Source organism: Chenopodium quinoa, unplaced genomic scaffold, assembly GCF_001683475.1.
Source record: "Chenopodium quinoa cultivar QQ74 unplaced genomic scaffold, ASM168347v1, whole genome shotgun sequence".
Lineage (NCBI taxonomy): Eukaryota > Viridiplantae > Streptophyta > Magnoliopsida > Caryophyllales > Amaranthaceae > Chenopodium > Chenopodium quinoa.
Genome location: NW_018744420.1, coordinates 96401 through 168337, shown reverse-complemented (window position 1 = coordinate 168337; position 71937 = coordinate 96401). Strand labels below are relative to the sequence as shown.

The 71937-nt window shown below is 39.2% G+C and overlaps 4 protein-coding genes and 1 long non-coding RNA gene across 7 annotated transcripts; 1 reads left to right on the top strand and 4 right to left on the bottom strand.

Annotated features, from left to right (window-relative positions):
* Positions 1–12581: 12581 nt before the first annotated feature.
* LOC110696919 lies at positions 12582–39326 on the bottom strand. 3 transcript variants are annotated; one of them, XM_021874245.1, is made up of 7 exons: positions 38789–39326; positions 38492–38581; positions 25354–25463; positions 25057–25146; positions 13257–13648; positions 13110–13182; positions 12582–12933 (listed from the first exon to the last, which is right to left on the bottom strand). In XM_021874245.1, the coding sequence occupies exons 5-7, from the start codon at positions 13516–13518 to the stop codon at positions 12651–12653; spliced, it is 618 nt and encodes a 205-aa protein (XP_021729937.1). In that variant the 5' UTR covers positions 13519–13648; positions 25057–25146; positions 25354–25463; positions 38492–38581; positions 38789–39326; the 3' UTR covers positions 12582–12650. The 3 variants fall into 3 exon arrangements, with proteins under 3 accessions (XP_021729937.1, XP_021729938.1, XP_021729939.1); XM_021874246.1 differs by lacking the exons at positions 38492–38581; positions 38789–39326 and having other exon boundaries at positions 25354–25509; XM_021874247.1 differs by lacking the exons at positions 25057–25146; positions 25354–25463; positions 38492–38581; positions 38789–39326 and adding an exon at positions 24127–24790.
* Positions 39327–39396: 70 nt separating this feature from the next.
* On the top strand, positions 39397–41478 carry LOC110696899 (protein MAIN-LIKE 1-like). The gene is made up of 2 exons (XM_021874226.1): positions 39397–39465; positions 40510–41478. Exons 1-2 carry the CDS (start codon positions 39397–39399, stop codon positions 41476–41478), a joined length of 1038 nt encoding a protein of 345 aa, XP_021729918.1.
* Positions 41479–42671: 1193 nt separating this feature from the next.
* On the bottom strand, positions 42672–44245 carry LOC110696897. The gene is made up of 3 exons (XM_021874225.1): positions 44020–44245; positions 43309–43929; positions 42672–43234 (listed from the first exon to the last, which is right to left on the bottom strand). Exons 1-3 carry the CDS (start codon positions 44243–44245, stop codon positions 42672–42674), a joined length of 1410 nt encoding a protein of 469 aa, XP_021729917.1.
* Positions 44246–44338: 93 nt separating this feature from the next.
* LOC110696896 (protein FAR1-RELATED SEQUENCE 5-like) lies at positions 44339–44881 on the bottom strand. The gene has a single exon (XM_021874224.1). It carries the CDS (start codon positions 44879–44881, stop codon positions 44339–44341), a length of 543 nt encoding a protein of 180 aa, XP_021729916.1.
* A 5626-nt stretch (positions 44882–50507) lies between these two features.
* LOC110696918 lies at positions 50508–52412 on the bottom strand. Its single transcript, XR_002506426.1, has 3 exons — positions 51963–52412; positions 51697–51754; positions 50508–50893 (listed from the first exon to the last, which is right to left on the bottom strand). It is a non-coding gene; the product is annotated as an uncharacterized LOC110696918 (long non-coding RNA).
* Positions 52413–71937: the final 19525 nt, after the last annotated feature.

The following is a 71937-nucleotide window of genomic DNA, read 5'->3' as shown; positions in this document are numbered from 1 at the left end:
ATGAACATTTATTTTATTTATAATTTATGTATCTATATTTTTTTAATTCTTAACATGTCAAGTTAACTTAGATATCTAAACATGTTATATGTTTTTTATGAACATTTGAGTTAGACATTTTGAACATTATTTTTATATATCTTAACATATACTAGTATATTAGGTTATTTAAGCATACTTGCTATTATTATTATATTTCAATGAATACAGATGCAGTCGTATTTATTAGAACAAAGGAGTCTGAATTAATGAGGAAATAAGTTAGAAGTGACGGTAAAACATATGATATACATGTACAATGATTATGCATTTAGGTTTGGGCGCAATGCAATGAATGAAGTGTCAGACGCTGCCTGTTCTTCTAGAAATTCATATTTTTCTCGCTTTTGATTTATGAATTTTTCAAATGTTGTCTAAATATGGGATTATGAACATTTTAAGTTATATATTTGAACATTTGGTACTTTCTTTATGAATATTTATTTTAATTCTGATTTATGTAACATATTTTAGTCTTGTAAGATAACTGAACATGTTATATGTTTCTTATGAACATTTGAACATATATTAGGTTAAGGAATTATGAACATTATTGTTATATATGTGAACATAAATTAAAATGTTTATGAATAACTGCTTTTTTTTTTACTTAAAATAACTGCCCTGTATACAACCATTTATTATAAACTGAACATGAAGACAATTTAATTATATGAATATGAGCATATATAAAAGTAAATTTTAACTACAAATGAAAATGAAAGAATATAGAAAGTTTGTTGGGCATGTATTATATTTAAAATGAACGTGAGGTTAAAGAATGTGAAAATCGGTAATATAAATTATGAACATACAATATGGAGTGGCTAAAAGGTGCAAATTATATTTTCATAATTTATGTTCAGCAGTATTTTAAATGAACATAAGTTTTTTTTTTAGTTGGTTGAAGATATGAAGTATATATCTTATGAATTTAATTAAATAAACAAAATAATATTGTTACTTTCATAAACTAAATATTGAGCCATGTGAACTCAAATTATTTGAAAATGAACATAAAGCTTTTTAAAAATGAACATGTAGCTTTTTTTAAAATATGAACGTACTCTCTTTTTGTTATGAACATTTTGGTTACAATATGAAGGTAATGGATATGAACGATTAATATCAAATTTGCTAATTTTATTGCACAATCCACCAAAAAAATAAAAATAAATAATAAATAAATAAATAAAATAAACAAATCTCCAATTTTTTTTTTTAACAAAATACAAGAAACTTTATATTAAAGTGGATAGAGAAAGTAGAGTTCTCTCCATTGTTGAAAATTTTAGAGCTTCTAGTAATTTAGGGTAAAAAAAGGGAGAATCAAAATTGTCAATGAAGGAAACAAAAAATAATCTTCAAAAAAAAAAAAAAAAAAAGAAGAGAGAGAAAAATCGAAAATGGTTGTTGAAAGTTTTAATTTAGGTTTTCAAAGAATTTAGAGGTTGAAAAAGAGAATATCAAAATTCAATGGTGAAAACAAAAAAAAACGGTTGGGCTTCTTTCTGTAGGGCGCGGGCTTCTTTCTGTTGGGCGCGGATTCATCTGGGCCGGGCGGCGGATTGGGCCTGGTGCACCTATTTCTAGATGAACCATGGTGCACGTAATACTAATTGGGTTCATTATGAAAATGAGCTATATTCAGATTGAATAATGATTAATCCAAAAATTAAAACTTGTTTATTTAGAATCCAATAATTTTAATAATTTACCCAAATATATTTTATAAATAAATTAAAAAATTTATAAAATACATAAAAATAATACGGGGTATTACATTATGTTTTCCCCAACTGCTATTGATGTTTATTTGCAATACGAGTGAGTAATTCCCTCTAAGGCTATTGGGGATCTATAGCAATTTAATTGGTTTAATTTGGGTTGATTTAATTCAATGAATTGATTTACAATTCATCAAATTCCATATTGATTGTACTTCATGTTATTCAATAGCTTAAGGCCTGATTTAATTGAGTAAGTAGGTTTGTATAAGTAAGTGTGGAATGTATTAGTCAAGTATCTAGAAATTGTGTTAACATTTGAGAGTATTGGCCTAAAGCTACCATGAGATTGATAGCCTCAAGCTATTAGTTATCCCTTGTAACCTTTGTTTAGTCTAATTAATCAATCAAGTAATCAAGCTTTCCCCTTAATCTTGCCATTAATTAGTATAATCTTGTTGTGAGGAAACCAATCTCTTACAACTTGGTATCAAATCGAGTCGATCATGGTGATGACCCTAACGCAGCGGGTAGACACGGTGGATGGGTAAATCGAGGAAGTCAAGTCCAGGCTAACCACGATTGAAGAAGCTAAATAATCAAGAGGTTGACATTGGTCGTGCAGTAGCAGAGGTAGTGAATCGAACCATGGCCGATGCCCAGAAAGCCATGACCAGCAGTTCACGGCGTTGTTCGAGGCGGAGGGAAAGAAGCAGAAGGAAAGGATGGTGAGGCTGTAAGGGAGAATCGTCTGTTTCGAGAACGACCAAGAAGTTCGGGCGAACATAATGGCGAATGAGAATGATAAGTTTAGAGAAGAGATGAGGACCTCGGGGGTGGATCGACGTGGAGCAGTTTGACGGCGGCAAAAATGGTCGTTGAAAGCACAAGAAACTCGACATGCCCACCTTCAAAGGGAAAGACCCCGATAATTAGGTCATAAGAGCGAAAATGAACTTTGATTTTTGCCGTCTCTTGGAGGAGGATAAGGTGACGGCGGCGGTGGTCACCATGGACAGAGTCGCGCTACAATGGTATCATTGGGAGAATAGGCGGAAGCCGGTGACGTGGTGGGCAGAAATACGAACTAGGGTCTTGAAGGAGGCACCCTCCAAGAGCAGTGGCTTGCGATTACCCAGACGGCGTCGATGGAATAATATAGCAGTAAGTTCATTAAGTTAGCATTTCCTTTAGAAGATATTCTAGAAGATCTAATGAGGGGGCAATTTATAATTGGCCTAAAAAAGGAAATTAAGGCTGAATTGAGGCTTTTGGATCTAGGTTCGTTAGAACGGGCCATGAATCTTGCCAGGTGATTGAGGAAAAAAGGGGTTCGGATATTGGCGGGGTGGATCGAGTTAGTCCTAGTGTAGGAGGGAGTAAGGTGGGAGGAGGACTGATCCAAACTTATGGATTGCCCACCAATATGAGGCCCGCAAGAACGTGGCCCAAGCTACTAGAATCACAAGGATCGGTAAATTTGGGTCGGCCCAATGCAAGCCAGTTCTCCTAATTAATTGCTAAACCCAGAAGGTTAACTGAATTTGAAGTGGCAGAACGTAGAGCTAAAGGTCTATGTTTTCAGTTTGATGAAAGGTGGGGTGTATGGCATAGGTACAAGCGTAAGGAACTTAGTGTATTGATGGAGGCCGAGGAACCCGAGGAGATGGTGGACGGTGGTGTGGAGAGTGTAGAGGAGGAGGAGACCGTGGAGATATCCTTGTGTTCGGTGGTGGGTATTTCAAACCCAAAAACCATGAAACAAATGGGGACATTCGTGGGAAGGAGGTGATTGTCATGGTGGATCCCGGGGCAACACACAACTTTGTGTCTCTTCCGGTAGTAGATGAGTTCGGTTTGCCAAGAGAGGAAGGAAGGGAGTTTGGAGTGGCGTTGGGTGATGATGAAACCGTAAGAGGCCACGGGATTTGCCGAGGTGTGAAGCTTTGTTTGAAGGGTGGTGTGACATTGGTGGAAGACTTTCTACCCTTGGGGCTTGATGTTAACAGTTGATTCCCAATCTTTCCATTACCCTTGTCATAGTGAACCATAGTCATAAACCTTAGTAATTGATAGTTTCCCAGGTTATTTCCATTTTTTAGGAGTTTCATTAGCTTAATTAATTACAACTCCCAAAATCCCTTTTACTGGTCTAATCTTGTTTACTTAAGTAGTAAAATAATTGTTGCCTCGTGGATTCGACCCTGCTACCACATACTACGTAGTTTGTGTTAATAGGTTATTTTTGGTAAGTGCACGACAACATATCAAATTTTTTGCGCCGTTGTGAGTAGACATCACTTTTCATTACTGTTAGGCCCGGTTCAATTTACCATATTTTTGTAGAACTAAAATTATTTTTACTAAATTGAAATTATTATTATTAAACAAAACTTATTTTTACTAAACTAAAATTATTTTTGCCGAACTGAAATGATTTTTACTAAATATTATTTTTTTAAGGATAAGTAGATAGGGCTTAATTGCGTTCAGGTTATTTTTATTTGTCTCGAAGAACCGATTGAAAATTGAGACCCTTATGTTCATGTAACATCTACATGCTACCCTAGAAACGATGAAAAGTGAGACTACGACAAGAAAGATCCGAAGGACGAAGACGTGGAAGAGCCTTGGGTGGTTATAGATTCAATAATATCAACAAATATCTTGTGCATATACTCGGAAGATGAAAATCAATCTCATTTCATTCTAGACAATAATTTTTTTTCTTTTTTTTAATGTATTGTTGCAAAACTTTATGTTATTAGGCCAATGTGCCCTTCTTTTGTAATATATGATGTATGTACCTTCAATGTAGTTGAGTCCTTACATAATAATGCATTAAGAAAATGATTGCTAACTACCGGTGGAAATTTTGAGCCATCAATTTATATGGCCCCTGAAATATTTGTCTAGATGTGGAAGAAGAATGGTCGATTGAATGAAGGTTTGATAATATCAGGAAATGTTTGTGTTACTGTTTATGGTTTAGGATAGTGAAAATTCAAACTCATTTTTATGCGAGACAATAATTATCTTGGTCGTGTAGACGTGTAGTTGCAACTTGTTCAATTATGAGATGACCCTAGTTTTGTATGAGAGGTTTTGTACCTTCAATGTACTCGTTAGGGTTAGTACAATATTAGTTATATTACATAGTGCATCAAGGAATTAATCCACTATGGGTGTATGGCCCCTTATCCTCAACTACATACCAACAAGAATTGAACCATAAAATTAAGAGTGGTTGACTATTTGCCTATATATAAAATAATCATTTCGCACTTGCAAATAATTCATGACGATCGTCATGCCTAGGGTAGTAGGGTTGACCCGGGCTAATCGGCATGGTGGCATTATGCTAAACTTAGTCACACAATCTATTTGAAATTGTAAATGGTTGACGATTTAACATAAGCCATACTGATGTAGTGATGTCATAAGAATTTCTTTCAAAAAAAGGATATTTTAATCTGATTGTTGGGAAATTTTGTTTGTCGGTTTAATAAATTGTTGATCAATAATTAATAATATAATGGTACAACATTAAAATAACACTACAACTAAAGTAGGGAGTAGGGTAGATGAACATGAGGGAGATTGTGAGAAGCTAACGGCGTACATAGACTTGGCCAATTTTCACCTTCAATGTACTAGTTGTTTTAGTGACATGTATTTGTTAGTTTTGAATTGCAATATGAACCCAACTCAAAAGAATTTGTTAAGAGAACATGACCTCTATTTCCACGGACATTGCAACAGCAACTAAGCATACACATGCAGACATTCATGATCCCAATCCCCAAGACATGCATAAATTAAGACAAGGTTCACAGCTTTACAAAAGGTCAAATGTTGCTTTGATCAAACATGTATCATCTTCACCAATATATCCTAAATAATATAGTAGTAAGTTAGTAACATAACATGTCACTGCACAAAAAAAGCCTTCAAATACTAAAACTATGGTCTCCTTCATGACCCAATGTTAACAGTTTCTGATTGACTAGTATAGAGTGATAATTGAAATGTGTGAAGAAAAGAAAATGCATGTTTCAAGATGGAGAGAATATTCACCGATGAAAGCAAAATAAAGAAATTAGTTGGCATCATGAAATTGCCCTCACATGTTTGCTGATGATTTATTCACCACTTAGCCTCATTCTACAATTGATCTTGTCTCAAATTCTCAATGCAAGCAAGCAAGCAAACATGAGTTCATCTTCTGTCACCTAAAAACTAGCAACAAAATCACTAGCTTCCCGAAACTTGAAGTTTACATAGTAATATTATAGACAAAAGGCTAGGCAAGTAACAATAGTTGGAACACTAAGTTATAATAGGCCACTACACAAAAATGCCATCAAAAACTAGTAATATGCTTTGTTAGTTGTTATTTGCTACACTAAAAATATCGACACATAGAGCTGCTAAAGTTCTGTAACCATGATTTCACCTCTACTTTGAACTTGTGTCATTGGTGTACTAGGTTAGGCGACCGGAGTAAGATGGGGCATTGTCTCAGAGGAATCACTTGATAAACTATGAGGCATCAACTCTCTATCTTCTTGTCATTGATAGCATCCACCTTTAGCCAAGAACGATAAAGTAAACAGATGTTAAACATGGATGCCAAATTGGACCGATGTTCAGCAAGAGAAACAACTAAAAACTTTGAACATATTCTCTATAATTAATGTTTGAAGCTACTTTAGAAAAGGAACATAATATATCATCCAAATGGAGTGTATGCAAACATAAATTACAACTTTGTTGCAAATTACATGTGATGCAAAAATAAAAAAATAAAAAAACCTACCAAAAAATATATAATGCCTATTGCAAATACTAAATACTTTTGATAAGCTGCTTATATTTGTTAACAACAATCTTCATGTTAATTAGTACAAATGACAACAAAAGGCTTAGCTTAAATTTTGAACGAAAGACAACTTCGTCCATACAATATAGTCCAACACCTTTGCAATGTCAATCAAGGAATAATTTGAATTGATGTTAATCAAAGAATAAAACAAGTCAGAAGCACAAAAATAATAGTGCATTAAACTATAGCTATCTACAAATACTAATTAACCATTCTCTTATAATCAATTTACATAACCCCGGGTAAACAAGTAATTACTCACCAATCATTGGCAACATCCATATCCTTTCCCTTTCAAACTTCTCAGACTAAAGAGAGAGAAAGATAGGAATAGAAATCTGAAGAGATAAAATAGGCCTTTGCCAACTAAAAAGTTAAAATATCTACTCACCATGAGAAAGAATTGTGGATAAGTCCATAAAATCTGCATAGTTTAGTGCCCTAACAGAAAAGGTAAAAAAAATAAATTAAAATAAGTCAATTATCGAACTTTTTTTATAACAATTAAGTTATGTCACTTACTCCTCACACATGCACAGGCAATAAAACATGTGTATGTAAAAGTCCGGAAAAATCTTTCTGAGATCTGCCTCGATCTTTTCATATGTAAATCTCTACCAAAAAAAAAAAAGAATGTTATAGAGTAAATTGAAAGGTATTTGGGAAGTAAAAATGATAATGAATAACAAACTAAAACAAAAACTCAAACCTTGCGATTTCAAGCATCTTTGTATTCATACTCATTTACATGAGTATAAACAACACCAAAATACCGCACGATATCAATATTCGTTTTGTAGCTTTTGGTCGTTTTGCGTTTTGAAGCCTGATCATATACTAACTGATACACACCAACAAGATCGACCCACCATGTGCGGTAATAATTATACTTATTAAGCATTTTACGAAAAGGGCCAGAGGTAGATGTTTGTTTAACAAACTTCCTTAGTCGAAACGTAAAATCTATCTTTTCTGCTACATTCCAGAAATACGGATGATCAATAAAGAATTCCAGTGGAATGGACCTGTGAACACAAAAGGAACATATAATTAAAAAAATACGGATTTCAAACCTACAAAGAGAAAAAAAAAATCTTCTTTATGACAAATATACAACAAAAAAAGAGTGTAAATTAAACACTTACAAATCAAGAGTACTTAGTTGGAAAAAATGTTCCAAATCATGAGGGAGAAAAGACAAATCACTCTGGTGAGGAATAGGGAGTTTGATCACACTCTTTATCAAATCAACCAATGCTATCAAGTCTTGTTTTTGTTTCGCCGTTTCCATAGATGGAAGAATTCGACCTTCTCCTTCAGAAGTGACAAAGGCACTAAACACCAGATGGCCACATGATTTACCGCTCATGAACAAGTGCATAAGCCCCCGAATCACACCTCTATATTTTTGGGAAAACAACATATACATTACTAACATTACTCCCTCGGTTTGTTTAACGGTGAAGCTTTAACTAATACTAAGTAATATTTTTAATTATCAATAAGTAATATGTTAAACAAAATTGACACAGACAATTATAACAAATTCTCATAACTATGCTTTATCTTATTTATAAAAGTACAAACATTGGTTAAAGTAATGTATGTAAATAATGCAAAAGTTAATTTAGGATACTTAAAGAAAACTTAGGGAGCATAAACTATAATTTAGGGCTGTTCTAATTTGATATGGAAAATTTCTTGAACTTGTTGTGAACTATAATCAATTCATAGTCGAAGGACATTAATATAACTAAAAGATATATGATTGGAACATAGCAAAATCTAAGTGATCATCCATCTCAAAGGTGTCCTGATGATTAAAAAACAAAACACTTGCAATTGACATGAGACATTTTTTTGTACAGTGAAAGGAGAACTTTTAATATCTCGAAACATACAAGTATTATTTGACGTCTTATTCTTTTGAGTTGAATTAAAATGGACTAAACTAAAACAAGTCTAAAGGAAAAGAGTCTTTTTACTTTTAACCTTTTAGCTAAGTGAAAAAAATCAATCCTATAACATATATTAGTACTAGGTTACAAAACAGTACAGACTACTTGTTCTATTCAATTTATTCTTAACTTACTGTATTTTTCAAAAGTTTCAATTCCTTAAAAAAAAAAAAAAAAAAAAAAAAAAAAAAAAATCGGTTGTCAAGCACTATTTTTGCTTACTCTACCAGCAAGGCCTACGTGAAAACAAATCAATAATTTACAAAGCAAGTAACTAAAGGTAAATATTCAGATTACATTTTCAAGTCCAATCTAATATTTGATCTTACTTTTTACTACAAGTACTGTTTAGTAAATCTATTCATGCAAAAAAAAAATATATATATATTGACAAATTTGCACCTAATTTAAGACTTAAAAATTAACAAGATATCTATATGCTACAATGTTAGTTAATAATTGGTAATTTTAATACTTTATTTTTAAGGAGAAAATTATTTGGAATTGTGTGAGATTTAGTAGAGATTCTCTTAGCCCACGAATACAAGTTTAATTAGTGACGGTAAACAAATTATTTCTAAAAACCAACGCAATATCTCTAAGATAGACAACATAAACCTTTAAAAAAAAATCCACCTGAACACTTTCCAGAACACATCTTTGATAGCATCCCACCAAGCTTCAACTGATTCTTGTGATTGCGGAGGTAATTCGCTCAACTTACGCTTAAAAAAACATTCAATGCTGCACACTTCTTCACTTGTCAAAAGCATACGCCTATCATCCTCCACAATCTTAAAGCTTTGATCAATCTTCAGGAAGTTCTGATGAGTAAGACATAACTGAACGAGTTCTTGAATATTATCAATATGAGATTGCTCGGCTTCAACAAAAGATTTTCTGACTTCTTTTAATCTTTGTAGACCCCATACAAGATTTTTCATCTAGCTCCTCCATGGTAACATAAAGAGTCATCTCAAACTGCAAATAAAATAAAATTGTTAAAGCATTGGTAAGAAAGAACAAAAATAATTGTTCATGTTACCGTTCCAATTAAAAAGGGGGGGAAATAATCGATGATGGAGTGAATAGTATGGTCAGAAAGAGTGAAATGCATGTTTGATAACTAGAACAGTTCGTGCAAACAAGAGCACCCGAGGTGAGATTGCGTCAATTCCCTTTATTTTTTATTCTTTTTAGGCAAACGAAAACTAAAACAATTAGATTTCAATTCTATTCAAGGTTAAGCATAGGCTCCATACTGGTTACAAAACTGCCTTTATAGAATAGAAAGGCAGGGAAGGGGTTTTAAAGTTTCAAAGTAAGCAACTAATAATAATGGGTTGTAAGCGTCGACTTCATTTTTAAATTTATGTATTTTAATTCAGCAATTAATTAAGAACCAAAAACTATTTACTTGTACTTATCGCGATGAATTATAAAAATTAGTTGATAATGTTACTCGTAAATAACTATTTAAAATATCAATTACATACTTTAATCACAATTCATTATGTTAAAATATAGGTCCTCGATCGTAGGGGATGGAGGAGGAAAATCTATGTGAATGACCACACGAAATGATGGATTTTGGTTCATATAGCCGACCCTAATTTTTTCTTTTGATTGATTGATTGAATTACGGTACTCCGTGACTAGTAACAACAATAATAATTGATTAAATATCACATGATATTATTATGTTGAAAATTATGTATGAATTATAATTTTAAAAACAGAAAAATAAAATGAAGTAAATAATAACATGAATCTTTTTCATTGGGTGCATTGTTAAGGAGAAGAAATGAAAAAGGTTTGCTTAGGAAATGTGAATCAGAGAGAAAACATGAACCATTTATGTTGGGAGGAAGTTCTACATGCCTTGTGTCTCGGGAATTATATGTGGTGGCCTTGTCACTATTGAATTCTCCATTATAACTCTAATAAAGTTTAGAATATTCCTCCACATGTGACCAACTAAAGATTTATGTTGCTGAGTTTTAATTTATAACCTTGGAATGCAAACCAAAATCGCAAATAACAGGTAATGTAGTTAATTTGTTTGAGGAAAAAATGACCAAATCGCCTTGTATTTTGTGTTATAAAACATCTCATTTGTATACCAATAATACTTTCTCAGTATAGGGTAATGGGGGTCTGCGTGACACTTGAAGGCTTGTTTTGACGTCAAAATTGTAAAAAAATGATATTTTACGTGTTAAGAAACAACTCAGCTTGCGTGCTAGAGTTTTAAATTCAAACATGATATAAAAAAACCCGTTAGTTGGTCACATCGAAAAATAATTCCAAACTTTAGGGCTACAACGGAGAATTCAATTAGTGACAAGGCCACCACGTGGAGTTTCCCAATACATAGGGCCCACAATGAGTTTTGCTTTTTTTTTTTTTTATTTACTCATTGTTAGTAATGCTCTTACAAACATGTTTGTTCTAAGTTCTAACTAGTTTTATTTTCATAATATAATAGATTGCAAAATAACAGGATCTTACCATCCGCGATCTTCTTTCCTCGACCAATTTTGATCCGCTTTCCTTCTCTTCTTTTTGTTCCTCCAAAACCATTCCATCCGACTCATCTTCTACCTCCACGGCTTTCTTGACCACTAAGATTTGTTTTCCTTTGCTCTTTCCTTTTTTCTTAGCTTTTCTCTTTGGCTCCACAACGGTCCTCGCATCCTCCTCAGCCAAAAGTTTTTTGGCTATTTTTATAATCACAAACTAAACAAGATTAGTAATCTAGAAAATTTTTCGATATTGTCCACTTAATTTATATTAAAAAAAAAAACGCTAGATGTATCTAGAGGCGGGATTTAATTAATCAATTCAGTTGTTGGTCGAACTAAACACAAAAATCACTTGACTCATATTAAGTTGAATTCAGTTCTTTTCTCAACCAGAATTGTTTCAGTTCCAATATTTCGGGTTTATTTTCAGAGCACCACTATTAATTATCATTCCAATTCACTACAGTTGAATTAGTTTTTGGTTTCAACCATATGGTTTCCGATCAAACAATTCACCATATCATTACTTAATAGTTTGGTCGGTAATTAGAATCAACAATAATGAAAAGGCGTATAATGATCAAAGTTAGAGTTGGCAATCGAATTAATTGGACCGGATTCAAGCCAGACCCTTAAATCTAGTACATTAGTGATTGATTTAATTCTAGGTCATATACCTTGAAATCAGTTGTATTCGAAAGCACTTTTAGGAGTCTAAAAATATAATCTGCCATAGAGCACATGACAATGTCATCTTGCGTAGATGCATAATGGTGCATGGTGATAATCGAAAAAATCAAGGGTTGTTCAAGTTTCTAGTTGAGTTAGAGACGAATATGAGATGGACTAGTGACTACACATCATTACTTTTATCATATGCGATAATGTCTAAAATTAGAGTGAAAATGTAGGTTACAATTTTCACTCTAACTTCAAGTAGTCTTCTATTCCTATTAGGCCATAATTTATTAATCCTATGGTCATTTGACTTATAGCCTCCACTACTCGGAGAACAGACTAAAATTAGGTGGGAAATTTCCTCCTAACTTCTACTAGTCAAATTTATTTTTTATTCATTTCCTCCTTTCCCCCATAATTGTATTAGAGTTAAAAATTTAGATTGGAATTTTCCCTCCTTATTATAGGTTTGTACTTTTACAAATTAAACCAAAGAAAGAAAGGGCACTTGCAAATAATAAAATCTGGAATTCTTAGTTCTCATTTCTCAAAGCCTAAAGTCCTAGACCAAAGAAATATCATACCAGTATATCCTCTTATTCCTCTAGCTCTCACTCACTGAACTTCTGAAATCTCAAAGAGGAAATCTCTAAGTATGATTTTTCATTACAATATCAACTTCTCAATTCTCAATTTAAATATTGCTAATTTTCGTGAAGTAATAAGGTGACAATTTTTGTGAAGTATTTAAATTACAAATTTACAATTCTAAATGACAAATTTACAATTCATATTCAATTCAATTTAATCACTTTGAAACATTGTTGATTAATTTCTTTTAGTTTAAGTTCACATTACCATTTCTTTCGGCTTTCTCCGCTTCTTGTTGTTGAACAAGCAACTGCGTTGCTTCTTGTGCCGCACTTTGTATATCATCCTGTATTTCTGGTACAGCTTCATGCGGTGCAAGCTCTCTTTCATCCTTCATTCTTTTTACCTTATCAAGCATGTTTTGAATCTTTTCCACCAAAGATTGCTTTCTATTACCTTCAGCCAAATCCAATCCTTTAGTAAAGTAAGGAATTGACTCCTGCAGCTTTCCTGAATCCATCATACTAGTCCTATAGCAAAAAAAAAATTACAAAACACATCAGATGATAAGCCATTATTCCTTGTGCTCATGAGCTTTAAATCCAAGGTTTATAGAAATTTTAACTAATGAAACAAAAACAAAGTCCTTGGCTTGGGCTAATATCATAATTAGAATAGTAGAAAGAATGAGAAAAACAAATCTTACCCCATGATATATGCTGTTTCTGCATATGCAAATAGTTTTTTGACTTTCCACTCCCGAGCAATCTTCCAAAACTCTATAAAATTAAATTAAATTTCAACACCAACAACAACAATAACAAAAGGTAGATCAATGATAAAATAAACTCACCTTCCATATTCCCTTGATTATGATGAACTCGCATCTGTAGCTCTAAGAAAGGAAATTTGTATTCAGCCGGACATGTTGTAGTAGTCAATGACAAGGCGGCTTGTACCAAATTATAAGAGATGAGGTTATCTACCACATACTCTAATCTATCCTCTCTTCGTACAGGTACGTCCAAATTAGGAAACACAGAAGTAAAGATATTGAAAATCGTATCAACATCAACGTGCACAGCGCCACGTCCACAGAGGTACCTTCCAAACATTTTACTAGACGTTTGGCTACTAGCTCTAGAGCATCAGCAGGCCTCTTTTTCTTCTTGTAACTTGTAAGACCCCTTTCGAAAAGTTTATATTTTGATGAAGAATCCATTTTAAAAACAGCAGTGGCGTATCCTGTTCGAATTCAATACATTAGTTCAAATTCAGATCACAGCGGATAATTCATAATTTAACACAACGGATTACACATAGAAAAATGAAAATTCATATTGAGAGGAATGCGTGTTATGGATCCACTTGGTGGTACGGTCCAGCCCATAAAAGTGTACACAAGGAGGCCCAAACCAAAGGGGCACAACAACGGTCAGCTAGGAGGGTCAATGATGAGGACAACAAGTTGAGTCAATCTCAACAAAGAAGAAGGGACAAAACTCATTAAGAGAGTATTAGGGAAAGCAAGCAACTAGTTTCATTTATGTCTAAGTATGGTTTTGCTATTTTAGTGTTAAGAGTCACATGTGTTATCTTAAGTTGTTCTTGTGTCTTAGAAAGCTTAGTATAAGTAAGTGTGGAATGTATTAGTCAACTATCCAGAAATTGTGTTAGAAACATTTGAGAGTAGTGGCCTAAAGCTACCATGAGATTGATAGCCTCAAGCGATTAGTTATCCCTTGTAACCTTTGTTTAGTCCAATTAATCAATCAAGTAATCAAGCTTTCCCCTTAATCTTGCCATTAATTAGTCTAATCTTGCTGTGAGAAACCCGATCTCTTACAACTTGGTATCAAAGCGAGTCGATCATGGTGATGACCCTAATGCAGCGGGTAGACGCGGTGGATGGGAAAATCGAGGAAGTCAAGTCCAGGCTAACCACGATTGAAGAGAAGCTAAATAATCAAGAGGTTGCCATTGGTCGTGCAGTAGCAGAGGCAATGAATCGAACCATGGCCGACGACTAGAAAGCCATGACTAAGTAGTTCACGGCGTTGTTCGAGGCGGAGAGAGAGAAGTAGAAGGAAGGGTGGTGAGGCTATAAGGGAGAATCAACCGTTTCCAGAACGACCAAGAAGTTCGGGCAAACATGGTGGCAAATGAGAATGATAAGTTCAGAGAAGAGATGAGGACCTCGGGGGTGGATCGACGCGGAGCAGTTTAACGGCGGCAAAAATGGTCGTTGGAAGCACAAGAAACTCGACATGCCCACCTTCAAAGGGAAAGACCCCGATAATTGGGTCATGAGAGCGAAAATGAACTTTGATTTTTTGCAGTCTCTTGGAGGAGGATAAGGTGACGGCGGCGGTGGTCACCATGGACGGAGTCGCGCTACAATGGTATCATTGGGAGAATAGGCGAAAGCCGGTGACGGGGTGGGCAGACATACGGACTAGGGTCTTGAAGGAGGCACCCTCCAAGAGCAGTGGCTTGCGATTACCCATACGGCGTCGATTGAATAATATAGGAGTAAGTTCATTAAGTTAGCATTTCCTTTAGAAGATATTCCAGAAGATCTAATGAGGGGGCAATTTATAAATGGCCTAAAAGAGGAAATTAAGGCTGAATTGAGGCTTTTGGATCCGGGTTCGTTAGAACGGGCCATGAATCATGCCGGGGGATCGAGGAAAAAATGGGTTCGGATATTGGCGGGGTGGATCGAGTTAGTCCGAGTGTAGGAGGAAGTAAGGTGGCAGGAGGCCTGATCCAAACTTATGGGTTGCCCACCAATACGAGGCCTGCAAGAACGTGGCCTAAGCTACTAGAATCACAAGGATCGGTAAATTTGGGTCGGCCCAATGCAAGCCAGCCCTCCTAATCAATTGCTAAACCCAAAAGGTTAACTGAATTTGAAGTGGCAGAACGTAGAGCTAAAGGTCTATGTTTTCGATTTGATGAGACGTGGGGTGTATGGCATAGGTACAAGCGTAAGGAACTTAGTGTGTTGATGGAAGCCAAGGAACCCGAGGAGATGGTGGACGATGGTGTGGAAAGTGTAGAGGAGGAGGAGACCGTGGAGATATCCTTGTGTTCGATGGTGGGTATTTCAAACCCAAAAACCATGAAACAAAAGGGGTCATTCGTGGGAAGGAGTTGATTGTCATGGTGGATCCCGGGGCAACACACAACTTTGTGTCTCTTTCGGTAGTAGATGAGTTCGGTTTGCCAAGAGAGGAAGGATGGGAGTTTGGAGTGGCATTGGGTGATGGTGAAACCGTAAGAGGCCATAGGATTTGCCGAGGTGTGAAGCTTTGTTTGAAGGGTGGTGTGACATTGGTGGAAGACTTTCTACCCTTAGGGGCTTGGAAATGCCGACATTATTCTCAGGGTACAATAGTTGGAGAAGCTTGGTGCGGTCACTACTAATTTAAGACTAACGTGATGAAATTCACCATTGCCGGCATACCGTTGACATTAGTAGGCGACTTCTCCCTAGAGAAAACACAAATTTCCCTTAAAGCCATGATTAAGGGGTTGTGCAAGAACAAGGGTTGGTTGTTAGTGGAGGTCTAACCACATTGAAGCGGAGGTGATGCCGCAAGGGGGCAGGAAGGTGCCGGATTTTTTGGAGGGAGTAGTAAAGGAGTATGGGCTTCTAAGTATGTTGGGCTTCTAAGAAGGAACACATTAAAAAGATGGGGTTAAGGAGTAGTTGAGTAGTAGAATGTTAGGGCTTCTAATAAGGAACACATTAAAAAGATGGAGGTTACGGAAATGCGCATGTTAAGGTTGATGTGTGGGAACACTCTAAGAGATAGAATTAGAAATAAGGTTATTCGCAAGAAAGTAGGTGTGGCAGGCATTGCAGAAAAACTAAAAGAAATTTTTATACACTGGTTAGGCCATGTAAGACGGAGACCCGAGGATACACCGGTTCAAAGAGTGGGACCATAGAGGGGTTAAATGAGGGAGAGGGAGACCGAAAATAACATGGTTGAAAGGAGTTAGGAAAGATATGGATTTGCAAGAGAATGAAGCATTGGATCGTAAGGGATGGAGGAGGAAGATTCATATCGATGACTACACGGAATAATTAAATTTGGTTCATGTTAGCCGACCTACTTTGGGATTAAGGCTATGATTGATTGATTGAGTAGAGGAGTATGGGGCGATTTTCAAGATGCCCGGAGGGTTGTCATCTAATAGGGGGCACGAGCATGCAATTACACTCAAGGGTTGTCGTGAGTGTTCATCCCTATAGATATCCACAAGTCCAAAAGGATGAGATTGAAAGGCTCATCCAAGAGATGTTGGATGCGAGTTCCATTCGGCCTTCGACTAGCCCATTTAGTAGCCCGGTGCTACTTGTGAAGAAGGACGGATCTTTGCGGTTTTGTGTAGATTACCGGGCGCTTAACTAAGAGACGGTGCCCGATAAATATCCCATTCCGATCATTAACGAGCTGCTTGATGAGTTGCATGCCATTTTCTCATAGTTGGACTTAAAGTCCGACTACCATCAAATTCGAAGACATTCACAAGATGGTGTTCTGTACTCATGAGGGTCACTATGAGTTTTTAGTGATGCCTTTTGGGTTAAGTAGCGCCCCGGCCACTTTCCAATCCCTCATGAACGATGTGTTCAAGCCATACTTGAGGAAGTTTGTGTAGGTTTTCTTTGATGATATTTTTATCTATAGTAGAGATGATGAGGAGCATGTGAGATTAGTGTTGAGCAAGCTAACCGAGCTAGTCTGTATGCCAATAAGAAAAAGTGTGAGTTCGGGTGTATGAAGGTAGCCTACCTTGGTCTCATCCCTACTGTAGATCAAAATATCATTAACGAAAACCAACACAAACTTCCTCAAGTATGGCTTGAACACATCGTTCATGAGGGATTGGAAAGTGGCCGAGGCACTTGTTAACCCAAAAGGCATCACTAAAAACTCGAAGTGACCCTTATGAGTACGGAACGTCGTTTTGTGAATGTCTTCGGGTTTTACCTGAATTTGATCGTAGACGGACTTCATGTCCAACTATGAGAAAATGGTAGCTCCATATAACTCATCAAATAGCTCGTCAATGACCAGAATGGGATATTTATGGGGCATCGTCTCTTTGTTTAGTGCTCGGTAATCTACACAAAACCGCAAGACCTGTCCTACTTCACAAGTAGCACCGGGCTACTAAATAGGCTAGTTAAAGGCCGAATGATACCGGCCATCCAACATCTCTCGTTTGAGCCTTTCAATCTCATCCTTTTGGACTTGTGGAAATCTATAGGGACGAACACTCACGGGGTTGCTACCTCCCTCGTGTGTAATTGCATGCTCGTGACCCCTATTAGGTGGCAACCCTCCGCGCATCTCGAAAACCATCCATACTCCTCTAATACTCCCTCCAAAAAATCCAGCACCATGTTGCCTCTTGCGGCATTACCTCCGCTTCAATGTGGTTGATCTCCACCAACAGCCATCCCTTGTTCTTGCATAACCCCTTAATCATGGCTTTAAGGGAAATTTGTGTTTTCTCTAAGGAGGGGTCGCCTACTAATGTCACCGGTATGCCGGCAATGGTGAATTTCATTAGTGAGTCTTCCAATTAGTAGTGACCGCACCAAGCTTCTCCAACCATTATACCCCGAGAAGAATGTCGGCATTTCCAAGCCCCAAGGGTAGAAAGTCTTCCACCAATGTCACACCACCCTTCAAACAAAGCTTCACACCTGAGCAACTCCCGTGGCCTCTCACGGTTTCACCATTACCCAACGCCACTCCGAACTGCCCTATCCAAAGGGGTTGGCTCGGTGTTAGACTGCTAGTGGTGGTTGACCGTCTATTAAAAATATAGCCACTTTATTGGATTAAAGCATCCTTTAACGCCTTGAAAGTGGCGGATTGCTTTGTGAAGGAGGTGGTTCGATTGCACGGTTTTCCGGCGACGATAGTGACCAAACGAGCAAGGTGTTCATGAGCATTTTGTGGCGAGAATTGTTCCGATTGCAAGGAACCCACCTCAAGAGAAGCACCGCCTATCATCTGCAATCAGACGGTCTGTAATGCACCAACCAAGGCCACCCATTGTGTACACATACAGCAGGAGGAGACAGCAGCAGAGGGGCGTTCACAACACACAACAGCAGTAAGCAACAGAACAGTAAGGCTACATGACATCCTTGTATGTATTAGCATTATTTTGACAGCTTATGGACGAGGACAAAGTAGTGGTTGTAGCAATTAAGGCTTATGCCATTTAGGATTAGAGGAGTATGTTAAATACTAGTAAACAAGTAGTGAGAAGGCATTTAGAAAAGTTGTAATAGCTTAGTTGGAGAGTGATGGCCTAAAGGCTAAAGCCATTAGTTAGCGTAGTTTGTAGCCTTCAAAGCCCTTTGGCTATATCAATCAACAATCAACTATCTTCTTCCTTATCTTCGTTCTCTCTATTTCTTGTCTAAATTTCCCACTGGAGCTCGCAGTCCGATGCATTTGGTATCAATGGCTATGGTGGCTAGAACAAACACAGAGCGAATTAAGGCACTTAAAGGGCATTTGATAGAGGTAGTGTCGAAGGTGGATGGAGGAGAGAACTCCATCTAGCACATCCTATCCAAGACTATCACCGAGAGTGTGGAAGCTCTTCTGAAATCATTGTCAGAGCAATTCACCAAGCAACAAGTCGAGGCTCAACGGCTTCAAGGTAGGCTCAACCTATTCCGGGATGACCACAACCAACAAGCCGCCTTTGGTGAGAAGCAATCAAGACAAGTTATTCGAAGAGATCAGGGGAGTGATGACGCCTTTGAGGGACAGGCAGAAGCAGCCTGTTATGGAGGAAGACGAGGCAGAACAACACTCCGGCACCGGCGGAGCAACACTTCGGCACCGGCGGAGCAACACTCAGACACTGGCGGTGCAACACTTTAGCACCGACGATGGCCGAGGAGACACTTCAACTTGAACCACGACTTGGAGAGGGAACCACCCTTATAACCACTAAGGGGCTGGGAGAGTAGCAAGTCACGGTGGTCGGGGAAAATAGAAATATCAAAAGCTCGACTTGCCGATATTTTCTGGTATAGATCCCGAAGGTAGCTTCTGCAGCAATATTTTCAATTTTACCAATTGATCGAGCATGAGCAGCTACGAGCGGCGATGATTGCGATGGAGAACGATGCCTTTAAGGTGGTACCAGTGGGAGAACCAGCGACGGCCCTTGCGTGGGTGGGAGGACGACGGGCACTCAGTTCCGACCAACTAACGCGGTACGCTTCACGAGAAATGGTTGGCCATGACGCACACCACCATAGTGGCCGAGTACCGGAGAGAGTTTATTGACAAGGCATCGCCACTCATCGATGTGCCGAAAAGTTTGATTTAGGGGCAGTTCAAAAATGGGTTGAAGGAAGATATAAGGGCAGAGATCCGGATGTTAAACCCGTTTACCCTAGAGCAGGCCATGGATCTGGCAACCTGGGTTGAGGAGAGAAACCAGCTCCATGGGCAGAAGAAGTCGGGATAAGCTTTTAAAAAACCAGGGCCTAATTCTTACTTTAACAAAAGTTCGGCAAGCACTCTTCTTAAGGAGGTGGGTCGGCCCAATTTGTTTATTTTAATTCCCATAAGCAAGCCAACAAGGCCACTCAAAGCTCACGGCTGGTCCATTTGAACCTCACAGTAAGTCCACTCCTTACTCTTTTCGTTTTAATGGGAAGTAAGAAGGTTGATAAAGAGGGAGATACAAGATAAGAGAGCAAAAGGGTTGTGTTTCAAGTGTGATGGTAGATGGGGGTTTAATCATGTGTGTCGGGCGAAGGAACTTAGTGTTTTGCTTGTAAAAGAGGATAGATGGGGACAAAGTGGAGGAAGAAGAGTTCACGGCCTTGGATTAACCATTGGTTGAGGAGGAGAAGGTACCGGTTGAGATTACAATTAACTCGTTGGTCGGCATCACTAATCCTAAGACTATGAAATCAAGGGTATGATTGATGGTGAAGAGGTGGTGGTGATGATCGATCCGGGCGCAACACATAATTTCATTTCATGAGCGGTACTTTTGGAGTCTCATTGGGAAATGGGGAGGCGCTGAAGGGACACGGGTAATGCGCCGGGTGCGGCTTGAGTTAGAGGGTGGAGTGATTGTGATGGAGGATTTCCTCCCTCTTCAATTGGGAAGCTTCGACAACATACTTGGGGTTTAATGGCTTGAGAAGCTCGGCGCCGTAATCACAAATTGGAAGACATAAGAAATGAGCTTCACGGTGAAAGGGCAAACCGCCCACATTAAGGTTGATCCCTCCTTGTCTCGAACCGGCATTACCTTAAAGGCAATGATCAAGACATTGCGCAAAGAGAGAGGTGGTATTTTAGTGGAGTTAAACCAAATAGATGAGGTTGTAAGGGAGGAGAGTGAGGAAGCTCCGGAGTTTCTAAGGGCAGCAATTGATGATTTTTCGGAGGTATTTAAGTGTCCTAAGGGACTACCACCAAGCCGAGGCCGAGAGCATGCTATTGTTCTCAAAGAGGGTAGCAACCTGGTGAATATTAGGCCATATAGATATCCTTAATTTCAAATGGATGAGATAGAGAAGCTTATTGGTGAAGTGATGGCCGCCGAAAACTAGTCCTTTCTCTAGTCCAGTGCTCCTAGTCTTGGCACTAAAGGAAAATGGCGAAGAACCATACGAGGTACTTTAGGCATTCTTTGTGAAGCCCCTTGAGATTACGAGAAGGTAACACTATCATCTAATTCACCGCTACCTTCCTTCCATCTTGACTCCTCACAAATAGGGCATGAATCAGCATTTTCATACTCTTTTCTATAAAGTATGCAATGATTGACACAAGCATGAATCTTCGCATAATTCAACCCAAGGTCTTTGTCTTTTGTGTACTTCTTGGCTTCATAAGAGCTCTTTGGAAAGTTTGGGTCATAATTAAAGGCCTTTTGTAATGCACTAAGGAGCCCACTAAATGATTTTTCACTCCAACCCCCACTAACCTTAAGGTGTAAGAGAGTTACAATGAATTCAAGCCTTCAAAATGTTTGACAACCTAAAAATAGCTCCTCTTCTGCATCATTCATCAATCTATGAAATTTATCGAGAATCTTAGAACAATCTCCATCCCCTTCATCCCCATCATTCAAATGCTCCTCCGGCACTACATTTGTCGCATCATGTACCAAAGAAGCCATCTCTTCTGATAGAAGAGGATCTTCATCATATAACTCATCACCCCATTTCTCCTATGTCAAGGGATTGTTCCTCTCCATAGAATATTCATGGATTGTAATCACTCGAAGGAGATGAACACGTATTGTCGCTCGGTCATGATCAAAGTAATTTTGACAATTCAAACAAGGACACCTCTTTTTATCCCAAGCACTAGGGTTAGTGTCCTTGAAAGCAAAATCAAGAAAGTATTTAACACCATTTCGATAAGCCTACCTTTCAACCCTTGAACATGCATCCAACTCTTATCATTATCCACTCTATATCACATAAAACAATATATAAGTTGACACAAGGGAAGGGTGGAATAAAATATATAACTGTTGTCTAAGATATAGTTATGCAAAGAATGACACAAATAAAGTAAAAACATGTGGTTCACATTCATATATAAGATCTGAGTTAGCATTAATATAAAATGAAAATACATTCACATTCATACATAGTATGTGCTGCTGCTGCAGTAGAAGACAATATTAAAAGAACAAATATACCATTAAGCACTTGTTTAAATATTTTAGTTTATTAGTAACAAATAGTCTACCGAGGGAAGATATCACACGCATCATGACATCAATTGATCCATGTAAGATCCCTCAATCTAGTAAATTTTGTGGCACTATCCAATTCTTCATATTAAAACTTAGATGTATCATAGATCAACAAAGTGTATTTAAGACGGATTAAGTTTGGCTTGCTTAGAACGTTTCAAAAAATCTGGATGCTTACGCTTATTTATGAATTCAGCTCGCACATTAACCACATTAACTTCCTACATTAACCACATTAACTTCCTGATGGATAGGCAGTTTGAAAACTTGGTTCAATGTACCCCTAAGTCGGTCCCCAGCTTTTTTGTCAAAGTCTTTCCTAGCCTCAGCATCGAACTCAGGTCTTCAAGTATATGTACGCTACACATAACTAACATGTAAAGTTTAAAATTGTAACTCAAAATAGCATATTATACAAAAATAATCTGTGCCAGACCTTGGCCTTTTGTGTTAGCCTAGCTGGCCTTTTTTGCTGAATGTAATGAGCTGTGTTCATATAAAAAGGGGGATTTGGGATTGGCTTAGTTAGGTATTATGTGGTAATTGTATCCTTTACTGTTCTTTCTGATTTATTTTACAAAAAGCAGCCCAACTTCCCTTATTTTCTTTACTGTTATTTTTTATTTATCTTACAAAAAGCAACCCAACTTCCCACATTTACTTTACTGTTATTTCTGATTTATTTTGCTCTTGCTTTAGTTGTGAGAAATCGAGTAAAAGCAGTAGCAGTTCATTATAGAATAAAGGATAGTTCAGAGACCCTATAAGTAAAAAGTAATGTCTAATAACAGAGCATAAGGCCACGTAGACTGATCTCATAAAGGAAGAATGAACAGCAGCAGTAGCACATCACAGCCCACCAAGTCACAGCCTTAGAGACTGGTGGCCTGAAGTCACCCTTGTAGTAGGCGTTTTCGCTGGAATGAAATCCATCCCTTCTTCCTTAGTTTCTTATTTCTTTAAAGTTTGCATTTTTATTGCTTGTCTTGTTTTATGGTGAGTAATAGTCTAGTTTGTTACATGAACACATAAATAATGTCTAATACCAGCATACAACCAGACATTGCACAAATATAGTTCAGAGACCCTTTATATAACATCTCAGGTAAAAAAAAAAAAAAAAAAAAAAAAAAAAAAAAAAAAAAACAAATAACACAAAAACCTACAGGGGCTACAACTATATCAAGCATTCAGAAAATCACAAGAATGGCTTTGAACAAGCTCTAAAAAGCACCACACCACAAGAATAGCTTTGAAACACGAGGTTAAACTCAAAAACTCATCCTAAATAGAACTAAAGATAAGTGTCAGAAAAAAATGAACAAATTTTTCAATAAGATTGGCATAGAATTTGACACTGGTTATTTAGGCAATTAGTTAGAAGACAAAAGAAAGATGAGCAAGAAAAGGTGCAGCAGCTACCAACCCCAGCAAGACACAGCAACCGCAACACACACCTTAGTGGAGCAAGGGAAGCGGACACCAGTTGGACACTAAAAGACAAGCCCGGGGAATCACCTTTGGGAATTGTAATATATAATCAAAGAGAGGAGAGAGAGTAGGCAGGAAATGATTTGAGTTTTGATTAAAGAGTAGTGAGCTAAACTCACCCTAGCGCTTAATGGTAAATTTGGAAAAAGAAAACAAGGAACTTGCTAACATAGTAAGGGGCGGAGGGAGGGGGTAAGGCTGAAGAAAGATTGTCATCCTAACAAAGGGTAGTGACTAGAGAATATTTTATAATAGTTGCTTTACTGAAAAATTATGTTAAGAAAATGCTCCTATCATTTCTCTATATTAATTAACGTGTAAGCTAACTAATGCAAATAAGGTTCTTTAAAAATCAAAGAAAAAGGTTTAAAGATAAGTGTATGATATCCACGGTTTGCATATGCTTATAGTGAAACAAGTAGAACAAAACTATCCTAGATTGCTACCAGTGGCGGATCCAGAATTTGATTTATAGGTTGTCCCATCATTGTCCATCGACCGCATATAATATCAAAAACTAGTCAAAGCTTGTATAATGAACAAAAAAAATACATAAAAAAGTTCATTTCATAAAGTAATGCAAATTCATATTACAACTAAAAAAGTACTAATTTTATTACAATTGCTCTCGATGAGTTTTCATGTTTTGATAACGATTTACAATATCATCCATGCTAACATTATAAAACAAATCTCTTTCTAGATAAGTAATCAAACAATCATTCAACATTTGATCTCCCATGATAACCAACAAGAAAACTACTTTGTAACATGATAAAGATGTAAAAGCTTGTTATTTCAACACAATTCCTTTAATTTTGAGCCGAAGGAAATACATAACATTTCTATTAATCCAACTATCACAGAAATATCATATAATCAAAAACAGAATTAATGAACATCAATTTGAAAAGAAATCCAAATTCAACAAAGTCGAAAATAATAGCAATTTCAGGTTCAATAAACATGTTGCAATTGCTTAAATATTAATTAGTTACGGCTTCAATTTTCCTCACTCAACATGCAAATTAATTAAACAATTCCCCACCCAGCCCGACAGCCACTCCCCAGCCAAGCCCCGACAGCCACCCCCTCCCCCTGCACCACCACCGAAACAGCCACCCCCTTCCCCTGCACCACCACCGAAACCACTCTCCTGCAACACATTACACATTAGCAACCAAAATTGACTCAATTATCAAACTAGACTCCAAAAATTACGTTAAATTCTTCGAGTATCTATAACCAATAGTTCAATTATCCAACTTCGAAGAACCCTAAATTGAGTATATACTAACAATTAAATACACGATTAAGACTAGATTGTCAAAATTAATACGTAGTATTAGATGATTAAAGAAAAAGAAGCATCTAACCTTAGAGACTGCTTCAATGGAGGAGAGAAAGCTCAGAAAGTCAGAAACCGCTTCAATGGAGAATTTCGAGTACGCTTGACAAACCAAACCCTGCAACACATTAGCAACCAAAATTGACTCAATTATCAAACTAGATTCCAAAAATTACGTTAAATTTCTTCGAGTATCTATAACCAATAGTTCAATTATCCAACTTCGAAGAACCCTAAATTGAGTATATACTGACAATTAAATACACGATTTAAACTAGATTGTCAAAATTAATATTAGATGATTAAAGAAAAAGAAGCATCTAACCTTTGAGACTGCTTCAATGGAGGAGAGAAAGATCAGAAGCCCCTTCACCGGAGAATTTCGAGTACGCTTCAATGGAGGAGAGAGAGAGGAAGGAGTACCGTGAAATAGATCTAAAGGGAAAAAAAGCAAACAACATCAGGAATGAATTTTTTTGTTTTTTTTTTTTACAGAAAAAATAGTGTCCTAGGACCCACAATGACTACATGTGGGTCTGCCACTGATTGCTATAACTCAATATGTTTTACCAAATCAAAGAACAAAATTTCAGACCAGAGGAAACTACATACATCAAAATATGCAGCTGCATATGAGATATATATAAGTGAAGTTGGTAAGATTGTGTAGCTTAGAATGAGATTATATTGCTTAGGTCCCTATAAGGTTCACTTTTTAAGAGTTTTATAAAATTATACCAGACAACAAAAGATAAGCCATAAATTCCAGGGGCTTCATATACAAGGATATATGTAAAAGTCAATTTTTGAGTTCTAAGGGTGGGTCAGAATGCAAGAATAAACTGCACCAATTGGATTCGAATTTTAAGGCGATTCTAGTTGCAGTAGTTAGAATAGGATATCTAGTGCTAAGGAAAAATATCAGAAAAATTGACTAAAAATATTTTTTAGGGTTTTAAGTCAATTTTTGTCAAGTGGTACAGCTGGAAAATCTGATAAGCATGTTCTGCTAGCAAGGGCTGTTTTCCTTGAAGTTTTATGCAATTTCTTAGCTTTGTTTTATACGTTTTTCTCGCATAGCTGTAGCCTATTTAAAGGCCTAAATTCATCAATAATATTCAGTTTTTCAGTCATCTAAAACCCCCACCCCAACAAATAAGCCTAAGACCTTGGATACATGTTTAATAGACACCTTAATTGAATTATATGAATAGATTTTGTACAGATATATTACAGTTGCTAACAATTCAATGTGAATCACTACAAAAGACTTCAAAACATCAAACCAAAAAGATTCTAACAGTATAAAATCAAATGATATTACCCATATAACATCAAAGTAATTAAAGCAGCGAAAATTAAAAGCCTAAAACTAATATAAAAAAAAATCTAAAACATATAGAAGCAGGGGATATATTATTAAGCACTCAAACCAAACAAGTAAAACGCACATGGCTAGCAGCTTTGCTAGCCATATAGCCCTAGTCCCTCGGATGGCTCGGCCATTCCGAGGCTAGGGCTATATGTTGTGACTTGTTGTTTGGTTGAATTTTCCGTCTCGTTGATTCCTAAATTCGACTCGACTTACGACGCTCGACATCGACGCTCTAAGCTCGGAATCCGACGTCTTTTTTCGTAAAAACTCTATTGACTCATTTAATCCTTCGGATTAATTCGTCGCTTCGGTTCGATTACACGATTGGGTGTGATCCGAAGGGTTTAGTCAAGATTAAGCTGTAATATTAATTATACATTAATATTACTGATCGGAAGCGGCCTCCAACTAGGCATTCCGATCAATTGACCTCACTGAATAATTAGTTTCCTAATTAATTCCGAACCCTCTATCGTAATAATACACTTGTTCGAAGGACACCATTCCTTTCAACTTGAACCCATAAAGGTAGTCAATTCATGCCAGTTGCAAACCCATTAGTAGAAAGATATTTGACATATACAATAACCTCAATAACTCAATATCACCATATAATAAAAATATAAAATCAATCTCTTAACATTTAAAACCAACTTCAAATTTAAAAAAGACAGCAAACAATAAGAGACAAAAGTATATTTTCACAAATTGCGTCATAATAATAATAATAATACAATTTAAGCAATAGAACGAAAACAATAACCAATTCACAGTCTTCCAACAATAAAGACAGATATATGCAGCAAATTCTTGAAATAATAGCAATATAATCACATCCAAAAAGAAAGTTAACTGAATTTGAAGTGAGCTAAAGGTCTATGTTTTCGATTTGATGAGAGGTGGGGTGTAGGGCATAGGTGCAAGCAAAAGGAACGTAGTGTATTGATGGAGGCCGAGGAACCCGAGGAGATGGTGGCTGGTGGTGTGGAGAGTGTAGAGGAGGAGGAGACCGTGGAGATATCCTTGTGTTTGGTGGTGGGTATTCAAACCCAAAAACCATGAAACAAAGGGGTCCATTTGTGGGAAGGAGGTGATTGTCATGGTGGATCCGTGGCAACACACAACTTTGTGTCTCTTCCGGTAGTAGATGAGTTCGGTTTGCCATCAGAGGAAAGAAGGGAATTTGGAGTGGCGTTGGGTGATAGTGAAACCGTAAGAGGCCATGGGATTTGCCGAGGTGTGAAGCTTTGTTTGAAGAGTGGTGTGACATTGGTGGAAGACTTTCTACCTGGGGCTTGGAAATGCCGACATTATTCTCAAGAAGCTTGGTGCGGTCACTACTAATTTAAGACTCACGTGATGAAATTCACCATTGCCGGCATACCGATGACATTAGTAGGCGACCCCTCCCTAGAGAAAACACAAATTTCCCTTAAAACCATGATTAAGGGGTTATGCAAGAACAAGGGTTGGGTTGTTAGTGGAGGTCTAACCACATTGAAGCGGAGGTGATGCCGCAAGGGGGCAGCAAGGTGCCGGATTTTTTGGAGGGAGTATTAGAGGAGTATGGGCTTCTAAGAATGTTGGGCTTCTAAGAAGGAACACATTAAAAAGATGGAATCAAGGAGTAGTAGAGTAGTAGAATGTTAGGCTTCTAAGAAGGAACACATTAAATAGATGGAGGTTACGGAAATGCGCATGTTAAGGTGGATGTGTGGGAACACTCTAAGAGATAGAATTAGAAATAAGGTTATTCGCAAGAAAGTAGGTGTGGCAGGCATTGCAGAAAAACTAAGGGAAAATCATTTGCGTTGGTTTGGGCATGTAAGACGGAGGGTGCACCGGTTAGAAGAGTAGGACCATAGAGGGGTTAAACGAGGGAGAGGGAGACCGAAAATAACATAGTTGGAAGGAGTTAGGAAAGATATGGATTTGCAAGAGGATGAAACATTGGATCGTAAGGGATGGAGGAAGATTCATGTCGATGACTACACGAAAAAATCAAATTTGGTTCATGTTAGCCGACCCACTTATGGGATTAAGGTTTTGATTGATTGATTGAGTGGAGGAGTATGGGGTGGTTTTCAAGATGCTCGGAGGGTTCCACCTAATAGGGGGCACGAGCATGCAATTACACTCAAGGGAGGTAGCAACCCCGTGAGTGTTCATCCCTATAGATATCCACAAGTCTAAAAGGATGAGATTGAAAGGCTCATCCAAGAGATGTTGAATGCGAGTATCATTCGGCCTTCGACTAGCCCATTTAGTAGCCCGGTGCTACTTGTGAAGGAGGACGGGTCTTTGCGGTTTTGTGTAGATTACCGGGCGCTTAACTAAGAGACGGTGCTCGACAAATATCCCATTCCGATCAGTGACGAGCTACTTGATGAGTTGCATGCCATTTACTCATAGTTGGACTTAAAGTCTAGCTACCATCAAATTCGAAGACATTCACAAAATGGTGTTTTGTACTCATGAGGGTCACTACGAGTTTTTAGTGATGCCTTTTGGGTTAACTAACGCCCCGGCCACTTTCCAATCCCTCATGAACGATGTGTTCAAGCCATACTTAAAGAAGTTTGTGTTGGTTTTCTTTGATGATATTTTGATCTATAGTAGTGATGATGAGGAGCATGTGAGATTAGTGTTAAGCAAGCTAGCCGAGCATAGTCAGTATGCCAATAAGAAAAAGTGTGAGTTCGGGTTTATGAAGGTAGCCTACCTTGGTCATATTTATTTCGAGAGAGGGAGTGGTCATGGACGGTGAAAAGGTGGAGGCCATATTAAGGTGGGAAACTCCTAAAAATCTAAGTGAACCTCGAGGCTTCCTTGGATTAACCAGGTATTGCCGAAAATTTATAGCTCGGTATGCCCAAATTGCGACACCCCTCACCACCGAATTAAGAAAGATAGCTATGGGTGGTCCACGGAGGCGACATTGGCGTTTGAAGACCTTAAAAGGGCCATGACTACGGCCCTGGTTTTGGCCATGCTCGACTTCTCTAATGGCTTCGTGGTGGAAACCGATGCATCCAACGTGGGGGTAGGGGCGGTTCGAGAAAGGAGGCCCATAGCCTACTTTAGCAACATACTAGGGGTTCGAGTGAGGGGAAAATCAATATATGAGAAGGAACTTATGGCCATGTGCTTAGCCATTGTGAGGTGGAAGCATTATCTCCTTTGAAGGCATTTTGAGGTGAGAACCAATCTACAAAGTTTGAGGTACATCACCCAACAACGAGAGGTTGGGAGTGAGTACCAAAAATGGATGAGGAAATTGGTGGGGTTCGATTTTTCCCGGGGGCATCCAACCGAGTAGCCGATGCTCTATCAAGGATGGATCAAGGAAAGGCACAACTTAGTACAATAGTTCACTCCCGAATTTGAGTGAACTAGAAACTGAGATCAAGGACGACAAGTGGCTATTAGGCCTGGATGAAGGCAAAGATAGGTTGGTGGTATTCCCTTTGAGGTCAGCGAGTTTTGTTTAAAGGAAGACTAGTGTTGCCAAGTCTAGTATATTCATTCCAGAATTACTCAAAGAATACATTAGTGGTCACGAGGGGGAGGTCAAAACGTATCTTTTGCACATCCTGTTAGGCGGGAGATACGTTTTGACCTCCCCTCGGTGCAAACTTGTCGGGATGTCATGCTGGAATGAATATAGAAGACTTGGGCAACACTAGTCATCCTTTGAAAAAAACTCGCTGACCCTCCAAAGGAAATCCCACCCGCCCATCTTTGCCTTCACCGATTTGGGCAGCCAGTTGTCTTGCTTGATCTCAGTTTCTAGTTCAATCCAATCCATAATCTAGGAGTGAACCATTGCACCAAGTTGTGCCTTTCCTTCATCCATCCTTGATAGAGCATCGGCAACTCAATTGGATGCCCCGGGACAATATTGCACCTCAAAATCGAACCCCACCAATATCCTCATCCATTTTTGGTATTCACTCCCACCCCTCTCGTTGATAGGTGTACCTCAAACTTTGTTGACCGGTTCTCACCACAAAATGCCTTCCAAGGAGATAATGCTTCCACCTCACAATGGCTAAGCACATGGCCATAAGTTCCTTCTCACATATTGATTTTTCTCTCGCTCGAACCCCTAGCATTTTGCTAAAGTAGGCTTGGGCCTCCCTTCTTGGCCAAAACCGCCACTACCCCAAAGCCGCCGGATGCATTGGTTTCCACCACAAAGCCCTTAGAGAAGTCGGGCATGGCCAAAACCGGGGTCGTAGTCATGGCCCTTTTAAGATCCTCAAACGCCAATGTCGCCTCCGTGGACCACCCATAGATATCTTTCTTTAATTGGGTGGTGAGGGGTGCCGCAATTTGGGCATACCGAGCAATTTTCGATAATACCCGGTTAATCCAAGGAAGCCTCGAGGCTCTCTTAGATTTTTAGGAGTTTCCCACCTCAATATGGCCTCCACCTTTTCACCTCTCTCGAAATAATATGACCAAGGTAAGTCACCTTCATACACCAGAACTCACACTTTTTCTTATAGGCAAGATTATGCTCGGCTAGCTTGATCAACACTAATCTCACATGCTCCTCATGCTCCTTCTCATCCCTACTATAGATCAAAATATCATTAAAGAAAACCAAAACAAACTTCAAGTATGGCTTGAACACATCGTTCATGAGGGATTGGAAAGTGGTCGGGGCGGTAGTTAATCCAAAAGGCATCACTAAAAACTCGTAGTGACCCTTATGAGTACGGAACGCCGTTTTGTGAATGTCTTCGGGTTTTACCCGAATTTGATCGTAGCTGGACTTCAAGTCCAACTATGAGAAAATGGTAGCTCCATGTAACTCATCAAGTAGCTCGTCAATGACCGGAATAGGATATTATGGGGCATCGTCTCTTTATTAAGTGCTAGGTAATCTACACAAAACCGCAAGACCCGTCCTTCACAAGTAGCATCGGGCTACTAAATGGGCTAGCTGAAGGCCGAATGATACCGGCATCCAACATCTCTTGGATGAGCCTTTCAATCTCATCCTTTTGGACTTGTGGAAATCTATAGGGACGAACACTCACGGGGTTGCTACCTCCCTTGAGTGTAATTGCATGCTCGTGACCCTTATTGGGTGGCAACCCTCCGCGCATCTCGAAAACCATCCATACTCCTCTAATACTCCCTCCAAAAAATCCAGCACCATGCAGCCTCTTGCGGCATTACCTCCGCTTCAATGTGGTTGACCTCCACCAATAGCCATCCCTTGTTATTGCATAACCCCTTAATCATGGCTTTAAGGGAAATTTGTGTTTTCTTCGAGGAGGGGTCGCCTACTAATGTCACCGGTATGCCGGCAATGGTGAATTTCATTAATGAGTCTTCCAATTAGTAGTGACCGCACCAAGCTTCTCTAACCCCATTGTACCCCGAGAAGAATGTCGGCAATTCCAAGCCCCAAGGGTAGAAAGTCTTCCACCAATGTCACGCCACCCTTCAAACAAAGCTTCACACCTCGGCAAATCCCGTGGCCTCTCACGGTTTCACCATTACCCAACGCCACTCCGAACTGCCCTTTCCAAAGGGGTTGGCTCGGTGCTAGACTGCTAGTGGTGGTTGACCGTCTATTAAAATATAGCCACTTTATTGGGTTAAAGCATCCCTTTAACGCCTTGAAAGTGGCGGATTGTTTGTGAAGGAGGTGGTTCGGTTGCACGGTTTTCCGGCGACGATAGTGACAAAACGAGACAAGGTGTTCATGAGCATTTTGTGGCGAGAATTGTTCCGATTGCAAGGAACCCACCTCAAGAGAAGCACCGCCTATCATCTGCAATCAGACGGTCTGTAATGCACCAACCGAGGCCACCCATTGTGTACACATACAGCAGGAGGGGACAGCAGCACAGGGGCGTTCACAACACCCAATAGCAGTAAGCAACAAAAACACGGAGTCCACCTTCGACACTACCTCTACCAAATGCCCTTTAAGTGCCTTAATTTGCTCCGTGTTTGTTATCTTCTCACTATTTCTTGTCTAAATTTCCCACTGGAGCTCGCAGTCCGTTGCATTTGGTATCAACAGCTCTGGTGGCTAGAACAAACACGGAGCGAATTAAGGCACTTAAAGGGCATTTGGTAGAGGTAGTGTCAGAAGGTGGATGGAGGAGAGAACTCCATCTAGCACATCCTATCCAAGACTATCACCGAGAGTGTGGAAGCTCTTCTGAAATCATTGTCAGAGCAATTCACCGAGCACCAAGTCGAGGCTCAACGGCTTCTAAAGGTAGGCTCAACCGATTCTGGGATGACCACAACCAACAAGCCGCCTTGGTGAGAAGCAATCAAGACAAGTTCTTCGAAGAGATCCGGGGAGTGATGACGCCTTTGAGGGACAGGCAAAAGCAGCTTGTTATGGTGGAAGACGAGGCAGAGCAACGCTCCGGCACCGGCGGAGCAACACTCCGGCACCGGCGGTGCAACACTCTAGCACCGGCGGTGGCCGAGGAGACACTTCAACTTGAGCCACGACTTGGAGAGGGAACCACCCTTATAACCACTAAGGGGCTGGGAGAGTAGCAAGTCACGGTGGTCGGGGAAAATAGAAATATCAAAAGCTCGACTTGCCGATATTTTCTAGTACAGATCCCGAAGGGTAGCTTCTGGAGCAATATTTTCAAATTTACCAATTGATCGAGCATGAGCAGCTACGAGCGGCGATGGTTGCGATGGAGAATGATGCCTTTAAGGTGATACCAGTGGGAGAATCAGCTATGGGCCTTGCGTGGGTGGGAGGACAACTGGCACTTAGTTCCGACCAACTAACGTCGGTACGCTTCACGAGCAATGGTTAGCCACGACGCACACCACCATAGTGGCCGAGTACCGGAGAGAGTTTATTGACAAGGCATCGCCACTCATCGATGTGCCGGAAAGTTTGATTTAGGGGCAGTTCGAGAATGGGTTAAAGGAAGATACAAGGGCAGAAATCCGGATGTTAAACCCGTTTACCCTAGAGCAGGCCGTGGATCTGGCAACCCGGGTTGAGGAGAGAAACCAGATCCATGGGCAGAAGAAGTCGGGTGAAGCTTTTAACAAACCAGGGCCTAATTCTTACTTTAACAAAAGTTCAGCAAGCACTCTTCTTAGGGAGGTGGGCCGGCCCAATTTGTTTATTTTAATTCCCATGACCAAGCCAACAAGGCCACTCAAAGCTCACAGCTGGTCCATTTGAACCTCACAGTAAGTCCACTCCTTACTCTTTACGTTTTAATGGGAAGCAAGAAGGTTGATAAAGAGGGAGATACAAGATAAGAGAGCAAAAGGGTTGTGTTTCAAGTGTGATGGTAGATGGGGGTTTAATCATGTGTGTCGGGCGAAAGAACTTAGTGTTTTGCTTGTACAAGAGGATGGGGACAAAGTGGAGGAAGAAGAGTTCACGGCCTTGGATAGACCATTGGTTGAGGAGGAGAAGGTTCTGGTTGAGATTTCAATTAACTCGTTGGTCGGCATCACTAATCCTAAGACTATGAAATCAAGGGGATGATTGATGGTGAAGAGGTGGTGGTGATGATCAATCCAGGCGCAACACATAATTTCATTTCATGAGCGGTATTTTTGGAGTCTCATTGGGAAATGGGGAGGCGCTGAAGGGACACGGGTAATGCGCCGGGTGCGGATTGAGTTAGAGGGTGGAGTGATTGTGATGGAGGATTTCCTCCTTCTTCAATTGGGGAGCTCCGACAACATACTTGGGGTTCAATGGCTTGAGAAGCTCGGCGCCGTAATCACAAATTGGAAGTATTAAGAAATGAGCTTCACGGTGAAAAGGCAAACCGCCCACATTAAGGTTGATCCCTCCTTGTCTCGAACCGGCATTACCTTAAAGGCAATGATCAAGACATTGCGCAAAGAGAGAGGTGGTATTTTAGTGGAGTTAAACCAAATAGATGAGGTTGTAAGGGAGGAGAGTGAGGAAGCTCCGGTGATTCTAAGGGCAGCAATTGATGATTTTTCGGAGGTATTTAAGTGTCCTAAGGGACTACCACCAAGCCGAGGCTGAGAGCATGCTATTGTTCTCAAAGAGGGTAGCAACCTGGTGAATATTAGGCCATATAGATATCCTTAATTTCAAATGGATGAGATAGAGAAGCTTATTGGTGAAGTGATGGCCGCCGGAAACTAGTCCTTTCTCTAGTCCAGTGCTCCTAGTCTTGGCACTAAAGGAAAATGGCGAAGAACCATACGAGGTACTTTAGGCATTCTTTGTGAAGCCCCTTGAGATTCCGAGAAGGTAACACTATCATCTAATTCACCGCTACCTTCCTTCCATCTTGACTCCTCACAAATAGGGCATGAATCAGCACTTTCATACTCTTTTCTATAAAGTATGCAATGATTTACACAAGCATGAATCTTCGCATAATTCAACCCAAGGTCTTTGTCTTTTGTGTACTTCTTGGCTTCATAAGAGCTCTTTGGAAAGTTTGGGTCATAATTAAAGGCCTTTTGTAATGCACTAAGGAGCCCACTAAATGATTTTTCACTCAAACCCCCACTAACCTTAAGGTGTAAGAGAGTTACAATGAATTCAAGCCTTCAAAATGTTTTACAACCTAAAAATAGCTCCTCTTCTGCATCATTCATCAATCTATGAAATTTATCGAGAATCTTAGAACAATCTCCATCCCCTTCATCCCCATCATTCAAATGCTCCTCCGGCACTACATTTGTCGCATCATGTACCAAAGAAGCCATCTCTTCTGATAGAAGAGGATCTTCATCATACAACTCATCACCCCATTTCTCCTATGTCAAGGGATTGTTCCTCACATAGAATATTCATGGATTGTAATCACTCGAAGGAGATGAACACGTATTGTCGCTCGGTCATGATCAAAGTAATTTCGATAATTCAATCAAGGACACCTCTTTTTATCCCAAGCACTAGGGTTAGTGTCCATGAAAGCAAAATCAAGAAAGTATTTAACACCATTTCGATAAGCCTACCTTTCAACCCTTGAACATGCATCCAACTCTTATCATTATCCACTCTATATCACATAAAACAATATATAAGTTGACACAAGGGAAGGGTGGAATAAAATATATAACTGTTGTCTAAGATATAGTTATGCAAAGAATGACACAAATAAAGTAAAAACATGTGGTTCACATTCATATATAAGATCCGAGTTAGCATTAATATAAAATGAAAATACATTCACATTCATACATAGTATGTGATGCTGCAGCAGTAGAAGACAATATTAAAAGAACAAATATACCATTAAGCACTTGTTTATATATTTTAGTTTATTAGTAACAAATAGTCTACCGAGGGAAGATATCACACGCATCATGACATCAATTGATCCATGTAAGATCCCTCAATTTAGTAAATTTTGTGGCACTATCCAATTCTTCATATTAAAACTTAGATGTATCATAGATCAACAAAGGGTATTTAAGACGGATTAAGTTTGGCTTGCTTAGAACGTTTCAAAAAATCTGGATGCTTACGCTTATTTATGAATTCAGCTCGCACATTAACTTCCTACATTAACCACATTAACTTCCTGATGGAAAGGCAGTTTGAAAACTTGGTTCAATGTACCCCTAAGTCGGTCCCCAGCTTTTTTGTCAAAGTCTTTCCTAGCCTCAGCATCGAACTCAGGTCTTCAAGTATATGTACGCTACACATAACTAACATGTAAAGTTTAAAATTGTAACTCAAAATAGCATACTATACATAAATAATCTGTGCCAGACCTTGGCCTTTTGTGTTAGCCTAGCTGGCCTTTTTTGCTGAATGTAATGAGCTGTGTTCATATAAAAAGGGGGATTTGGGATTGGCTTAGTTAGGTATTATGCGGTAAGTGTATCCTTTACTGTTCTTTCTGATTTATTTTACAAAAAGCAGCCCAACTTCCCTTATTTTCTTTACTGTTATTTTTGATTTATTTTACAAAAAGCAACCCAACTTCCCACATTTACTGTACTGTTATTTCTGATTTATTTTGCTCTTGCTTTAGTTGTGAGAAATCGAGTAAAAGCAGTAGCAGTTCATTATAGAATAAAGGATAGTTCAGAGACCCTATAAGTAAAAAGTAATGTCTAATAACAGAGCATAATGCCACGTAGACTGATCTCATAAAGGAAGAATGAACAGCAGCAGTAGCACATCACAGCCCACCAAGTGACAGCAGCCCACCAAGTCACAGCCTTAGAGACTGGTGGCCTGAAGTCACCCTTGTAGTAGGCGTTTTTGCTGGAATGAAATCCATCCCTTCTTCCTTAGTTTCTTATTTCTTTAATGTTTGCATTTTTATTGCTTGTCTTGTTTTATGGTGAGTAATAGTCTAGTTTGTTACATGAACACATAAATAATGTCTAATACCAGCATACAACCAGACATTGCACAAATATAGTTCAGAGACCCTGTATATAACATCTCAGGTAAAAAAAAATAAATAAATAAATAAATAAAAACACAAACCTACAGGGGCTACAACTATATCAAGCATTCAGAAAATCACAAGAATAGCTTTGAACAAGCTCTAAAAAGCACCACACCACAAGAATAGCTTTGAAAAACGAGGTTAAACTCAAAAACACATCCTAAATAGAACTAAAGATAAGTGTCAGAAAAAAATGAACAAACTTTTCAATAAGATTGGCATAGAATTTGACACTGGTTATTTAGGCAATTAGTTAGAAGACAAAAGAAAGATGAGCAAGAAAAGGTGCAGCAGCTACCAACCCCAGCAAGACACAACAACAACCCGCAACACACACCTTAGTGGAGCAAGGGAAGCGGTCACCAGTTGGACACTAAAAAACAAGCCCGGAGAATCACCTTTGGGAATTTTAATATATAATCAAAGAGAGGAGAGAGAGTAGGCAGGAAATAATTTGAGTTTTGATTAAAGAGTAGTGAGCTAAACTCACCCTAGCGCTTAATGGTAAATTTGGAAAAAGAAAACAAGGAACTTGCTAACATAGTAAGGGGCGGAGGGAGGGGGTAAGGCTGAAGAAAGATTGTCATCCTAACAAAGGGTAGTGACTAGAGAATATTTATAATAGTTGCTTTACTGAAAAATTATGTTAAAAAATCTCCTATCATTTCTCTTTATTAATTAACGTGTAAGCTAACTAATGCAAATAAGTCTTAAAAATCAAAGAAAAAGTTAAAGATAAGTGTATGATATCACAGTTTGCATATCTTATTGTGAAACAAGTAAACAAAACTATCCTAGATTGCTACCAGTGGCGATCCAGAATTTGATTTATAGTTGTCCATCATTGTCCATCGACCGCATATAATATCAAAAAAGTCAAAGCGTATAATGAAAAAAAAAAAACATAAAAAAGTCATTCATAAAGTAATCAAATTCATATTACAAAAAAAATACTAATCTATACAATGCTCTGACGATTCATGTGATAACGATACAATATATCCATGCTAACATTAAAAACAAATCTCTTCTAGATAAGTAATCAAACAATCATTCAACATTTGATCTCCCATGATAACCAACAAGAAAACTACTTTGCACCGTGATAAAGATGTAAAAGCTTGTTATTTCAACACAATTCCTTTAATTTTGGGCCGAAGGAAATACATAACATTCCTATTAATCCAACTATCACAGAAATATCATACAATCAAAAACAGAATTAATGAACATCAATTTGAAAAGAAATCCAAATTCAACAAAGCCGAAAATAATAGCAATTTCAGGTTCAATAAACATGTTGCAATTGCTTAAATGTTAATTAGTTACGGCTTCAATTTTCCTCACTGAACATGCAAATTAATTAAACAATTCCCCACCCAGCCCGACAGCCCCTCCCCAGCCCAGCCCCGACAGCCACCCCCTCCCCCTGCACCATCACCAAAACCACCCTCCTCCAACACATTACACATTAGCAACCAAAATTGACTCAATTATCAAACTAGACTCCAAAAATTACGTTAAATTCTTCGAGTATCTATAACCAATAGTTCAATTATCCAACTCCGAAGAACCCTAAATTGAGTATATACTGACAATTAAATACACGATTAACACTGGATTGTCAAAATTAATATTAGATGATTAAAGAAAAAGAAGCATCTAACCTTAGAGACTGCTTCAATGGAGGAGAGAAAGCTCAGAAAGTCAGAAGCCGCTTCAATGGAGAATTTCGAGTACGCTTGACAAACCAAACCCTGCAACACAGTAGCAACCAAAATTGACTCAATTATCAAACTAGACTCCAAAAATTACGTTAAATTTCTTCGAGTATCTATAACCAATAGTTCAATTATCCAACTTCGAAGAACCCTAAATTGAGTATATACTGACAATTAAATACACGATTTAAACTAGATTGTCAAAATTAATATTAGATGATTAAAGAAAAAGAAGCATCTAACCTTTGAGACTGCTTCAGTGGAGGAGAGAAAGCTCAGAAGCCCTTCAATGGAGAATTTCGAGTACTCTTCAATGCAGGAGAGAGAGAGGAAGGAGTACTATGTCCTGGGAGGAGAGAGAGAGGACGTACCGTGAAATAGATCTAAAGGGGAAAAAAGCAAATAACACGAGGTAATTTTTTATTTTTTATTTTTTTGTTGTAAAAAAAAAAAAAAAAAAAAATAGTGTGTTCTATGGGTCCGCCACTGATTTCTACAACTCAATATATTATACCAAATCAGAGAACAAAATTTTAGACTAGAGGAAACCTCATACATCAAAAGGGTGTTGTTAAACGTCGTTCGCATTTTATTAGGTGACGCTCACATTTTATACTTGAATTTCCTAAATTGCCCTCCGTATATAAATACTCGATAAACTAAGTTAGGGCTTTACGAGACATTTCCCATCTCACAAAATCACTCTTTGACACTTTCTCTCTCTAAAACCTTCCAAAAAATCTGAAATTTTGAAGAAAAAAAATCAGAAATTTTTTTTTTTAAAAAAAACCAAAATAGTTGAAGGTTACTCAAACTCAAGCAAATCTAGCAATCAAACGTTGAATCCGACAATGGCAGACCGACGAAGAATTAGGTTGACGTTTGGTGGTCGTGGTGGCGGCGTTAGCGGCGGCGAGCCGGTGAGATTTTTTTTTTTGTTTTTAAATTTTTGAATTTAAAAAAAAAATCTGGAGGAGAGCACTTCCGCCCAGAAATTCCGGAAGTCTTGAGGAACATCCGGAAATTTCAGGCGAAAGTGGGGTTTCCGCCTGAAATTTCCGGAAGTTCCCCTGGACTTCCGGAATTTCTGGGCGGAAGTGGTGTTTCCAGTTTTTTTTTTATTTTATTTTTTGTTTTTCTGTTTTTCCTTTTTTTTCTGTATTTCCCTCTTTTGTTTTTTTTTCTGCTTTTCCTCTTTTTTTTTTTCTGTTTTTCCCCCTTTTGTTTTTTTTTTTCTGTTTTTCCTCTTTTTTTCCTTCTGTTTTTCCCTTTTTTTTTGTTTTTCTGTTTTTCCCTTTTTTTTGTTTTTCTGTTTTTCCTTTGTTTTTTAATTTATGTTTTTCTTTTTTTTTTATTTTTGTCCTCGATTTTGTTGATTTGTTGCATGTTTTATTTTTTTTAAAAAATTTTTAATTTGAAAATATTTCTGTCCTTGATTTGTGGCATTAAAATAATTTTTTTCTAGATTTAGTTTTGCAATAGTTATTGTTATGTATTTTTTGTTGATTTAGTTTTGCAATAATTATAGTTTAGCAATAATTCTTGATTTTATTTTAATAAGTTTGTTGTTGCTATGTATTGTTATTGTTATGTAAATTTTATTTGGTTAGTATTGGTTTTTGCTGCTGTTGTTGTTATGTATTATGGTTGTTGACTTAAATTGTTGCTATTGTTATTGTAATTGTTTTTTTTTTGGGTTGTCGTTGTTGCGTTTTAATTTTGGCAATTTTGTGGTTAATTATAGTTTTGATTTGGTCTGTTATTGTGTTGAAATTATTTGTAGTGTGTTATTAGTGTGTTGTTATTGTTAGTAGTGTATTAGTATTGTAAGAATAATATTATTGTTATTATTAGTAATGTGGTTATTGTTGTTTATTTGATTTGATTTATTATAGTTTTGATTTGATTTTTTTGAATATGAATTATTATTGAAATATGATTATGTACTTATTTATTTAATGCAGATTGAGGGTTATGGTCCTCGTCATGCAAGATCAAGACGTTTGAATGCGTCTGTTGGGAGGGAGTTAGGTGGTGCAGGACCTTCACATGCACCGTTTCACCATGAGCAGCAGTATGGGACTGCTAGTGCTTGGTCGGGGGAGCACCAGTCACAGGGGAGCACCCCCATGTATTCGTCTACTAGAGTGCCTTCATCAGACGATGAGGATGAAGATCGAGGAAGTCAATCTGCTGGAGATGCACAGTACGACCCTCAGGATTACCGTACTGTGTATAGGGGTGACCATGGGAGATATGTTAGTAGTAGTGAACCAGCTCAAGCTTCTACCAGCTCGTCAGAGTCATGGGTGGTGCAAGAGCCGATGCCAGGTGGGCCTGAGGATGGTACTGTTATTCCAAGTTTTGGGGGTCACGTGTCTGCCTACATATGGGGTGGGCAGGAGCGAAACGTTCTGCGGTGTTTGAGCAGGACACAGTTGTGTACTGAATTGGGTAACTGGCGCGCTCGTCTTCCGCAGGAGCACCTGGAACCGATTGATGGCAGTGGTCTATCTCACTTACCCGGGATCATGTTCAGGCGATTTGACTGGCCCTTGATTTCTGCTTTTGTTGAGAGATGGCAGCCAGACACGAACACGTTTCACATGCCTTTTGGGGAGATCACGATCATGCTGCATGATGTGTATCATATTCTAGGGCTTCGTGTCGACGGTTCCATGGTTTCCACTACTCCTAGCACGGACATTTTACGGGACGCATGCTCGGTTACCTTGGATATGACTGAGGAAGAGCTGAACGAGAAGTGCGGTACCAAAACCGTATGGCAGGGTATTGGGGTCCTGACTGAGAGGATAGTGGAGTCGACCTTGGAGGCGCAGAGGCCCTTCAGTTTCCATTACAGGGCGTACCTGTGGTTAGTACTCGGCGGTTGTTTGTTTTTGGACAAGAGTGGAAACCGTACTCATCCTTGAGGATGTTCAGATTAGTGAGTACTCCTGGGGTTCTGCTGTGCTAGCATACATGTACCGGCATTTGGGTACAGCATCACGTAGTGATGCTGATTCTATCGCTGGCTGTCTTACGCTTCTACAGGCGAGGATCTACGAGTACTTTCCGTGTTTTCGGCCTCAGCAGGGGACCTTGACCAGAGAGCTTGCTATTCCTCGTGCGTCCGCCTGGGATGTTGGATCGGGGTGCCCTAACAAGAGCATGGAGCGCCTTCTCGCTTTTCGGGCTAGGTTGGATCATTTAACTGACAATGAAGTTAACTGGCTACCGTACGAAGTTGATCCAGCACGACGCGTGCCTGCTACTCTTTTCATTGGTTGCATCCAGTATCGTAGCATCATTGAGCCATACATGCCTGATCGAGTGGTTCGGCAACTTGGATACGTCCAGGGCATTCCACAAGCCATTATCATGAGAAGGTTAAGAGACCGACGAACTTGAAGATGTATCGGGTTGACTTTCCGCCAGAGATGACATCTGTGATGTGGACTCGGTTTGTCCCTGGTGTGTCTTTCAGTGTCGTGGTAGGTGCCCTCAGCAGACTTGGTGGTGGTGCTCCTACGGTCGGTCCTGGTTACATGCAGTGGTTGTACCGATTTTCTCATCCACGTGTTTCTCTAATTGTGTCATCACATGAGAGTCGCACACTGACAGAGAGAACTAACACGGATTACGTAAGTAGTTGTATTTTTTGGTATAATTTAATATGTTTTTTTAATATGTTGTTTTTAATATGTTGTTTTTTTTTTTAGAAAAACTTGTGATTTATTTAATATGTTGTTTTTCTAATTGAAGTGGATGGGTCGGTTTATGGAGGTCATCAACAGGACACTGGAGGAGTATCCGAGCCTATCGCGTGATACAAGAGCAATGGCTGAGGCGCTACGAGCTGATTGGAGGGCAATGATGGGGTTGTGAACTTGCTGTTTTTAATTTTTTTTCACCTGTACCCATTTCGTTTATGTACTATTTATTCGTAATGTACTTTAAGGATTGAACAACTGTTTTGGTGGTTTTGTATACATTTTGTTTATTTAAGTTCAATTCGTTGCAAATTACATAACTACAACTGTTTAACATAAATGAAAGTACAACAATATGTTCACTATCTAATTAAGGCATCCCACATGTTCGTTCTAGCTGCGTAACGCTGATCTCAACCGTCAACACTTGGGTCGTGGTTCTCGGTCCACCAACCTGCAATCGGGGGAAGTGGCGAATCTGGTGCAAGTTCAATACAAATAAAATGTGAGCCCCCAACTGTAGCGATGACAAACTCTTGCTCCGGTGCTGTGACCCCCCTTCTTGCCCGCAACGGCAATATCGTGAGGCATGGGTAGTAGCAGGTTGGTGTTTGGCCTACACCAAGAATAATAACCGCTGTGTTGAACCAAGTCGCAATAGGAAATAAATCTTGAATTGCAACCATCCAATGACGGGAATCAACCGCCCCACCGTCCCATCGAATACGCTGCACATTGATCTCAAGTCTTCCAAGCCCATAAATCCTCTCATATAGGGCTCGATAACCGAGGACCTCATTCGCTATTGTCTCTCGAGCGTCATACCATCGGCCTTGATCACCGAAGAAGAACTCGGCCACACAACGAAACCCACAGTTCCCATCGCCAATGACATCCTTCCATCCTGTGATGTAAGGCAACATCGGCCCTGGAAGCGAGTGTCGATAACGGCTTTGGCTAATGTCATTTACATCTCCTACACAAATGTAGGTTTCAGTTAATAGTTTAGTGAACGCTGATTTATGTGAAAAACACAACACTCAATCGTACCTGTTTGTCGTGCGCCGCGTTCAGTGTGTTGGCGGTTTACATGTTCAAAATAAGAACGATCACGTCTTGTATCATTGTTTCTTGGTCGACCACGAACCCGGTGGTTTACAACAGGCTCTCTGAGATCAGAATGATCCGGATGCAGCTCCTCTTCAATGATGCGAGACACGTTTTGAAGAACAGCAGGATCACTAACGATTACCTCCTCCATCAGAGAACGAAAATGTGCGGCATTCTCGGTCGAGTCATTGCCAGGCACCGTCCCATCATCACCAGAACGAATGACCAAGGTCCTCCAAAACGGGTGAATTTGTCTTATGTACAATCCTGTCCCAGCAGCTAGCGAATCATGTATCTGGCAAGCACAGGGCAAACCGTGGGTCACACGCATTGCACATCCACATCGTTCGTGCACTTGATAACTCAGCTCCCTCATCCTCCTTGTCTCCTCATCGAGAACCTTCAAACAATGCTGAGACACCTTCCCGTTTATACGTGACAGTGGCAACTGTCGGTACTTTTGACCTATCTTCGACCTAGAAGCCTCCAAACCATTACGAATTGCGATGATTTGATTACCAATGTGGCTATGAACTCGAGCCCATACGGTATCCAAAGAACCTGCACATTACAATGAAAAACCGTTATGATTTGTAACTCAAATTCCTAAAATAAAGTACATACATGAAGTACAATAAGCAAACACCAAACCTGTCGAGGAATCAAACCACATCTTCACGGCCGAATGTTGGCTCTCAACTCTGCAAGTGCTGGTGTTGCCATAATGTAGAACTTGGTTTGTCCAAAATGTCACAAACTTCGTTTTATGACAAAGCCATGTGTTCTCTACATATTGTATCACTGCTGGATAACTTGCCCACTTATCTTTCATTATATCTACAGCGGCCTCATAATCTTCCTCGGTTGCAGCGTCCATGATACGTTTCCATTTTCCGTTTTTGAAAGACGCACCGATCTTCTTGTTTTTGAACATAGCAGTGACCCGAGCCTCCACATCTTTGTTAATGTGTCATCGACAAAGTAAGTGCGAGGTTCCTGGAAACACTTCCCTCAATGCAGCACATAGCCCAAGCTCACGGTCTGTCAAGAAAACCGACGGCTCCTTATCATACCCAATCACGTCTCTCAACCTCTGCAAAACCCATTGATAGCTTGTCGTGCTCTCGTTGCGCATGAACACGTAACCGACGAGAAAATTCTGATTTGTCGGTGTCACGCTAACTATCTCAAAGAACGGCATCCCGTATCGGTTAGTCTTGTAAGTGGAATCCATACCGATCACATAGGGGTACGTCCGTAGGATGTCTACCATGACTGGATGCGCCATAAAGGCGTGCTGTAAAACGCCTTCATCATCGGACATGACCCAGTAAACATACTGACTCTGTCTCGCCAAATGTAGAAATTGCTGAACAACTCCTCTCCCATCAGACATCTCCTCTCTGAAGTCATTCCGGCAATTGTAGATGTGTCTGGTGTTTGGATGATCATCAGGAAATTGCTCCGCAATAGCCGCCATGATGTTACGCGGTGCAACCTTAGACTTCGTCATGTCACGCACAACCTGCTTCGCATTCGGGCTCAACCCACTAATTTTACGATGACCCTATGGATACGCAATCATTGGATGGTTGTGGGTCCCAGTTACATCATATTTCGCTCGGATAACCCAAGTATGGGTGACGAACTCGTAACATATCTTGATGTAGAAAGGACAACCAATGCCCTTGGTTTTGGTGTCCTTCTGAATTGCGTTCTCAAGATCTCTCGGCTTACTCCTACGTCCCCGATCACATCTTAAATATCGAACTGGTCGACCATCCCTCTGTTTGTTGAAAGACGATTTCACCAAAATAAATCCCAGATTTATTGCAACAACATCCGCCCATCTAACTGCATCGTCAAACGTTAGAAAAACCGTGTCTGTCACAAAATGTGCACTGTAATTCACAACGTCACCGTCGTCTTCAACCTCCGAATCCTATAAAATTACAACACAAACAAATAAAACACGCAAGGATTAGTATTTTAAATTTAACAATAATAATAACAATAATAATAAAAATAATCATAATAAAAATAAAAATAACAATAATAACAATAATAATAATAATAATAATAATAGTAATAATAATAATAACAATAACAATAACAGTAATAATACTAATGATAATAATAATAACAATAATAATACTAATGATAACAATAATAACAATGACAATAATAATACTAATAATAATAACAACAATAACTACGTAACATTAACAAATAATAACTAATATAATAATAATAACAACAATAGTAATAATAATAGTAATAATAATATTAATAATAATCATAATCATAACAAAAATTTACAAAATTAACAAAACTAATATTAATAACCATAATAATAATAATAATAATAATAATAATAATAAGTACATAATATTAACAAATATTACATAATACAAACTAATTTAACTTTTATTCATAATAAAAATAATAATTAGACAATTACGTAAAAAAAAAAAGAAAAAAAGAAAAAAAAAATACAAAGGTACATCCGCCCAATATTTCCGGATGTACGGAAGGGGATCCGCCCAAAATTTCCGGATCTCCCCCATAACTTCCGGAAATTTCATCCGGATGTCTACATCTGCCTGAAATTTCCGGATGTTATGTGGGAGATCCGGAAATTTTGGGCGGATCCCCACCCATACATCCGGAAAAATTGGGCGGTCCTCTTTCCAAAAAAAAAAAATTTCGAAAAACTTACAAATTCTTCCGACGAACCCTCCGGCGTGTGAACGTTGTCGTCGTCCATCGTAAAACACCACTCCGTACACTTTCCGTTTCTGCCCCGGGATTTTTAAATACCTCGGGATTACCGTACAATGGTGGAACCGGGAATTTTTATTGCTCGGGATTTTTTTAAGACAAGTGTGGGCTCGGGAATGTTTTTTATGTTGTCGGTAACTAAAGTTACCCAAGGTGGACCCTTAAATAAATAAAAATACCCACAAGGGCAAAAATGTCATTTCAATTAAAAATGTGAGCGTCACCCTGTAATTTGCGAACGACGAATAGCAGTTCAGACATCAAAATGAATTAGTATTGGCACATAAGGCCTATGTGCCAATGAAATAAATAGGATGACATTTTTGTAAATAATGCGAACACGAGAAAAAGCGGTGGTACAAAATTTGATGGCAAAAAGTACCACTACATGCATAATGGTACATTAAATGTACCATTGTACCATTAAGGGAGAGAAAAAAATAATAAAAATCCTAAAATGCCCTCCTATGTGCTTGTGAAACACATAGGGCCTATGCGCCTATATGCACTCCATCAAAATATGCAGCTGCATATGAGATAAATAAGTGAAGTTAGTAAGATTGGGTAGCTTAGAAGTAGATTATATTGCTTAGGTCCCTATAAGGTTCACTTTGTAAAAGTTCAGGGGCTTCATATACAAGGATATATGTAAAAGTTAGTTTTTGAGTTCTAAGGGTGGGTCAGAATGCAAGAATAAACTGCACCAATTGGATTTGAATTTTGAGGCGATTTGAGTTGCAGTAGTTAGAATAGGGTATCTAGTGTTAAGGAAAAATATCAGAAAAATTGAATAAAAATATTTTTTAGGGATTTAAGTCAATTTTTGTCAAGTGGTACAGCTGGAAAATCTGATAAGCATGTTCTGCTAGCAAGGGCTCTTTTCCTTGAAGTTTTATGCAATTTCTTAGCTTTGTTTTATACGTTTTTTCTCACATAGCTGTAGCCTATTTAAAGGCCTAAATTCATAAATAATATTCAGTTTTTCAGTCATCTAAAACCCCCACCCCAACAAATAAGCCTTAGACCTTGGATACAAGTTTATTAGACACCTTAATTGAATTATATGAATAGATTTTGTACAGATATATTATAGTTGCTAAAAATTCAATGTGAATCACTACAAAAGACTTTAAAACATCAAACCAAAAAGATTCTAACAGTATAAAATCAAATGATATTACTCATATAACATCAAGGTAATTAAAGCAGCGAAAATTAAAAGCCTAAAACTAAAAGATAAATTTTTTTTTTAAACATATAGAAGCAGGGGATATATTATCAAGCACTCAAACCAAACAAGTAGAACGCACTTGGCTAGCAGCTTTGCTAGACATATAACCCTAGTCCCTCGGATGGCTCGGCCATTCCGAGGCTAGGGCTATATTTTGTGACTTGTTGTTTGGTTGATTTTTCAGTCTCGTTGATTCCTAAATTCGACTCGACTTACGACGCTCGGCTTCAACGCTCTAAGCTCGGAATCCGACGTCTATGTTCGTAAAAACTCTATTGACTCATTTAATCCTTTGGATTAATTCGTCGCTTCGGTTCGGTTACACGATTAGGTGTGACCCGAAGGGTTTAGTCAAGATTAAGCTGTAATATTAATTATACATTAATATTACTGATCGGAAGCGGCCTCCAACTAGGCATTCCGATTACTTGACCTCACTGAATAATTAGCTTCCTAATTAATTCCAAACCCTCTATCGTAATAATACACTTGTTCGAAGGACACCATTCCTTTCAACTTGAACCCATAAAGGTAGTCAATTCATGCCAGTTGAAAACCCATTAGTAGAAAGATATTTGACATATACAATAACCTCAATAACTGAATATCACCATATAAGAAAAATATAAAATCAATCTCAACATATAAAACCAACTTCAAATTTAAAAAAAAAAGACAGCAAACAATTTGAAACAAAAGTATATATTCACAAATTGAGTCTTAATAATAATAATAATACAATTTAAGCAATAGAATGAAACAATAACCAATTCACAGTTTTCCAACAATAAAGACAGATATATGCAGCAACAAATTCTTGAAATAATAGTAATATAATCACATCCAAATAGAAAAAATAACCTAAATTCACAGAGATATATTCCCATCCAAACTGTACAATTAACCTAGTTAACAAAAATATTCGTAAATTTCAATTAAATTAAACAAAATAAACAATGTAAAAATCATACGATTAAGCTGTTTACATTTTGCAATCCCTGATCATAATTTGTACACAGTCGACTACAACTTTGAGCACGAGCACAACCAATTCATAAACTACCAAATTTAATCATAATTGCAAATAAATAGACAACAATTTCGATTCTAAAAAAATTGAAACATAACATTTTGAATCTTAAATATTAACAAGAAAAATCGAAAGCTTGACTCGACAAAAGTCGCATGCTATACAACAAATTTCGAATCCAAACAACAATTCAATAACAAAAACATTTTAGCAATTAACTAGCAATAAACCCTAGATTGTGAAATTGATAGTCGATATTTAAGAAGTACTACCCGAGAAGCCGCTACAATAGAGGAGAAAGCTTAAAGTCGCTTCATTGGAGGATCCAGAAAGCTCAAATTTGCTTCAATGGAGGATCGAGAAAGCTCAAAGTCGCTTCAATGGAGGATCGAGAAAGCTCCAAACTCGTTTCAATTAAAATCGCATTGTGAGGAGAGAGAGAGAAAGAGAGAGAGAGAGAGAGAGAGAGAGAGAGGGGTTTGGAGTTTTTGTTTTGGGGTTTGTTTTACGTAGTACAATACTACAATAGAAGTGTTTGTTTATTTGTGCAAGAAAGGACGACAAATTCTTTTAATTTTCCCTTATCGTTTATCAAAGAGGGCGATTAATTAAAGTCGCCCTTATTGTTTTATTTATTAAAGAGGGTGAAATTAATTCAGTCGCCCTTTCTGATCAAATATAAGACAACGATCAATTTTTCGCCCTTTTTGATAACAACATAATAAGACGAGTTATGTATGCCCTATTTGATGGTTTATATCCCTTTATAATTCAATAACGGTGAATAATTTCAAACCCCATCATATTAAATTTTTGTAGTCTTGCTTTTTATTTTTTTAGTTTGGATTGTTGTTCATCGCTAATGCACTTCCCACTCGCAATAGGTTGATAGTGGTAAACTTGTTTGTACATGGTTTATTTTGTAAAGAACTTAATTGTACTTTGTCTTTGATGCAAGTTGTTGGTATAGTCGTATAGTAAAAGCTATAATCTATTAGGTACCAAAATTAGACAAGATTAGGTTCATTAGAGAGTGATTATGGATCTAATAAATTAGAAAGGATTCAAATATGATAAATACTTTTATAAAAAAAGTAGTCTTACAATTAATCTAGATAAGTTGTACGATGTAAAACAAATCAAACATATATGTACCAAAATTGGAATTAATTAGGAAAGCTAATTATTCAGTAAGGTCAAGTGATCGGAATGCCTAGCTAAAGGCCGCTTCCGATCAGTAATATTAATGTATAATTAATATTACAGCTTAATTTTGACTGAACACTTCAGGTCACATCCAATCGTGTAACCGAACCGAAGCGACGAATTAATCCGAAAGATTAAATTAGTCGATAGAGATTTTACGAACTAGTCGTCATATACCGAGCTTAGAGCGTCAAAGCCGAGTGTCGAAAGTCGAGTCGAATTTATGAACTGACGAGATGGAAAAATTATCCAAACAACAAGTCAAAATTATAGTCGTAGCCTCACGAAGGCCTAGCCAAGCGTGGGCTAGGCTTTATAGTGCTGCTAGCCATAGCCGCTAGCAAGGCCGCAATCCCAGCAGCCCCATACGGGTGCTGGCATGGGCTTGCTGACCGAGCTCGCGTGCTAACAATGCTAGCAAGGCCAGCCGTAAGCTAGCGTGCTGGGCCTCACTAGTTGTTGCTAGCACCAAGCATGGTGCGCGACACAGTAGCAGCGCCCAGCAACAAGCAGCCGCATGTGCGTGTCTTGCTGTTGCGGGAAGGCCCAGCTGAGGGAACCGGGCGCCTGCATGGCTGCCTTGGTGCCCAAGGCTAGCTGCCACTTGGCAACTTCCCATTGCACCTAGCCATTTGAGAGGTAGGGGTGAGCACGGATCGGATATCCGATCCGAAATTGGGTTTCGAATTGGATATCCGTATCCGAAATTTAGGATATCTGATATCCGATATCCGATCCGAAAGCTTCGGATATCCGATATCCGAAATTTTAGGATCGGATATATCAGATATCCAGTATCCGATTCTATTTATTAATAATTTAATATCAATCATTTTATACTAAATTTAGCTCTTAAAGGCAAAATTACTTTTTTAAAAAGACAAATTCATATGCATATTTTAGTTATTTTGCTATTATACAACCTGAACAAATTCCAAAATTAAATAACCTGAATAACTTAAGTAATTATACAACCTGAACAAACCAAAGTGACTGATTTGAAATTTTGAATAACCTGTGAACAAACTCACAAAGTGACTAAAAAAACCTGAAGTCCAACTAATTATAACATATTGCAATATAAGGAAATTTTAGAGAACTTGCATACTAATTGTCACATTACAAAACAAAGAAATGTTCAAAGTCCGTAAATCCCAAAGCTGGATTGTTGATTCACTAATTAATGTAACAGAATTCACATCATAAGGAATTAAGGATCCCATGCTCCACCAGTTTGGTAATGCATGAAGCACACCAGTTGATTCCTGTGACTGTACCTAGAAAACACAGGAACATTCAAATAAAGAATTAGACAATTAGATCTAATACTTTTTAGATTTCAAGAATTATACACACGAATCAGCTATTTGAAGTAAAGAAACTTAATCAACCAACTTCACTGAAAAGTGAAAACCCAAATACATGACTTGTTTTTCTTCTTTAGTATACTATACTTTAGTAAATAAAAGGTTCAAACTCCAAGTATTCACAGCAGAAGCCTGATATACAACATATGATAACTTCAATGCCATTATTCATTAATATTGCTGTCATGTACAAGGTTTAAAGAGAATTGCTGTCATGCACTTGGATAAATCAGAAAACAGTCACAATACATCATGATCATCCATTATCTACAACACAACATTAACATTTGTATCAATAAAAAAATTATCAAATATAAAACAAAATGACTGCAATTCCACTCCAAGTTGCATATAATCATATATAAACAAGCAAATAATGACAGTAGGCCATCTATGTAAGGGAATGCAGAAAGAGAGAGCAAAAAAGACAAACAGTAGACAAATAAAAGTTGATGCTTCAAACTTGCAAGATGGACATCAGTATGTTTATAAACCTCACAGAGGGGAGCAACACAAAAACTAAGTTCAGCTATACATGGGGAATGAGAGGCTAGTTTCTCTACTAAGTTCAGCAACACAAAACAGAAAATTAAACGGCCAATTTAACAAAAATAGAAAATTTAAACTGAAATTTAAATGGCCAATTTAACCCCGTTCAACACACCACATTATGTTCAAGTGTTCAAGTAAAATACAAAAAACAAAAAACTCACCAAAAGTAAAATACAGAAGATCTCCAATGGCGGTGAGCACGAGGTTCAAGTGTTCAACCTACAACAAAAAAATAAACAGAAATTTTAGCAAGAAAATAAACAGAAAATAAACAAGGAAAGTTAAACAAAACGTCAAAACCCACATCAACAATTCAACATACAACAAAAAATATACAGAAAATTAAACAAAAAAAATAAAACGAACCCCGTTCAAACAATATGACATTTATATTTGTAGATTTAAAAATGAAAAACAAAAAACTCACCAAAAATTAAAAACAGAGGACCTTCAATGGCGGAGAGCACGAGGTTGAATGGAGCTTCAAGCCTTCAACGACCAATTTCAAAAAATAAAAACCCTAGAAATTCAGAAATTTCAATTTATGTAAGGGATTTGAACTTTTGAAGTGAGATCTGAGAGAGTGAGAGCCTTGAGAGTTTGAGAGGAGAAAGCCAGAGAACGAGAAGAGACTCAAGAGAGGAGAGAGAGACAGAGAGAGATAGAGGAGAGAGAGAGAGAGAGAGGCGTGACTGCATTTGAGATAAAGGAGTGTTTAGGGAATTAGGTCAATTAGGGTTCGAGAATTTTCTTTTTGCATATATTTTTTTTTTAGAAAATTTGAGAAATAAAAAAGGAAAAACAAGTAAATTTCGGATATTTGGATCGGATATCCGAAATCCGATCCGGATTTGTCGGATATTCGTATATACGACATCCGATATCCGAAAAATGTTCGGATATCGGATATCCGAAATCCAAAATTTGGATATCCGATATCCGATCCGATATCTGAAAATCCGGATCGGATATCCGATCCGAAATCGAAATTCGGATCGGATATCCATAATTTTCGGATCGGATGCGGATCGGATCATCGGATTTTCGGATCTTCAGATAGTTCTGCTCAGCCCTATTGAGAGGAATAGCTTGGGGAGCAAGGGAGGTGTGGTCCTCACCTAACCCCTTGCTCTCTTTGTGCCACTTGTTGTTTGTTGATTGTTTTGCCTTTTTAATTTAATTTAGAATTAAAGTAATTCTCTATTTTGGCAATTTACCAACTATCCCACATTAAAAGATGATGGGAATTCTTGGGATCCTTTCCCTATAAATACCCATCATTGGCCATTGGGTATTGGGAGCTTCACTTGAGTTGGTGAATACAAAGGGATCTCCGAAAGCGAGAATGTTGGGTATCGTGATGTTCGACACCACGCGGAACTAAAACCCATCCCATGACCCGCACACAAATTAAAGCAACTAAAACATGCATATTAATTAACAACATAATTAATAACATAATCAATTAACAAGAAAGAGAAAGACGGATATACCCTTGACGCGTGCTTCGCTTGTCTTGAGCTCTTACTTGAAAGCTAACGAAGCTTCGCACTCGCGATAGCCTCCGACGACTCTCACCCTCAAGACCGACCCGAACGGCCCCTACCCCGGAGCTTAGCCGGGGCTAGACCAAGAAAACTAGAGTATTAGAACGAAAGTGTTCTCGCTTGTGGAGATCCTTTCAAGTTCACAACTCAAAGTAAGTTTTCCAATTTCCAATGATGGGTATTTATAGGGAAATCTCCTTGAGAATTCCAATCTCCCATTAATGTGGGAGAGTTGGTAAAATGCCTTTTTACAATTTAATTTTATTTCAAATATCAAATAAAAAGGCAAAACAATCAACAATCAACAAGTGTCACATTGTGACTAAGGGAGTAGATGAGGACCAAAGGAGGACCACATGGCCTCCTCGATCCCCAAACCTTCCCACAAAAAGCCGGCCCTCACATAGCTGCCCAATAGCCGCGCGCCAACCGACTGCAGCCAGCCTTGGGCGCCAAGGTTGCCATGCTGGCAGCGTGGCCCGTTGGCTAGGCCTACTGGTTGGCCGCACATTTGACCCATCATGCTGCGCGTGCTTACGGGCTACTGGCCGAATGATGTTGGCTGGCCGCATACTCGGCCCAGCATGATGCGCGTGCTTGCGGGCTGCTGGCAGAGTGATGATGGTTGTGCTAGCATGCTGTCACGCTTGCGCGCGCCAGCAACTAACATGCGATGCTAGCTAGCTTGTGCTGCCAGCTAGCTCGGCATGGCGCAGTTGCCCAGCTAGTACGCGAGAGCTGCTGCTGGGCTTGTGGCCATGCCTCGCATGTTGGCAGCTGTTTGGGGTAAAAAACACCCCAGACACGTGGCACCCAGCCATTGGTCAGCAGGGCTCCAATCCCCTGCTGACACGTGTCCAATGAACCCTAAATGGGGAACAAAGACTCCCCACTATAAATAGTGGAAGGACCCTCATTAATGGGGCATTCATAAATATATACACCAATCTTGAGCAATATTAATTGCAGAATTCTCCCATTACGTGAGAAGTAATTTTCACTATTAATGCACACTTTTCCTCCTGTACGTTACTGACTTGATCGTCGGAGGCGGAGCTCCAACCAACCGAAGACTTCGAGGTTTTGCAGGTACAAGCGGTGAAGGGCATTCTCGGAATTGTAACTCTCCCGTAGGACACATAAAAAAACCCCGAAACATTTGGCGCCGTCTGTGGGGAGAGTACTTCTGAGATGACTTCTAACCCGGTACCACCGGATCAGGACAAGCGGCCGTTGATCGAGCCTGAGGTCCAGACGGACCATGAAAGTGGTGACGACTATGAAGTCAACACCTATGTGGCCCCAGACGGGTCCTTTAGAACAAAACACACCCGTTCTAGAGATAAGAAGGAGCGGGATAACAACCAAGCTGCTCCAGGCAACCCAGCCGGCAACCCGGTTGGAGCTGCCCAGGCGGCAGAAGGCTCTGCTCCCGTCACCAGGAACGAACTCATGACCTTCATGAATAGTTTCAAGGGCGAGATCAAGAACCTTATTCGGTCAGCTACTCCCAAAAAGAGTCAGCCGGCCAAGAAGCCTTCCTCTGGGAAGAAGACGATCAAATACCAGGTCCCTACCCCTCACCCAAAGCCAAAGGAGGGGGAGGGCCTCAAGTTCGATCCAAACAGACTCCGCTTCCCTCAAGCGGATGTGATCTCCTTCATCTGGAGAAACGTCATCACCCGGTTTGGGGTTCCAGTGTCCATGGTTTTTGACAACGAAACACAATTTGAAACGCCTGTCCTCAAGAGCTGGTTGGGGGACCAAGGAATCTCCCATTGTTTTGCATCTGTTGGCCGGCCTCAGGTAAACGGGCAAGTTGAGGCTTTCAACAAGCTGATCTCAGACGGTATAAAGAAGAAGGTGGAAAGAGCTGGTGGACTATAGGCAGAGGAATTACCTCATGTCCTTTGGGCCATCAGGACAACCGAAAAAGGGGCAACCGGTGAAACCCCATTTCTTATGACATACGGCACCGAGGCGGTACTCCCCATTGAGCATTATGAGCCAACCCTCCGCATCATGCTGTATGATGAGGAGGCCAACTGGGAAGCCATGCGGTTTGCACTGGATGCTCTCCCAGAGCGAAGGGGCAACGCAGCCTTGTGTCATGAGATCTACCGTCTGAGAATGACAAGAGCCTACAACAAGCGGGTTCACAAACGGCCCTTGAAAGTAGGAGATTTTGTGCTTCGCAAAATGGAAGCAACCGGTAGGGCCAATGAACAAGGCAAATTAACCCCAAATTGGGAGGGACCCTACCGGATCTTTGAGGAAGTACGAGACGGCACATACCGCCTGGAAACCCCAGACGGTAGAAAGCTGCCTAGAACTTGGAATGTAGACAATCTCAAAAAGTACTACTACTAGAAATTGTATAGCTTTTGTAAACTTTTGCATGATTAATGAGAAAAATTTACTACATATTATGCTTACATACGCCATGTCTTGTGCTTACCACAAGCAGCTCTTCTTATAAAATTTCCATGCGCCATGTCTTGTGCTCAACACAAGCGGCCCTGAGAACTAACGAATCATCCGGTGACACCCATACGGGCGAATTCATCGAAGAGAACATCTCCCATTTGGGTGGAAAATTGTTCTAGTGATCAAAACTTCAGGCGGCCCTACCCGCCTGAACGATCCATTGCACCAAAGAAACGCAGGCTAGCATTCCTAAACATGCAGCCGGCTCACTCTTTGGGAAAAGTACCACCAAAGGCTAGTCTCAAAACAGACAGCGGTACCCAATGTCGCCGCTTGATTCACTAAGAGAAGGCAGGCCTCAAACATTTGGTTTAGGCCATAACCTATGCAAGGGTGCTCTTGCAAAAGCCCAATCGGCAAATGGACACCCTAAACCTACGAAAAGGCCTTTACAAAAATACCAGCCGGCAAGTCAGTAGAAACCGGCTGGCATTCATTCTAACGTTAGCTAAATTATTAATATTCGTACTATGGCATATGGATAGCCGCCTGGCACCATGTCACTTCTGCCAGCCTCCTATCCAGGGGCAATTACCCTAACCCCACCCAGTCTGGTTGGGGTTCATGCGGAAATATACTTACAAAAAGTAAAATTTAATATACTTGCAAAAAGTAAAATTTTTAATTTTTTGCAAAGAAAGTGCAGAAGAAATTGTAGAAGAAAGTTATTCAAAAGCCGGCTCAGCCGGTGGAAATGTTTACAAATAAAACCGGCACAGCCGGTGAAAATGTATATCAATATGTAAAATAAAAAACAACAGCAGAATAAGCCGACCCTTCCGGCGCTATTATAAAATAATGCACGGCACGCAGGCCGGGAGGTCGTTGCTATTCTAGCTGCACAGTCACCCGGTCAGCCTGAGCCTGATTCCCTTCCGGATGAGATGGGTCGGTGGTGGGAACGGAGCCGGGAACAACTTCATCCTCGACTGCCTCCTTGTTGCCAGCCGCCTCCTCCTACATCTGCTTGAACTCCGCCTCAACCCACTCTTCATAGGGTTCAGGCCCCGGCTTGCCCTCTTCCTCAGCCAGAATGGCAAGATCTGCGTATTTGTAGGCGAGCTCCCAGACGTTGTAGTCTGTACCCGGATGGATAATGGAGAACGCCCTCTTCATCCTGTTCTCGCAGTCTTGCTCATTCTCCTCAATGAGCCGGCTCTGTTCTGCCTCAAGGTTGGTCTGGAAGTTGACCTTTGCAGCAGCCGCCTCCTGGATCAGGCGGGCATTCTCTTGTTGCAGGCGTTTGCTGGTCTTCTCCGCCTGATCTAGCCGTTTGAGGGGCTCTTCATGCTTCTTGAGCTTATCTTCGGCATTGTCCAGGGCCACCTTGAGGTTGTCCGCCCTGGTCTTGGACTTAGTGAGGGCTTTTTGGAGGGTCTTGACCTGATCCGCCTGTCGCATGATTATAGATTTAGTTTCTAAGTCATGCACAATCATTGAATAGTGGGCAACGTTATGTGCGTCATCCGTAGAACGTTTGGCTCTCTTTACCTCCTCTTGTTTGCGGATGTGGGCCTTCTTGAGCCCCTCCACGCGGAGCAGTGCCTGCAACAATACAATCGGTGTTAGTAAAAAATAGGATGAGCATACTACAAAAATATGCCGGGTGGGCACTCGTCAACTCACATCAACCAGCTCGACCATTACACGGTCGACATTGAAGGTGTTGATTCCAGGAATCGCCTCCTTCTCGTCCCGGGGGACGGCTTTCAGCATGGTCCGGGCATGCTAAGTAGCATTCGGCCAGCGAGGGGAATTATCTGCACCAGAAACAGACGGTGAGAAAGCTGCATATGCTCCGCCTACGGACAGCCGGCTGATCGGAGATCAGAGAATCTCCCGGCTGAGACTGAGAATATGACTTAACCCGCATGGGTAGGTCAAGCAGCGTGAGGTTGAAAGGGTTTGTACCTTGTTGGAGGCCTCTCTGGCCTCCGGCAGAAGATGGACCGGTTGTGGTCCTTATTGGTGTGACCTCTTTCGAGGCCGTTTCAGTATTAGACTCGCCTGGGGTCTTTATTGTTTTACCGCCGGTAGTAGCCCGGGCGGTTGAAGAAGTTTTCTGCACCTTATGTGCAGGCTCCTCTACAGTCGGCCTTAGCCGGATCTGTTTTTTCAGGGAGCGAGGAGTCTTGCTCCCATCCTGAAACAAAAGCACAAACGATCAGGTGAAGAAATAACCAAAACAGTACAACAAAGTCAAGAAAGAGTCAGGCGGTCTAACCTTTTTAGCCGCCTGAGCGGCAAGTTTCTTTTCCAGATTCTCCTTCCGGATGTCTGAAGCTTTTTTAGCGGGTGTTTTGGCGGTGGGCAACATGTTCTTTGCTTCTTCTGCAAAACACAAATCAAATACATCCGGTCAAGATCTGAATGATATCGCAAACATTGCAATCAAAAGAAAATTGCCAGCCGGCATAAAATTAACCGGCTGAGGCTCTTAACCTACGTCTTTCAAACATGCTTCTAAGCCCGCAGGCGGACAAGAAGCACTCGTCCTTAAAGAATTCATGTTTGGGCACCCAGTTTTTGGGCACCCTTATTATCTCTCCGGTTGAGAGAGTGGAAGAGACTAGCTCGAAGAATCCGGAGTCCAGTATAGCCTCCCTATCGTTCTCCGGCACTGGGGGCAACCGGCACTTCTGCCCTAAAAGTTCTGGTTTCCGGTTGTAGGTCCGGAACTCCCTATTCTCCTCTTCGGTCGGAGATTTAACCAGATAAAATCAGTTCTTCCAGTCCGACCATTTAGACGGCTTATCCAGCGTCATCAAGTATTGGGTATAAGTCGTCAAAGTATACCAGGCTCTCCAGCCGCCTGGGCTTCTACTCAAATAGTGCATATGGGCAAACGCCTCCCAGCCGGGGTTGAGATCCTGCATCTCGTAGGCGGCGATATACCCGAGTATGTTCACCCAGGAATTAGGGGTGAGTTGCTAGACGCCTAGGCCATATCCCCTAAGTATGGCCTTTATTGTGTTGTGCAGAGGGAAGCGGAGCCCGGCCAGGAAGGCCGCTTTATAGCACCCAAACCAACAGTCCGCATTGGGTTGGTCATCCTCCCATACCACCGTTCCAAACTCCGCCGGTATTGACAGTTTATAACCCCCTCCTAGCGGCCGCTTGGTGACAAAGTCTGTCAGGGAGGACCGCATGAGGGTCCTGTCCTTAGTAGACACGACAATCATGAGAGGGTCGTTTCTACTTTGCCAATTAGGCCTCTCCGCCTCCTCGCTATCTTCAGACGAGGTCAGGTAGCTAGTGCTACTGCTTTCAATACGACCGGCATCAAAGCCGGATGGGGAGTTGGGATCCTCGTCGACGGATCCTGGCAGCTCAGCCTCCTGAGCAGGGGAAGTCTCCTCATTGTAGGAGCCTAAAATGCTATCACTTGGGGTGGCGGGAATGCCCCCAGGTGAGTCTCTAGCCACCTCGTCCGGGGCTCGTCTCTCAGGCGACAACTCGTCTGAGTTCCCGCCTCTATAATTGGGGTCCATAGCTGTTCCCCTAATCCTGGCCATCGTGTCCTGCACAGACACGGAGTCGGTCGATATAGGCGTTGAAAAGGGGAAATTTCAAAGATTAGAGGCGGCAGATCCAGTTCTAGACTCAGCCGTACTAATTGACCGGCTGAGTTCACAACTATGTTCCGGGTATGGGTATAAAGGGTCCATCTACTTATGGAACTAATAAATAAAAGCACAAGTAAAAGACGCAAACGGAAATTCATGGAAAAGCTAGAAGGAATAGAGACGGTACCTAAAGAAAGGGAGAATTTGTTGACACCTCAAGAAATTTCTTGGGGATGCTTGCGAAGACACAGACGGTCTGAAAACCTCAAGAAATCCTTTTCTAGCTCGCAACAATGCAGGCGGTCTGAAAACCGGCTGCTCTCAACTATCAAATTTCCGTCTGCTCTCAACTCTTTAATACCGGATGCTCTCAAATTCAAGAAATTTCGCGAAGTTTGTAAATGAGAGCTCGAGGGTGCCTTCTCCTATTTATAGGATTTGTCCCAGAAGGCGAAGAGTCACGACCCTTCCCCTTTTGCTTTTCCCCCCTCTTCCTTCAGTTAGAATCTGAAGAGATTTAAAAAAAAAAAAAAAAAAAAGCACTCTTCACAGGCGCCACGTGGCACCTTTTCACGTCAGCACCTGTGAGGGGCAAATGTTTGGGGTAAAAAACACCCCAGACACGTGGCTCAATGGCCAAGTGACACGTTCCACCCAGCCATTGGTCAGCAGGGCTCCAATCCCCTGCTGACACGTGTCCAATGAACCCTAAATGGGGAACAAAGACTCCCCACTATAAATAGTGGAAGGACCCTCATTAATGGGGCATTCATAAATATATACACCAATCTTGAGCAATATTAATTGCAGAATTCTCCCATTAAGTGAGAAGTAATTTTCACTATTAACGCACACTTTTCCTCCTGTACGTTACTGACTTGATCGTCGGAGGCGGAGCTCCAACCAACCGGAGACTTCGAGGTTTTGTAGGTACAAGCGGTGAAGGGCATTCTCGGAATTGTAACTCTCCCGTAGGACACATCAAAAAACCCCGAAACAGCAGCCATGGCAAGCCTTGTTGCCCCTAGTCCTCGGATGGCTCGGCCATTTCGAGGCTAGGGCTATATTTGCGACTTGTTCATTGCTTGATTTTTCGTCTCGTCGATTCCTAAATTCGACTTGACTTATGACGCTCGATTTCGACGCTCCTAGCTCGATATCCGACGCCTTTCATAATATTCAACGTTCACTTAATAGGTGTTTCTTTATCCAAGACATTGTCTTGATACCCTATTTTCAATATTCTTAAAATCGAATGGACTCATTATTAAATTCTAAACCACAATTAAATAGAAATGGAGTGATAATAATTTGCAGAAAAATTAAATTACTCCCAAAACTGAATGGTTCAACATAGTGTTTTACATTAAAATATCCAAAATTAATCAAAACACATAAACAGGGAAATCAAAGCCAATCTCCAACGTGCCTGATTCCCATTGCCTCAACGTGCTTGTTGTGTTTCACTTGAGGCAAAGGTTTAGTGAATGGATCGGCTACATTGTCGTCCGTTCCTGTAACACCCTAGAAATTCCTTTCCTTTAAAATACCTGTTTTGCCCTTTTTAAAATACCAAATAGGAAAATCTAAGACATTACCGCCACCATGAAAACGACTAAGGCAAATATCAAACACTCACACACAGCGGGAGACTACTTTTAAAACCATTTAAAAACAAATCAACTTGAAAAGTCAAACCAAATGAAAGTAAAAATCAAACTCAGTCAAACTACAACTTGGGACCATTGTAGGCCCTTAAAACCCAATTAATATTTAAAACCTTTGCGTAGTCTCATGATCATAATTAAATAAATAATATTCAAAGCAAATAAAACACATCATATTCCTATGAAAACTAAGCATGATTCGCTCTTCACTCATGCCCTTCATGAAAATGCTTCATCACCTGAAAAGCTTCTCTATACTTGTCACCACTACTCGCCATTAGAAATGGGTCGTCGTAGGGCCAAGGTAAAGACAAGGCCAAACAAACATGCAAACACACAATCAGCAAAGCTGAGTACATAAGCGTAATAAAACACACTAACATGCTTTTATCCTAACATCACACAACTTACCGTGTTGCACCTGTTTACAAACATACAAAACATTCAACACCTAACTAGACCAATACCAATGTTCTTTTACTTTAACACATCGAATGGGTTTCCAACCAAATCCCTACCTCAAACAAATTGAGGTAAACTACACCGGGAGCTAACCGGGTAGGCAAATGTCATATGAAGTGACTGGACGTCCTGCGCATAAAAATAATAAAAAGGAAAATACAGCATCCTGTACTCCCAGTAGAGATTATGGTCAAATATAAAGTCGCATAACTCCCCCCATATGTTCATACTCAAGGTACATACGTTCCAAGAGTTTTGGTGTGTAATCTCTTTCACTTTACGTTATTTACATATTATTAGACTCGGTGATGACTCTCAAACCATAACACAATCAAACATTATCACTCATTTAAGAAATCAAACATACCAATTTAATTCTTGAATAATTAATGACCACATAAATTTAATAGTTGAACCCTTTTTAATCTACATCGGTGTCAAAGACACCTTAAACGCATAATGCGTCGCAAATCCTACCCTCGGTGTTAGAAACACCTTAAGTGCACATAAGCACCGCAATATCATTTATTCCTGTGTACTAAGACACTTAAATAGCTCCTTCCTCATGCTTATAGCATCAATAAAATTATATGAACCATAATAAAATTCCCTTTTTATATTCCAAACCAAATTAAATATTTAGTTTAATTAAACATGCTCTCTAACATGCCAATAATGTGGTTCATAACCAACATGCCAATATAATTTATTCCAATCACCAATTCACCGTAAATAATCCATACATCACAAATCATTCACCAACATCAATCCAATCACAAATTCCAATCAACACCTATCATGATACTACTTGGAATTAATTATTCAAAGCTTATCATGCCTCTACGTATTCAAATAGTTACTAAAGTACGCGAACGTACCTTGAATATGATCTCAAAATCACCACGACTAAATAAAATCACTCACTTGAAAGTCTCCTACAAACCAAGATTATAAAGAAGTATTAATGCCTCTTTCACACAAATTTCCAGCAATATATACTCTCTTTAAATCACTCATAAACCCTCTAAAATAATCTAAAATTTTATTTAAAACCCTTACTTTTATTCCCAATTAATGGGTAATTAAAAATCCTTTCAAGAACCCTAATTATAACCTTTATATAAAAATTCCAGCTTTATTAAACCATAAAAAATCGCAGTAATTATGTTTAAAAACATTAATTTCAATTGTTTAAATGACCCACAATCCAATTCCATCAATATTCATTAATTTAGGAACCTAGGGTTTTCAATTTGAGGCTTTTTGATTAAAAACTAAATCTGAAAATTATACTAGAACATTAAACCTTCGTTAAAAATAAAAAACTGCCCGAAAACCATATTTAGAGGCTGAATTTGGCCACGAGAGGGTGGTGTTCACTACCAAAGGTAGTGAGTTTTGATTAAAACGTTTTACACACGAAAAACACTATTTTTTTGTAAAAATCGGACGAGTTAGAATCTAAACGTGATTAACGTTAAAATTAAAAATAAAGGGGAAGGGAAAAATTAAGGAGAAAAGAAAATAAGTGGAGAGAGAGAATTTACCTTTGGGTGCACTCTACCTTAGGCATATGATGGTACTTATACCCTCTCTCATAACCTCCTACTTACTACCCTTAATAATCCCTTTCCTACTCAAACTAGGATTTTGACTTTCTTTAAAACTTTGACTTTTAAAAAGTATCTTTTTATAAAATAATATGCCCCAATATTTTTAAATCATAAAATAAAATATTTTCAAGATTATTAAATAATTAAAAATACACTTTAAATAAAAATCATTCTCTTTAAATTAATGAAAAACCCTAAATAATTCATTTTGAGTTATTTAAATATTTTAAGAAATTTTTATTTAAATTAAAAATACATATAAAAATACGGGGTATTACGATTCCAATCTTGCAAATTCTGATTTCACCTTCGGACTTCCATTCCCTTATCAAGTGAAATCGCCTCTTGACATGTTTGAACTTCTGATGTTCCCTTGGCTCTTTGGCCCGAGCAATAGCTCCATTGTTGTCATAATAGAGATCTATTGGACCCTTTATGGAGGGTACAACATCAAGTTCACTAACAAACTTGCGAATCCAAACTGCCTCCTTAGCTACTTCAGAAGGTGCCAAGTATTGGGCTTCAGTTGTAAAATCTGTTGTTGTGCTTTGCTTATCACTCTTCCAACTAAACGCTCCTCCATTTAGACAGAATATGTACCCTGATTACGACTTGAAGTCGTCTCTGTCTGTTTGGAAGCTTGCGTCGGTGTAACCTTCAACAACCAAATCATTACTCCCAACATAGACTAGAAATTTATCCTTGTTCCTTTTGAGGTACTTTAGGATATTCTTAGCCGCAGCCCAATGCGCCTCTCTTGGGTCTGATTTGTATCGGCTCGTAGCACTCAAGGCATACGATACATATGGCCTAGTACATATCATGGCATACATGATCGATCCAATAAGCGAAGCATATGGAATCTGATTCATCCTTTCTCGCTCATCAGGTGTCTTTGGACACTGCTTCTTGCTTAGGGTAATGCCATGTGACATGGGTAGTTGGCCTCTTTTGGCCTCCTGCATATTGAATCGTGCCAGTACCTTATCGATGTAAGTAATTTGGCTCAATCCAATCATCCTCTTAGATCTATCCCTATAGATCTTGATACCCAATATGTATTGTGCCTCTCCCAAGTCTTTCATCAAAAAACATTTTCCAAGCCAAGCCTTTACAAACTCTAAAATTGGAGCGCTGTTTCCAATGAGCAATATGTCATCGACATATAAGACGAGGAATGCGATGTCACTCCCATTGACCTTCTTGTAAACACAAGATTCATCTGGATTCTTGATAAACCCAAACTTACCGATGGCTTCGTCGAATCGCATATTCCAACTTCTACTTGCTTGCTTTAACCCATAAATGGACTTCTTAAGCTTACATACCTTCCTAACATTTCTTGGATCAACAAAACCTTCAGGTTGTGTCATGTACATAGTTTCTTCCAAAATTCCATTTAGGAAGCCGATTTTAACGTCCATCTGCCATATTTTGTAATCGTAATATGCAGCAATTGCTAGGATGATCCGGCAGACTTAAGCATTGCAACTGGGGAAAAGGTTTCATCATAATCAACCCCGTGAATTTGCCTGTAACCTTTTGCCACCAGTCTAGCTTTGTATACAAATACATTTCCATCTTTGTCGGTTTTCATTTTGAAAATCCATTTACAACCGATAGTGTGTAACCTTCGGGTAAATCAACCAAGTCCCATACTTGATTTTCAAACATGGAGTCCATATTGGATTTCATGGCTTCTTGTCATTTTTCAGAGTCGGGGCTCGTCATAGCTTGCTTGTAAGTCGTTGGCTCATCTTCATCCACAACTAGGATGTCTTGATCCTCGGTTAATACAACACCGAGATACCTATCTGGTTGAGATCTTGGCCTTTGCGACCTACTAGGGTAATGGACTGAGCATTTGCATTATCATTTTGACTTTGCACATTGTCGGTTTGAGTCTGACCAATGTCAACATATGCTCTTGGAGCACTTTAACTGTCAGTTTGACTTTGTTTCTCGTCCTCTCGAACTTCATCGAGTTCGATTTTCCTCCCACTTGTCATTTTGGAAAGATGTTCCTTCTCCAAAAAGACACCATCACGAGCAACAAACACTTTGTTCTTCGGATTTGTTGTAGAAGTAATACCCCTTGGTATCTTTTGGGTATCCCACAAAGAAACACTTGTCAAATTTCGGGTGAAGTTTGTCAGAAATTAATCTTTTGACATATGCTTCGCAACCCCAAATCTTGAGAAAAGATAACCTTGGAGGTTTCTTCGTCCATAATTCATATGGAGTCTTTTCGACAGCTTTTGACGAATCTCGGTTCAGTGTTAGTGCCGCAGTTAGAAGTGCGTGTCCCCAGAAAGAGATAGGAAGATCGCTAAGACCAAGGGTTGATCGTACCATGTCTAGCAAGGTTCGATTCCTCCTCTCAGACACTCCGTTCCATTGAGGAGTTCCAGGAGGTGTCAACTCTAAAGAATACCATGTTCTTAATATGGTCATCGAATTCATGGCTCAAGTATTCACCACCTCGATCTGATCGAAGAGCTTTGATTTTCTTGCCATGCTGATTTTCAACTTCACTCTGAAATTCTTTAGAATTCTCAACTGATTCAGATTTGTTCGACATAAGGTAGACATATCCATATCTAATATAGTTGTCCGTGAAGGTGATAAAATATCGATAACCATTCCTTGCGGGTGTGCTCATCAGGCCCAATAAGTCACCTGCCCTTTCTCCCAACTTGGAGAATGGCTGCTTTATCATCTTGCCTAATAAGCATCCTTCGCAATTTTCAAACGATTGTAAGTCGAATGAGTCAATAATACCTTCTTGTAGAAGTTTCTTGATGCGCTTGATGTTAATGTGGCCAAGACGACAATGCCACAAGTATGTCTTATGAGTGGAATTTATGCCACTATTTAGCCCTTTTTATTAGTGATTTTCCCCCATTTGTCACTTGTTTGCGCCTTCTCTAGCCATTTTTACCCTTATTTTGGTTATTTTTGTTCTTTCTCGTGTTTTTCCTCTTCTTTTTCCTCTTCTTTTGTCTTTTCTTTTGTTTTATATCTTTTCTTTGTTGATATTAAAGGTTTTTGGCACTCTTGGATGGAGTTAAAGGAGCTAATTTGGCTAAGGAAGAGGAGGAGATGCTCAAGAGAGAGGACACGTAGCTTTGCAAGGAGCCGCGGGCACGGGTGTTCAGGCCGCGGGCGCGGACAGTCTGAATTGGAGCTCAACCTATGAAACTGTAGAAGGCTGATCGCGCCCTTGGAGAGGGCTCTCCCAAGTCACCTGCGGGCGCGACACTTCATGACGCGGGCGCGACATTTTGAGGCCCTGATTTCCCCTGCTCCTCAGCCGCGGCCTCTCTCAACTAGGAGAGGGCTCTCCATCAATAACCCGCGGGCACGGCTTTGTGGGTTTGCAACTCCGTACCCAGCTTGGAGAGGGCGCGACATTGTTTGAGAGGGCTCTCCTTAGTTCGTTATTTCCGGTTTCTTTTGGCACTATAAATAGACTTTTTCTTGAATTTTATGATTATCCTATTTTCGAATTATAATTAAAACTTGGTAGTAAGAGAAACTCTAGTATTTTAGAGAGAGAAAGTTGCTTAATCTTCAAGTTTCATCATTGCAATCAAGATTTCTTCAATTCAATGCAAGTATTTCATGTTTTCTTCATCAATCAAGCTTCATAATAGTAATCTCTTTACTCTTACCTTTTGTTTGATTAATTGCTTTTGATAGTGTTGATTTCCATCCATATCCTTGATTTTACTTGTTTGATTGCTTTTCCCTTTAAATTTGAATCATGTTTAGCTTTGTTAAGATTGAATCCATGCTTATTGTAGTTGTGATGACTAATTTCTCTTCTCTAGCTTAGATTTCTAGCTAGGGAAGGGGGTGAAGATCATGATTGATTGGGAGGATTTAGCCTTGAGTTGATGATTTTGTACTTAAATTTCTTGGAGTTATTGATGTGCACCTTTAATTCCAATATTTGAGTTCTAAATTAGATGCATGGGAATGATCTAGTTTAGTTTTGATCTATTTCATCAATTTGCTTGAGTAATTGCATGGGAATGAATTATTTGAGTAGAATTTGTATTCCTTGGCATGAATCCATGTTGATTATCATTGTTGTCTTAGTTGATCATGATTGGAACCCCCTCTCCCTAGTGTTTTGATCATATTTCTCTCAAATCTAGTTTTCCATCTTTATTTTAGTGTTTCTAGTTTGAACTTTCTTATTTTGCTTGCTTTAATCTTTTTACACTAGGCGAAAAATATAAATCCGCACCGGTTCAAAACCCCCCTTTCGCACCGGTTTTGAACCGGTGTAGATTTGAAGGACGTTAAAAAGAAAAACTTTTGCACCGGTTCGGTTCAAAACCGGTGCGAAAAAGTTCCCAAAAAAAATAAAAAAAAAGTTTTTGGGACCGGTTAACAGGTGCCAAAAATGCCCAAAAAAAATAATAAAAAAATTATAAAATCATACACCACCATTTTCAAACAAATTAAGCTGTTTTATCATTTACAGCTTTATCATACACTTGTAATCAAATAAAAATTTAAAACAATCACAACAAATATTTCAATAACACTCAAATCTTGATAAAAATTCACAAACCGATCACCAAAAATCCTAACAAAAACAAACCCATCTAACAAAATCATCCAAATCACCTTAAAATTCAACAATACATATAAATTAAATTACAAGAAATACCTTGATTAAAATATATGTACTTCAACATTCTCTATTGTTTGCTGTTCTCCCATCAATTTCCTCATCAATTTCCTCCAGCAACTTCGATCTCCAACACTAATCCAATAAAAAAATAAACTTAATTCAACCAATCATTCATCATCCATTCATCTTCCAAGAAATCATCTGAAACACCACCTTCGATATCGCAGCGCTGCAGTCTCTAATCACCACCTTCATCGTCGCCGCCTCTGACGTCACCGCAGCAAGCCATCGCCGCATCCTCTTGTTGCGGTTTTCCTCTTTCTCTCGCTCTTTAACTCTCGGTCTCTCTCTCTCTCTTGAAGAAAAATTAAAGTTTACATGTGATGGTTTAAGGGGCGGGTGGTTTGGTTTCGGGTGGTTATGGGTTGGGTTTTGTGGGTGGGTTTGGGTTTCGTAGGTGGTTCTGGGTTGGGTTTCGTGGGGGTGGGGGATTTCGTGGGTGGTTTGGGTTTCGGCGATGGTGGGTTTCAGCGATGGTTTGGGTTTCGGCGTTGGTGGTGGACTGATAGGTTTCGGCGATGGTGGTGGACTGGTGGGTTTAGCTATGGTTTAGTTTTCGGTGATGGTGGGTTTTTGAGGGTGTCGGTCTGGGTTTAGTTTGGTCAATGAGGAGAGAGAGGCAGATGAGGAAATGAAAGAGAAAGAAAGAGTATATATACGACCGGGTTTTTTTTTTTAGCAATAGCTTTCGCACCGGTTCTAAACGAACTTTTCACACCGGTTTGGTTAAAACCGGTGCGAAAAACAAACTTTTCACACTGGTCTGGTTAGAACCGGTGCGAAAAACAAACTTTTCGCACCGGTTTGGTTGGAACCGGTGCGAAAACTCTATTTCCCAATCCCACCTATTTTTTTAGCACCGGCATTCAAAAACCGGTGCGGATTGTGCGGTGCCTATTTCATTTTTACACTAGTGTTAGTAGATAATTTGATCATAGAAATTCACGAAAACAATCAAAATACCCCTTGTTACTTGCAATAGATTCTTAATTCCACTTTGATTGTGCAATGCCCCGTTTCCTTGTGGTTCGACCCTAGCTTGCCACTATCTAGAGTGAACTTGATAGAGTTAGGTTAGGAATATAAATTGTTTATTTGATTTAGGATAGTAGTATAGACACGACCTATTATCCGCCGATCAAATTTTTGGCGTCATTGCCGGGGACTAAGGCGTTCATTATTTTGTGTTGATTAGATTAGCTAGGTTCTTGTGTATAGTTTTGATTTTTGTTTGCTTTTCTTTGCTTTGTGTAAAAAAAATGGCATGCTTATCTTTTCCTTAATTTGATGATGAACCCTTCTATTCTTACTTTGAAAGACTAGATAGTTTCCATAGTTTTCATGGGTGTTCTCTTTGGGAAGCATGTGAAATAGCTTATTGGGGTATGAATGAGTATAATAGGGGTATGGTTGAAAGTATGTTTAATGGTGAATTTTGTGCTTTGTCCTTGGATGATACTTGGAATTTCTTCGTTTAGTTTGCTAGGGATACTTGTGATAGGGATTCTCATGTTTCTAGTCTTGATGTAAATATTGAAAATTCTTCTAATTTTTGCATGAACTCCCTTGATGTGCCTAATGCTCCTAATGAAAAACCTATTATGCATATTGACCCCTCCCCCTTATATGCTCATTGTGATGAGGTTTGTGCTAATTTCGATGATATGCAATTTGATTTTGATCATGAACCTCTAACCAATAACATTGATGCCCAAATTCTTGCCCAATTACAATATCTCACCCAACAAGTCCAAGAGCTTCAAGAGGAACAAAAAGTGAGAGAAGTGAGACTTGCCCAAGTGATGAGTGCTAGGGTTGTTAGAAATGGATGCGAGGCACCTCACTTGGAGTGTGAGAGTGCTTTTGGGATGATATGGGCCAAGGGTATAAAGGTGAGGGGAGACTTTCTTGTGATGAGAGGATTTTGAGGATTTTGATCCTTTTCATTCCCCTTTTGAGCTTGAGCTCCTTCCTTCCCCTTATTCACCCCCTTTGAGAGCTTCCCTTGGTGAGGATGTGAGTAAGCCATCTTCAATATTGGATGAGGGATTTCATGAGGAGGATGATGATGAATTTGAGCAACCAAGAGAGATAGAGAGTCCCTTGGATGATGGTGGAGAGTTGAGAATGAAGAAATTGTTAATTTTGTGGATTCCAACCCCCTTCCCCATCTTGATGAGTCTACCTTGCATGTTTGTGACCCTTCGATCCATGAGTATTTGGACTCATTTGAGGTTATGACTAGTGTGTTCATTGAAGGAGTAACGAAAACTCATATCCTTTTCAGTGAGTTCATTAATAATGCTTCATGGGAGAGAAATGAGTTTGAAATGAATTTGCATCCTTTCATGCATGGTTTTGAGACTCTAGGCTATGAGGATGTTGAAAGAGTTGTTGTTCATCGTTGTGATAGAGAGGAAGATGTGGTTTCTCTTGGAGGTTGGATGATTGAGGGAGATGGAGATCATGAGTGTTCTTCTTTTGAGGACTCTATGATTGATTTCTATGCTCTTATTGGTGATTTGAGAAATGGTGGTGAGGAAGAGTTCATAGGTGAGACCATTGCTCCTATTCCCTTTTCTCATGTCCCTTTTTCAAGAAGATTTAACCATATCCCCTACTATCCTATGTCCCTCCCTTGTTTTGTCAAAGAGCCTATTGGGGACCTCCTTCTATTGGTGATATTCAAGCCCCTCTCTCATCGATTATTGAGGAAAAGGGTGATTTTGCCACCTAAAAAGATTTTGAGGAGGTTTTGCCATTTTCTTCTTCTTCTTCTTCTTCTTCTTCTTCTTCTTCTTCTTCTTCTTCTTCTTCTTCTTCTTCTTCTTCTTCTTCTTTTTTTTTTTTTTTTTTTTTTTTTTTTTTTTTTTTTTTTTTTTTTTTTTTTTTTTTTTTTTTTTTTTTTTTTTTTTTTTTTTTTTTTTTTTTTTTTTTTTTTTCTTCTTCTTCTTCTTCTTCTTCTTCTTTCTTCTTCTTCTTCTTCTTCTTCTTCTTCTTCTTCTTCTTCTTATTTTCTTGATTTTTCTTTTGATTTTTCTTCTTTCTTTTGGCATCTCCCTCCTCATTTGCGTGCAATAATCTTGTCGCACATGCTCCTCCCTTCATTTGCCTACAGTTTATCCTATGAAATGTTTAGTAGTGCATTTGACAAGCTCTTGAGATCGTTGAATTATTAATTCCTAGAGGGGTCTCGCTTGGACGTTAAACAAGCCTTTCTCGGGAAGTAACCCATGTTTTATTGCTTTCTTTTTCTTTTCTTTTTGTTTAGTTTTTGTCTCATGGACGTGTTTGTTTCTCTTGCTAGGTACACAACTTGATATACTCTTGTGCATTTGCTTGGGTGAAGAATCAAGGAAGATCTATCGCTTCTTTCCTAGCATGTGGATTTCAAGACATAATTTTGGAGATTGTGGCTCATATGTGGTTATTTCGGGTCTTTTGAATGCTTTTGCAATTTCTTCTCAAATCCGGTAATATCCTTCTTTTCCCTCTCTCTAATTTTTTGTGGCTTGGTTGGTGGACATGTGTTGGTTTGTTGGATTGATTTCTTTCTTTTCCCCTCCCATGGATTTTATGATTTATGATTTGAGTGTATTGTCTCATTCAAGCTTAGAGGAGGGTTTTATCATGCTTGGGTAGAATGTTGGTCCATTTTTGACATGCACTTGAGTATGTATATTTCCATTTGTTTTCTTATATTTTGAAAAACTTCAAAAAGATTTTCGTTTCTATCAAGGCAAATTTGCAATGTGTTTTGTTTTGTTCTTGCTTTGGACATAATACTTTTGGATTTGTGTTCTTGAATGCTTTTCTTCCTAAATAGTAGTGGTTTGCACGCTTTGAGATATGTTGGATGATTCTAGGATAGAGTATGCTAAGGTAGTATGTTAAGAACTTTGGGACCTTGACACTAGTCTACTTGTTTGTGGTAAGAAGGAGTTGCTTCCTATAGTGAATTTGAAGCCAATAGTGAGTTTTTGCTATAACCATGTGAGGTTTCATTTCTCTAGCCTTCTACCTGAGTGGCACATGGATCCTTGACTATCGCTTAATTTATCTAGAACTTGACTTTTATCTCCCGAGATCGCGACCAAACCATTTAGGAAGGACAAAGGCATCTTTTCAGGGTGGTTATTTTTGCTTTTCTAGGTTTCGATTTTATATTTTTGGTTTTGGGTTTACATTTGCCTCCTTGCTAACCATTTGAGCCTTATACCTTCTTTTCTAGCCATATTACTAGACTTCATACCATTTGTTTCATTCTTTTCACCTTTGGTTTTTGTGAAGCTAATGGTGATGAGTTTGTTTGGTGATTATAAGTGTAATAGTTTGAAGTTGTGAGCTCATTT

What these genes read in the sequence shown, in the direction of transcription:
- LOC110696899 (XM_021874226.1), top strand. Translation starts at nt 39,397, where the DNA reads ATGGCAGACCGACGAAGAATTAGGTTGACGTTTGGTGGTCGTGGTGGC. An exon ending in GCGTTAGCGGCGGCGAGCCG is followed by an intron (nt 39,466 to 40,509) that starts GTGAGATTTTTT and finishes TATTTAATGCAG; the next exon opens with ATTGAGGGTTATGGTCCTCG.
- LOC110696919 (XM_021874245.1), bottom strand. Translation starts at nt 13,518, where the DNA reads ATGTTTGGAAGGTACCTCTGTGGACGTGGCGCTGTGCACGTTGATGTT. An exon ending in TAATCAAGGGAATATGGAAG is followed by an intron (nt 13,183 to 13,256) that starts GTGAGTTTATTT and finishes TTAATTTTATAG; the next exon opens with AGTTTTGGAAGATTGCTCGG. An exon ending in GAAACAGCATATATCATGGG is followed by an intron (nt 12,934 to 13,109) that starts GTAAGATTTGTT and finishes TTTTTGCTATAG; the next exon opens with GACTAGTATGATGGATTCAG.
- LOC110696897 (XM_021874225.1), bottom strand. Translation starts at nt 44,245, where the DNA reads ATGGACGCTGCAACCGAGGAAGATTATGAGGCCGCTGTAGATATAATG. An exon ending in GTGGTTTGATTCCTCGACAG is followed by an intron (nt 43,930 to 44,019) that starts GTTTGGTGTTTG and finishes TGTAATGTGCAG; the next exon opens with GTTCTTTGGATACCGTATGG. An exon ending in ACGCGGCGCACGACAAACAG is followed by an intron (nt 43,235 to 43,308) that starts GTACGATTGAGT and finishes ACATTTGTGTAG; the next exon opens with GAGATGTAAATGACATTAGC.
- LOC110696896 (XM_021874224.1), bottom strand. Translation starts at nt 44,881, where the DNA reads ATGACGAAGTCTAAGGTTGCACCGCGTAACATCATGGCGGCTATTGCG.